The 69,977-nt window shown below is 37.9% G+C and overlaps 3 protein-coding genes across 5 annotated transcripts; all 3 read left to right on the top strand.

Moving 5' to 3' along the window:
* Positions 1–18,142: 18,142 nt before the first annotated feature.
* Positions 18,143–40,117, top strand: kif11 (kinesin family member 11). 2 transcript variants are annotated; one of them, XM_041788686.1, is made up of 27 exons: positions 18,143–18,316; positions 18,527–18,638; positions 22,054–22,183; positions 22,360–22,457; positions 22,595–22,673; positions 22,777–22,962; positions 24,100–24,224; positions 24,337–24,427; positions 24,580–24,725; positions 25,060–25,156; positions 25,322–25,417; positions 25,592–25,680; positions 26,200–26,287; positions 27,212–27,285; positions 27,685–27,799; positions 28,916–28,987; positions 32,567–32,702; positions 34,075–34,247; positions 34,540–34,665; positions 34,766–34,921; positions 37,661–37,800; positions 37,954–38,114; positions 38,196–38,314; positions 38,451–38,673; positions 38,832–39,004; positions 39,251–39,361; positions 39,799–40,117. In XM_041788686.1, exons 2-27 carry the CDS (start codon positions 18,565–18,567, stop codon positions 39,907–39,909), a joined length of 3,189 nt encoding a protein of 1,062 aa, XP_041644620.1. In that variant the 5' UTR covers positions 18,143–18,316; positions 18,527–18,564; the 3' UTR covers positions 39,910–40,117. The 2 variants fall into 2 exon arrangements, with proteins under 2 accessions (XP_041644620.1, XP_041644619.1); XM_041788685.1 differs by having other exon boundaries at positions 39,796–40,117.
* Positions 40,118–41,620: 1,503 nt separating this feature from the next.
* On the top strand, positions 41,621–43,356 carry LOC121511374 (SLAM family member 5-like). The gene has a single exon (XM_041790024.1). The coding sequence runs from the start codon at positions 41,730–41,732 to the stop codon at positions 42,579–42,581; it is 852 nt and encodes a 283-aa protein (XP_041645958.1). The 5' UTR covers positions 41,621–41,729; the 3' UTR covers positions 42,582–43,356.
* A 4,472-nt stretch (positions 43,357–47,828) lies between these two features.
* slc22a15 (solute carrier family 22 member 15) lies at positions 47,829–69,738 on the top strand. 2 transcript variants are annotated; one of them, XM_041789479.1, is made up of 13 exons: positions 47,829–47,960; positions 51,477–51,626; positions 51,729–51,861; positions 53,950–54,114; positions 54,321–54,450; positions 54,674–54,734; positions 56,717–56,883; positions 59,365–59,505; positions 60,273–60,358; positions 62,095–62,203; positions 62,291–62,363; positions 64,563–64,721; positions 65,484–69,738. In XM_041789479.1, exons 1-13 carry the CDS (start codon positions 47,877–47,879, stop codon positions 65,526–65,528), a joined length of 1,503 nt encoding a protein of 500 aa, XP_041645413.1. In that variant the 5' UTR covers positions 47,829–47,876; the 3' UTR covers positions 65,529–69,738. The 2 variants fall into 2 exon arrangements, with proteins under 2 accessions (XP_041645413.1, XP_041645414.1); XM_041789480.1 differs by lacking the exon at positions 59,365–59,505.
* Positions 69,739–69,977: the final 239 nt, after the last annotated feature.

Genomic DNA, 69,977 nt, shown 5'->3' with positions numbered 1-69,977 from the left:
CATTTTCTCTCACATGTTCTGTATGAGAACATGAAAGTGAAAAACACAACCTTAATCACATGTCTGAAAATCAATATGTTGGGTTAAAAATGCTTTATTTAAGGTAACACTTGCTGGATTTTGTTATCATTATCATAACCCAAAAACTGAGATCATTATTGAAGTAATGTTTTAATATGAAATCTAGCTCTGAGTTTTGGTGAATACTTCGAAATGTGCTTTTGGAAATGGATAAAGAGGCCATCAGACCAAACCACAGTTCAAACAAAGATGTCAGTGTTGGATCCTGATGAATTTTATCCAAAAATGATGAAGAAATTTAGACCAGTTTCCATGTATGACTTTCCTACAGCCACATTACAAACCATCAGAAATTAGCATGGCAATGCATAATCAAGCCTTCATTTTTGGCTAGCACGTTGAAGCATATGCTCTTTGCAGACAGTAAAAAAAAAAGTAAGTTTCCTCTGGCGAATGGACAAAATAAAAGGAACTGCTATACTCTAAAGAGAAAGTGAATGTGAACTCTATTAATACTACTATCAGAGGGAATGTTAAGGCATAAAAATAACTACATGTCAAATAAAAATGAAAATGTTTGGATAGCTCAAAGCAATCAATCACAAATTAAGATGCAGCATACTTTAAACTAACTCCAAAGTAAACATTTCGCTCGCTGCTCCGGCTGTGAAACACGTGTGGAGTCAGGTGACAGTGAACGAGACAGAAAGGTAGCGTAGGACGGTGGTGGGAGTTGATGGATGGGTCAAACAACATAAGACTTTTAACCACACCCTAATCTTTTCCTGAACAAACTCAAGAACTAAATATAACAACACTGTGTCTGTTTCACAACATTCAGCGTGACTTTGAAGGAATTTCTGGCAGAAAGGGGCAGAGAACAGAGGATAAAGAGGACCTTAAAGCAGAAATTAACTCATACTTTGTGTCTTTCTATAAAAGTATGACTTAAAATATCTATTTAAAGACTTTTGAGAACATGTTGAAACTTTGACATTTAAACATAAATAATCAATAAAATGCAACTGAACTTTACATATGGCCTTTTCCACCAAACACCTACATCACCCACAATGCAACATGACCTCTGACTTGTGGTAGAATAGCTGATTTAGCCTCAAACCTGCACGGCACAGAAGGAGGTGTCACGTATTTCAAAATCAACACAACACACACTTCATTATTTTTATCTTAAGGTGGATGGCTCATGTGACATAAAATGTATCAGATTTTACGCTCTAGCCCCCTTTGGAGTTGATTCAAAGTGGATATGGTCGAACTTTGCAGTCATGAGAACATAAACCAACACATTACCTGCAGCAACGCCTTCATACTGATCTTTTTTTTAATCTATGAGAAGATTTAGAAAGATCAGTCATTTTAACAATAACAAATCTTGAGGTTTTATTCAGAACCACCGTCTAACTCCCTCCTCTAACACAAGATGAAATATATCAGGGTAACAGAGGAATTCCAGTCCCATTCTTACAAAGTTTGGAGTCCAAATGGCTACAAGCAGTGATGTAGTGGGTATACTCCCACTTATACCCTGCACTACACTATTGACTATATAACATTTTATTTTTATATTATAACCATGTTGTGCACACAAACTAGATGTGTGCACAATTAAATTATAACATGTACAAGGAAAAACTTTCCCATCTTTTTGGATTTAAGGGACTTTAAGGGACATAACTTGGTTAAAAATCCAAATAATCCATCAGGATAACTGTGTCCAATAAAAGTACTATAAATTATGTGACCTTGTCCATTACACAGGGTTCTGTCTGTTTTTGGGGTCTCAGGTCAGGTAAGGTATGGAGGCATATGCCGGTTTGGCACTTCACCGGGTCACCTTGTCCAGGCCTGTGCCAGGACCATGCCCAATCTCTCCAGGTATTGTCCTACCTGACCCCTCCGAGATAAACATGGCTACCAGGCGTCTGAAACAGCCCGTGGTGTCCTGGGCACCCATTATGTTATGAGCACAAGAAAGCGTGCCAGGTGCGGTAAAAGCGCAGCTGCCATTCCTGTTGCAAGCAGCTGACCCTTCCCGTACCCGCTCCCCTGGGCACATCAGTATTAGACACTATTAGTGTCTTAGTCTTGCTGACAATACCCAAAAAAGCGCTGAAGAGAAGTTATGACTTTGGCCACCAGTCAATGTCCAGGACCCACAAGAGTATAGTAAGACTGGGAGGACCAAGGACTGAAAGACTCTGACATTTGTCCACATGCTCAGATACCAGGACAGTCACACTGTCTTGCTCAGCGAAACCATCGCCCCAAGCGTGAGTCCAAGTTTGCAGTTGATCTCAGCCTCAGTCAGCAGATCGATGGATTAAGCTGCTAAGTTAGGTAACCTGTTCTACAACTTCCACGCTCTCACCATTCACTGATAAAGATTGCATGTTACCTGCTCCATTATCCAGTCCACAGGTACTGAAGAGCGTAAGGGCAAGGACTCAGAATACAGAATCAATGGGGAAGAAAACAGAGGTGGAGCCAACACACTTCACAGCACTCTCTGTACCAGAATACGGCTTTCACATGGAGTATTGTGCAAACTCTGAGCAGGCTTTCATGTGTTTTGCACTGAGGAGAGGCTTCCGTCTAGCCACTCTGCCATAAGCCCAGATCAGTGGCAGGTTGCAGTGGGGGTTGTCCTTCTAGATCATTGTCCCATCTCCACACAGGATCTTTTGAGATGCTTCAGAGTGACCATTGGGTTCCTGGTCACCTCTCTTACTAAGGCCCTTTTCCCCTGGTTTGGCCAAATGAACAACTCTTGTAAGAGTCCTGGTTGTACCAAACTTCTTCCATTTGAGAATTATGGAGGCCACTGTGTTCTGAATGCACTGTATCTTTTGTTCGGTCTCAAGTCCATACTGTCTCATTTTTGCTTAAAAACATTTGGTTATGATTGCTTCGATGGACTGGCGACTAGTTCATGGATGGATCAGTGGAGGGTTATGATTGAAAAAAGAAAGAAATTTGGGCTGCACTTTGTTGTTAAAGAGGCAATGGTTGGTTTCGACATTAGACAGGTTGAGAAGCACTGGTTCAGTGTGTTGCAAGCTTCAAGTTAAAGAAATATCCTACTTCAACAAAAGATCTACCTCTGTAGAGATGATGTCTTCAATTTTGTTGGACAATTTGAAAAACAAAGTTCAGTTTATCAGGATCCCCATTAGATGCAGCTACGCTTGCTGAGGTCAAGAGTGACCCTGCTTTGGAAAGAACAACCACCTTTATAAGATTTATTCGAGTCTATGAAAATTCAACCCAAAATGTATAATTTTGCCACACCTCTTTGTTTGCTCATCAGCTGAAGAAATGTTGGACTTAAAATATCATAGAGCAAAATGTCTGTGAACACAAGAAGGCAAAGGCTATAATAAATCCCCTTTGACTGAGCTTGTTCATGCTCTCCCATAGACAACTTATTTTGTTTCATGACATGAAAGACAATCAAGAAGGTAGCATCCTGTTAGATAATTGGACGTAAAGAGAATATTTGTTCATTGCTACTTCATCAGTTTGATTTGTTGATTATAAAGTTGATCAAGCTGAAGCGTCTGCTGGATCACTGAACTGCAGAGAGGAACAGAGCGAGCGGCAGGACCGCAGCTCTCTGAGTCTTTTGAACGCCCACAGTTACAAAAATGTTGGTGTGTATTGTCGTTGTGTGGCGAGCCGCCCACCCTGTGGCAGATGGGGGGTTTGCTCGAGGAGACACACACACACACAGACACATGCACGCACACACTTTGCAATGAAGATTCAGAAATCAAATGTACACACTCTGCAAACACAAAACACTCCCACACTTACATGCATGCATACACACAAAAATGCACACTTTCACTCGGGTTTTCTCCGTAACAAACACTTTCTCTGTCAGAATCTGTCGAACAAACATGCACAGATCCGCCCACATCCACACCATCTTTCTTTCTCCTCCACGCTCACACTGCTCCGTGGGGACGGTGCCCTGCTTCCACCCTTCGCCCACGCTCCTCCGGGCTGCTGTGGCTCTGGGGGGTTTCTGGTTTTGTGTTTGGTGGCTCAGGGTGTCAGCCAGGGGTCCGGCAGCTCGGCAGACCCCACCACGCCGATTAATCATCTGTCATCTCGTTTTTTTGTTAATATGGATCTTTGTCTTCATCCTTAAACGAAGCTCAGGTCGGGCTGCTTACCGCCTGCCACCCTCTTTTCCATTTTTGAAATCAAACGACACCGAAAAACAACAAAAACAAGCGAAACCCTCCTTCGTGGGCTCTCAACATGTCCTGAGTTCCATGTGGTCATCTGCTGGCCGAGTGAAATTTGTGACCTTCAAGACCTTATGCAGACATCTGAATGCTGACCATTCAAAAATCATGAACAGTAACACAACAATGGATCTTTTTATCCCCTTTTTTATTCAATTTGGAGAGTTATTTACACAGAACAGCTCATTTTTCATGTTTTGGCTAATGCTAGCATCTTATGGCTGGCTTGCAATGTGAGCAAGTCCCTTCTTCTTGTCTTTAAAGACTTGACAAAAGCAGATTTAAAATCAAATTTGACTCGCCTGAGAAGTTAATACTTGTTTTTGAGTCCACAAGTATATTTCAGGGAATTTTAGTCACTTTAACTGCCATTTTTTAAACTTTCAGTGTGCATATTTTAAATAAAAAAAAAATGCCTTTCAGATTATTCAAACCTGATTTATCTATGTGAAACACTGAACTTATCCCCATGTAGACATGAGAATCAGTACAGGTTCATTTTTAAATGCCTTTTAGAGGATTTTCTTGTTTAACGAAAGCAAAGATGAGATGATTTATGCATTTGGATGTCCTCAGAAAACGCAGCAAATCCACTCCTGTCCTTTCAAAGATTTGTCCCTGTCGGAATCAAAAGAAGCTCAGACTTCAAATAAACAACATAAATCATCTGAATTTTCTGCCAACACTTGTACCAGAACACTTTAAGGCATTTTTTAAATGGTGGATGAGTCATTTGGGAAGCAAAAGAATATCCTTGTTTGACAAAATGTTAGATAAATCAAGGCCCAAAACTGAATCCTCTTTTTAAAAAGTGTGATTAGACTTTACTTGGGCAGAACGCGTAGGTGTTGTTAAATCTGGCGCAGGGAAACGGTCGCCCGGCTAAAGCCAATCAGACGTCAGGCTGAATAAAACACCATAAATCATCCTGATATGTTCATCTGCTTCGTAATAAATTGGTTGATGTCCCTCACATTTCTCATTTTGGGATGAAATTCTCCGTCAACCTGCAGATGAGTCAGGGTTTGGGAGGTTCAGGCGATGAACCCTCAAACCGAAGCCGTCAATAGAAACGATTGCATATTCATGGGAAATGTATTGACTGCTGAGTGTCAGATAATAGACAGGGCCGTCAATGACCGTGGAGCTGCAGTGAAAGGCTTGAACACAATCTGTGGGAGCACAAAGTGTCTCTGAGATTGTCATCTGATATCAAATGAGGATAATTAGCTTCAAAAGCATTCAGGGTTTGAATCTTATGAAGCTAAGGATGGGACGAGTAGTCTAGTGATCAGCTGAAACACTTGAACACTGTGAAAATCCAAGGCCCTGTTGGAGAGGCATGAATGAAACCAAAACAGAAAATAATCCATTGAGTTGAACTGCTGCAGTGGTTTTTCATTTTTAATCTGCTGGATGACAGAAAATCCACACCCTTCAGTTTTTGGATTATGTCATTATAAAAAGCCTCAAAGATTAAAGAAATGCTGGGAAAATATAGGGTACATGAAAGCAGCTAAAATGGTTATTTCTGCAGTTTGGTTCAATTTTTTTTTTTTACCCTTATTTGAACTCTTTCATTTAAAAAAATAAAAAAAAACATTTACAAATTAAGTTCTGCTTCCCATTCAAAATGTAGAAACCTTGCTGCTTTTGAAGAGTCACAGCTGTGAGCTTAAACCAAATATTTCCAGAAAACAGCAGTATATTTACTCTTTATTCTGATTAATCATATGAAACTGACAAAAAATGTGAATTCCTCACATTTAAGAGTCTGAAAATAATAAATGGCAGTTTATCATAGAGAGTGGAAACTGATAAAACCATAAAATCTGAAATATAGGTAGGACTTGGTCAGGACATGTTGGCTTTTAAAATGATTTGACCCTTATATTAAAGGCTTTTTTTTCCCACTTTTTCCCACTTAACTTATGATAAGCAGTCATCCCTCATTGTTCTCTAAACTTTAGTTTAAGTTGTGCTTAAATGCAACACTTAAATTACATTTTTGACTAAAAAATATTTTAAATTACTGTCGAATTTTCTATAAACTGTTAAAATGTGGGAATGCACAATATAATCAATATTATATTGGTATCGGCAGATATTCACTTAAAAAGAGAAATATGGTTATGGGCAGATAAGAAAATTTCTGCCAAAAATTAAAACTAATATTTCTGCTATAATAATCTGCCTTTATCAGCTGAGAATAATGGTCATAAGAACTAATAAGTCGTGAAATAATAGGCTGGACCAACAGACCTACATCAGCTGAAGTCTTTTTCTTTATCCATCATCATTCCTTGCACTTGAAAGTGTGTTCAAAGGACTGAAATTTGGTCTGAAATACATTTAAATAATGGTATCGATATCAGTATTGGCTAAATTAATTTATAAATATTAGCATATCGGATATAGGAAAAACTCCAATATCATGCATCCCTATTAAAATGACATCAAGCTTCAACCATCTAAAATACATCTTTTGGACTGGTCAGATAACCAGAATTTTGTAGTTATCAATATTTAGATCTACTGTTAGATATTTATGTCTTTCACTGTAGACAAACTATGATAGCTGTTTCTGTTTTGGACCAGCCACCTTATATAACATAGAACATTTTCAATGTACATTTATTTACTCTGCAAAACTTTAAATTCAATTTTTTTTTTTTTTTTTTGATCTTGATGTACACAGCGTTGTTAAGAAAGAACCCCATGTAATTTGCAAACCAAAAGGAACAACACTACATCACAGATGGGCTTTGTTTGAGCAAAATAATAATATATAAATAGTCTTTAATTTACTTTATCTGTGATTTATTCCACCTACATATAACAAAACAAAAATATATGTGTAAACAAATTCATTCTAGTTTTGGATTTTTCATTAGTTTTTATGTTTATTTCATTGTACCTTTTTGTTTTAAACTTAAGCCTCACTTTCATTAGACACTTGTCTGAGGAGCGACCCAACAAGGCCAGAAATAATAAACATAAATTGTTTAAAAATATGAAAGTATAAAACATTTTTGATGGGGCTTCTCTTTCATTTATTCAAATCTGATGTTTGACTGCAACTCAAGATGCTCAGTGACTGTTGTATGAGGTCATCTTCGATCAAATCAGACCATTTTACACACTCCAGGCTTGGCTGCACATTTCAGAAAGTTAATTATATCAAAGACTAAACCTAAAGAGATTTTATCTTTAATTTCATTTTAATTTAGTTAGTTTTATAAGAATAGTTTTTTTGTTTGCAAAATTCTATTTTTATCGTCAGTAAACTCAAGTGCTATGTACATTTAAATTTTATTTTCTGTTAGGTATAATGAAGTACAATAACCTTGGTATAAACAATACACACTTGTACTCCAACCAAAAAAGACATTCCAGCTCCATAACATTATGCATTAACAAAAAAAAAAATGGTTTGAATTTCAAACCCACAAACTAATAATAATTTCCCTTTTGATAACTCTGAGTAGTTTGCTTTTTGGTAGAATTAAGTGACACTACAGGCCTGAAATCTGCAATATTGATCCAATTCATTGGTATTTATGCTCTTATTGCACATATTTGAACCTACTCTATCCATTTTTTCTTCATACACTATCAAACAGAAACCCTTATACACTAAGTTGGTGGATCTTAACTGGTGGGTCAGGACCCAAAAGGGGTCTAGAAGCTGCTTTCATTGGGTCACAAATGTATGCCTGGAAAAACAATGTGGCAAAAAGTGATGCATGGAAGCCCTGAGTGGACAGAGATAGATATGTTTAATTCTGATTGATTTTGATATGAGGAGGAGTAAATTTTGGTTGTTTTCTTAGGAACTTGACTTAATCATTCATTACCTTGGGATAACATTGAGTTTTTATCCATGAGAAACGTGCTAATTTCCCAACATCTCTAGAAAACAACCAAAGTTGATCATGGGGAAAAGTAAACTAAAAACATACGAATGTCCTTAAGACTTTACAAGGATGTGCTTTCAAACTTTTTTTGTCCTGTCTCTTTGTTGAATCACATTTTGTTTCATCTAAGGGTCAAAATGCAACAATTTTCATTAAATAAATTTGAGTGGTTGAGAATTAGCAAAATTTCTCATAATTGAGGTGATGTCAGGTCCCAAGTCTAGACCAGTTGGGAAAAACTGCAGAGTAATAAAAAAATAACTCAAAACTGAGACAGAAAACTACCAAGTAAAACAAAGTAAAGCTCCAAAAATAAACCCTATCTTTTGCTTTGTTCCTTAGGTTTTTATTTTGAATGTCTGTCTTAAAGCTATTTATCTAAAAACCTTGTATTACTTGAACCAAACCTACTCTGCACTGTCTTGTGTTTTCTTCACTTGCCTTCTCCATACACAACCGGAGTAAAATTAGACCCTCATGTGAAAAAAGAAAAAGCTGCAAACCTGCAATGAAGAGAAATCCTCCTTTTCCTCCCACCAAGACGTCGACCTCTATCGGGCCTCCTCGTCCTCGCTCCCCTCAGAAAAAGATGAGGAAAGAAAGAAAAAAAGAAAGGAAGAAGGAAAAACAGAAGAGGAACAGAGAAGGATCCGAGATGTTTGTCGGGGTGAATGAAGTCCGAACGTTTGACCACAGAGTTACCCACTCTGGATTTCTGGCTCGCACCCGGAAAAGGGTCATCATCACCCAGGGTTTGAGTGGGCAGTCAATGACAAAAAGAGAGAGAGAGAGGGAGAGGGAGAGAGAGAGAGAGAGTGTAGGGGGGAGAAACAATACGATTGTTCCCACCTCACTTTGCTTCCACCCTCGCAGTTAAAATTGTTATGGTAATGAAGTGGACTTTTAGCTGGACAGCAGATTGTAACAGAGAGATGTTTCTCTGACTGGAAGACGAGACTGGAGATGTTAGAGCCGGACAGCAGCTGCTGCAGTGAAGATGATGATTCGAAAATACTTCAGATTAAATTTGAATGGCTAGATTTTATGCTTCCCCTAAAGATGATTTAAGGGTGTCTATCATGAAATTACTTTCCACATGTCAGGGCCAGGCAAACACCATTTCTACTTTTAGAAGCTAGAGCTTATAGTCAGGACTGGCTCAGGCATGGACCAGTTATGCCTCTGTAGGGTTAGCCTGTGGGATGACAGACCTGTTTCTCTCTCTTTCTGTCCGTTGTCCCCACACTAGTTATACAAAATGTGATGTCACATTCAGTATTTATTATGCTTTGATGTAATGCTTTTCAGTTTTGCGTACATGAGAAATCCCTGGATGATTACTAGGTTGGTGAGAATCTTTAAGACTGAAACTGGACTTAAAATTTTGAGGGTGGGAGCCTCCTAAACAGCCACAAAATGTGATGTTGCTCTCAAAGTATTTGCACTGTAATGCATTTCAAATATTTAACGAATAATACTCAAATGCCCATACAACTGACTTAATGGTGAATGCATTGTTGAATTCTGGACTGACTGTCTCACTGGTTAGTTGCTAGTTTAGCCTATAAAAAGTGTTCAATCCTGATGTTTTACCCTTTTATTGATTTTATAAGTCAATCATGGCTAGTACAATTTGGCTTTTTTGTCAAAATACATGACAAAAACCTCTTTAATGTCAATGTCAAAACACATTTGTACAAATGTCAATTAAATAAAAATATGTAATGTAAAAAAAGTCATTGCATAAATATTCACCCCCTTTAAAGTGACTGACCTAATTCAGCAGAGGTAATTGTTACTAGTAGTCTCAGAATTAATAAAATGGGGATCACCTGAGTGCAGTGAATATGTCTCAAGCGATTGTAGTATAAAGACAACTAGAGGGATGCTTCTCGACCACCTGAACCTCACAGGCTTGTAAAGGCACAGGGTCAAGAGAATGTGGCAAAATAGAAAAATCCTAGAGGACAATCTTATTCAATCTGAGAGAGAACTATGCCTTGGGGAGGACTTATTTTCCAGCAAGATTGACCTGAAGCATACAGAAAACCTTTGAAATGCACAAAATCTAAATTGTGCAATAGAAAACTGGAAATGGAAACACCTGAATTTTGAAAAACCTCTCAAATATCACTAAAAGTTTTTACCTCTCATGAGGTAGTTTCTTAGACGTTTCAATATAGAAATATATCACAAAGTGCAATGGAAACACTCTTTCTGCCAGGGACTGCTGCGCAGGGACTGGGCTGCCTGTGAGTGGTTTTGGGATGGGGCATGGCCCACAGCAGTGGCAGTAACACCAGAAAAAGAAGCTAGATTTGTCACTAGGCCCTTTTTTTGAAAAATAGTGACTGGGGGGGCCTGAAAACTCGCTAAATAATGGCGACAAAGTCACTAATTTGGCAACATTGCTAGATTGGCTGAGTCAAAGCCCGGTCCTCAATCCAATAGAGAATTTGTGGCAAGACCTGAAAAGGGCTGTTCACACTTGATCCCCATGCAGAGCTGACAGAGCTTGAGCAGTTTTGCATAGAACAATGGAGTGAAATTGCAGTGTCCAGATGTGCAAGCCTGCTTGAGAGCTATCCACACAGACTCAGTGCTGTAATCAGCTGAGGGAGATTTCAGATGCAGGCTGCACAAAACACTTCCAATTCTTCCAGGAGTGCATGTGTGAAAAAAAAGCTATATCCTTGTTTTCAGGGATAAATGCAACCTGCTCAGCTGCAAACATCAGAAAAAGTTAGAAACTAAAGTGAATGCTGCATTTAGCAGCTCAAAGGGGAGACATCCCCTTCACAGGAGGTGGAGACCAAAGATGGAGAAAAAGACCAAAACATTCATAAGGTGAATTCATACATCATCTAAGATGATTGATAATGTTGCTCTCTACTGCTGGACGTTTCACTAAACAGCTGTTTGCCATCAAATTGAACATACCACACTTAAAAAAAAACACTCATTTGTATTTACTACTTATTTTTTAATGAAGACTGTCCAATATGAAGCTCAAGAGTTTAATGACTGCATTTGATTTTTGTTGTACTTGATTTGTAGCTGAAAATTGTAATGTTGGGATCTGTTTCAAAAGTTCCAACCAGATTTCCAATCTCATGTTAGCGTTAGTAAACCTAATGATCCTAAGATTTTCCAAGGGATGCAGCTGGTTTAGCATATTATTACAGTTTAAAAGACACAAGGAGCAGGGAAGAGCCACATGTTTGCAAACACTCTTATCAGACCAAAATATGAAATGAAATGGCTCAAGTTGCAACACATTTTAAGACATAAACACTGCAGAAAGTAAACATGCTGAAAATGTAGTTCTTCTATGCTGTGTGGGCTGTCTTGGCATTCCCTAAAATGTGGCATTTTGACTAGTTGGGGGCGGTTTTGAAGGATGTAGCAGTACATGCTTCAGCAGGCAGCTCTGAATGGTAAACCAGAACCCTTCATAAACCAAAATAAAGTTACAGTTTGGTCAGAAATGTCTCATGGTTTTGGCTACAGTTAGATTGTTTAGGCCTAATTTATTGATAATAATGCAAAACCCACCTTTAACCATCTGAGCACGGTCTTGTTGTTGAACATTTTCCAGTATATCTTCATTCCACATACAGCGAAGTCCTAGCCCTTCTGAAAGTCACATGTCTTCATATCAAGCAAATTATTGGCAGATGTCTATTGACAGCCAAAAAAGATCTTAAGACTGGCAAAGAGGTATTATATGCCATCTTCTGCATTTTGAAACATATGTAATCAAGGGCATGCAATGGTTTAAAAGTTCAAGACAACCTGAGTCAAATAATGCCAGAGTAGGTTCTCATTCATCCAGGTCATGGTTATCCAAATCTTTCTCAAGGGGGGCAGCTGGACTTGATTGAGGTGCTTCAGAACTGAAGAAGCCCTCTGGAGGAGAAGTGAAATGTCTTCAAGAACCGCAATCAAGCCCAGTTGCCCCTTGACGAAGAGTTAGATGAGTTAATAATGTAAAATCCCCACTGCAAAAATGCAATGTTTTGCTGCTTTGACGTTCCAGATAAAATCCACTTTGTCATTTACCAAAGGCAAACACATCTGACACTGAGCTATTGCCAAAACAATAGCAGTTATCTGTTAAAATCATTATGTTATTGCCATTATGATGCCACCCTGTTTACCTCAAAGCTTCCCTCAGATCAGCACCTTTACCTCCCTGATGACATCACCATCACATCCTCCTCTGATTGGTCTGAAATGGCTGAATAACAAAAGGAACAAAGATGTATAAAAGATCCCTGCAAATACAAAATGCATTTAAATAGTGATCAAGAACAGCTGAGAGTTAGTGACTTAGATGCAGGGGGACTGATTTCTCAGATTCACGCTAATCATATTAAATATAATGACAGACAATATGTGATAAAAAGATCTTTCTGGTATGAAAAATTCTGTACAATGAGAAATTCTCTGCTCAGCATATTACACTGGTTATACCATGAACCAGGCCTGCCCAAAGAATTGGCTATGGCTCCTGAAACCCCCAGTGCATGGGCCCTCCCCAGTTGTGATTTATTGATGATATAAATGCATGTGTGTTGGATCAGTTGCATTGGTGCTGTCACATCCTGGTTGACAGTTACTTCTTTTTGGAGCTAAAAAGTGTGTCAAGCTATTTTTGGGTTCCAATGTCCAAATTACTTGTGCCAATTTCTAACCCTTTCTGTCACAGTTTCTGTCCACTTTCTCCACTATTGACCCATTTTTGCTTTTTTAAACCCCTTTATGCCACTTTATAAACAACTTCCACCATTTTCACCACCCACCTTTGCCCCTTTTGACCTTCATAACCAATTTCTGCAGCTTTTATGCCATTTTTACTTATTCTTACCTTTTTTCTGCCACTTTGAACCCTTGCCTCTCTGTAACCACTTTTTGTAATACAGATTTTGCCACTTTTAAGCCATGTTTGCCACTTTTTAATCACTTTCACCATTTTACCCACCCATTTTTGCCCCTCTTAACTCATTCATAGTGCTTTTTTTCCAAATTTTGCTCAGTTTACCCTACTAATTTGCCACTCTGAACCCATATTTGCTTCGCATTCACTTTTTGTCATCCAGTTTTTGCCATTTTCACTCTTTTTTTTTTTTTTGCTTATTTTCCCTTCTTGTTCTTTTTGCAATTATTATATTATTTTTTCAGTATTTATTTGAGTTCTTTCTTCTTTATTCTGACACCCTGATGTTTGTGTAGATCATAGCTTAGCTATAAAGTCTGACATTACTTTCCAATGTTTTGGTAAGAAAAAAAGTTATTCTGTTTTCAGAAAAGGGGTTTACATTTTCAGAAATACAATCTTGAACTGCAGCATAATTAAACACATTTAATTTTTTGTTTCTTTACCAGGAGTGGCTATTATTCAGGCTAAATATGAAATATTGTTATCACTTCAATGGACCGTGCTTTGCTGACCTCCATAGGCCATCCATTTGGCTTTGCCCCAGAAAACTCTCCCCTTAGTCCCCCTGATAGTTCATGGCCTTGCCATAAAGTATTATATCAATACAATTTTGATAGCAGGGCTTTTACCTGAAGTAAATGATCTGGGTCCTTTTCCACCATATTGGACGTTTAATAAAAGTAAGACAGTCTGGGATATTATTTATCTCACAGACAATAATTCACCTCCTTTTCATACTTTACTCCTGGTGCTTTTTGGCATGTTTTCAGATAAATATATTTCCCTGATCCTGACCAGAAACTTATACAACCTTTTCCCTCTGATTTAGAGTTAATTATAAATAACATGACAAGCTCGTCTTTAGTATTCACTCAGCCCTGAACTCGCTTTATCAAATCTTTAAAGGATGCTACGTTAAGTTAGAACCAATTTAAGCTAGCGGGGCAGAGCTAAACCAACCGAATGAAGAATAACATTGTATTTAGCAGGTCCACATTGATGTTTAACTCTTTGTTATTCATATTTAAACGTTTCAAAGAAGAGCGTGACGCTCTCTTGTCTCCTCTGCTACACACCTTTACCTGACATTAGCGTGTCTACATCCATGGTTACCGCAGCTGTGAGCTTACCTGTGCTCCTGAAGCAACTTTTGGAATAAACCAACAACCAAGAGGGGGGAATCAGAAGGTATGAAATATGTTTTTGGGGGGCATACGTCCAAAATAAAATATTGTTTTTTAGATAATTATTACATATTACTTATGTTGTCATACTATTAGATAATTAATCCATATAACACAAAATAAAAGATTTGAAAAAAATATCGTAACATTTTTTGAAAATGGCGGGGCTGGAGGTTTGAATGGGCATGACGCCTCTGGGTAAAATGAAAAGCATTTAATTGAACTCCATGATTTAGGGTATTATATCTGATATTGGTCCAAAAATGAGCCTATATTTTATTTTCTAGACGTTTTATCTGTCCTAGAGATGTGTTAAAATATTTAGAAGTCGTCAGTTTGAGTTGTGATGCTCTTAAGAAGTCATCAACCACTGCTTGGTATCTGGGTATATATGTTTCAAATGTGAGTACCCTGCAGTTCCCTGGCTTTGTTGATACTAAAGAAATACATTAATTGACTGCTTTTAGCAGTCAAAATGGGGAAGGGGCCTCGAATTGGTCTTTGCCTGGGGCCTCAAATCACTTGGGCTTGTATGGTTTTGTTGTTGTTATTGAGGCTGCTGTCATTCAGATCTTGTCAACCACAGAGACTTCTCTAGGTGTTATATAATAAGGAAATGATTAAGAATGATGGAAAACATAACAGCTTTACGTTTTGAGTTGGCCTACTGCCCCAACCAAGACATGAAGGCTGTAAAGAAGAGACAAGGACAGTAGATTTTCAAAGATTTACACTATTAAAATATCTAAGTTTAATGTAAGTTGCTCAGAGGTCCACACGTTTTTCACACGTATTTTCTAAGGAATCTGAATCCTCTGTTTTGCAACAGTATTTGTTGCATCATGTGTTTTGTAGCCAAAAGATTCACCTCATTAGACTTTCATGACAGCCTGCACGGGCTTTTCAGCCAGGCAGCCCAACATTTGAGCAGAGATTTATTTCCTGCCTCCTATAAAAGAGTAGGCTGGATGCTGGGAGTAGGGAGAGTTACAAAAGCTCAGACCAGGACATACTTGCACTTTTACTATAAATTTGCCCTCATTCATGATTTGCAAGGTCCTACTAAGTAAACGTTTATTATGATAATAATCATTAAAGCCTCTGTGAGGGGTTTTTGCCTTGTTATGAAACTGACTGAAATTACTGATGCCTCCATCCAAACACCATCAGTGGCAATACTGATAACTTCTATTTATAATTTGAGAGACAAAGTGAGTTACAGAGCTTTTCCAGGAGGTTTAAACTGCATAACTGCATACCTGTATGGTACCCAGATGTACTAAGATGAATTACATGTGTAAACAGGAAACGACTGATTAACTGAATGAATATTGCAAGTTTGGCAGTCAATTATACATTGATTACATTCTGTTTAAAAACACTTTATTGAGGCAGACAGTTGGAAATCTGTTTTTCATTGCTTGTGTGGTCGATAAACAGTGATGTCAAACATGGCTGCCAAGTCATGGGCATTATAACATCAGACGTTAGATTAAAACAGAAAGAGCTGACTCTTTTTTGGTTTTATGTCTTGTAATCTCTACATGCAGTAGTAGGTGTGAGTGTGTTTGCGTGTGCTTTGAAAGAGGTTGCTGGAGCAATAAGGGCAACCCCCCGGGCCTCCTCAGGGGGCTGTGTGGGCGGAGGATGCACAGCAGATGGATTGCTGCTCGCCACTGGTCACTTCATAAATCTGAGCAGACCGAGTGCATAAACCTATGAAGGTGTACAACAAAATTTTCTGTTTTTAATATTAAGATTATATTGGAGTAAAACTTTGTTTCAATCAGTATAAAGACAGTTGGTTTCGAAATGAATTTTATTATACCGGTCATCTGTGGGCATTTTTGCATCTCTTTGTTGACATATTTACAGATAAAAAATGGTACAAGTTCTAATTAAAAAGAAAGGTTGGTTTGTTTGTTTTTACAAATAAAGCAAAATGTAGGAGTGCTAAGAATTTCTTAATTTTCTTTTGCCTTTTCCATTGAGAATTTCCCATGATATTAGCATTACATAGGCATTTTAATTTACCAATGTTACATTTTATTTTACCTTTGGCTTGTGTGCATCTAAAACTTGGCTGTAATACATAAACATGAATCATGGTGTGGCTTTATTGGCCTGATTTTCATTTACAGTGCATTCAGAAACTATTCAGACCTTGTATCAATTTCTTACATTGCATGCCCGATTTTACAATTGTTTAAACTAATTGTTTTTCTTATTTATCTTCACTCAGTACCCATCATGACATTTGCAGCCCCACACACACACACAAAAAGTACATATCACATTGATATTAGTATTCAGACCCTTTGCAAAAATTCTTGAAATTTAGCTCAAGTGTCATTCTCTTGTTCAATGCTGAGATGTTCCTATTGTTTCTACACCTTGATTGGAGTTCACAGAGCTGGGGATTTGAAAGCCAAGCCGGCATTCATGTGTTTTGCACTGAGGAGAGGCTTCCAGCAAGCCACTCTGCCATGAAGCCCAGATCAGCTGAGGGCTGCAGTGATGGCTGTCCTTCTGGAAATTTGTCCCATCTCCACACAGGATCTCCGGACCTCAGTCAGAGTGACCATCGGGTTCTTGGTCACTCCCCTTACTTGGTCCCTTCTCTCCTGATCACTCAATTTGGGCAGATGACCAGCTCTCAGAAGAGTTCTGGTTGTGCCAAACTCCGTTTGACAATTATGGAGGCCACTGTGCGCTTGGGAACCTTCAGTGAAACAGATTTTTTTGGTAGCCTTCCCAAGATCTGTGCCTTGCAACAGTCCTGTCTCTGAGCACTGCAGGAAGTTCTTTTGACCTTATGGTTGGTTTTTGCTCTGATACATTGTCAGCTGTGAGGCTTTCTATAGAGAGGTGTGTGCCTTTCCAAATCACATCCAATCAATTTAATTTACCACAGATGAACTCCAATAAAGGTACAGAAACATCTCTGCAAAGTTTGAGATAAATGGAAGGAGTGAGCTAAATTTCAAGGGTTTTTGCAAAGGGACTGAATACTTATATCAATGTCGTATTTTGATATTTTTTTTCTTTTTAAAAAATTACTTGAAAAATATGTTTTCCCCTCGTCACTATGGGGTATACTAAGTGAAGATTATTTAGAAAAAAACGTATTTTGTTTCTGTACCACAGGCAGCAACATGACAACACTGAAAAAGATGAAGGGGGTCTAAATACTTTCTGAATGCACTGTATAGACCTCGCTGCTCCTGATTGCACTTTCACTAATAATAGCTGTTTGCAAAGCTCAGAAGTATCAAACAAATGCATGTCTTTAGCAGTTAAACATACCATAAGAAGTCTGCTCTGGTTACATTTCCGGTTATAGTGAACACTGGCACTTAGTAATAAAATTGACTAAAAGGAAAGACGTTTGATCAAAAATAAGGAATTCACTATGTCATAGACTTTTCATAGTACAATGTCCTCTGATCAAATTAAAATAGACAGCAGGGATTCTTAACAGTTTCAGAGAACTCTTTTAGATTTGAGAGGCAAATTAAAATACACAATCTGCCATGTTTTTGTACCGCTATATAAAAAACCCTAACGCTTGCGCGAAGATAACGTTTCCTCTGAAGACGGATTGTTTCTTAAATTTAATATTCCAAAACAATGTCGCCCCCTTGTGGCAAAATTGCGGCATATTTACTATTATCTCTTCCCGTGATGCACCGCTTCCGTGGCGTCACGCCTCCATCCGACCAATGGCGTTGTTTGTTTGGCCGTTACTCCCTTTCTATTGGTTTAGCGAAATTTAAAAGTACCGTTTGAAATGTGTGTAGTTTGTGGTTTGAGTGCGCCAGAGAAGTCGTCTGCGGAGAGAGACAGTGTCATTTGACGGGTCAGAAAACGTTGAATTTTATATTTATAACTCTTAATTTGTTTTTTTTTAATTTGGTGGAAGTAAAGTCGGATAAATCCTACAAGAAGAGAAGGACAAGCGTAAACCGTTATTAGGTAAGTCTGCCAAGTTTAATTCTACATTTTGGCTAGCGCTGCTAACATCCTTATACTGTTTTCTTTTTAAGCTCTTTTAAAATGTTTACACGCTGCTGTTGCTGTTTCTGAACTAATGAACCTGCCAATATCTCATCTCCCTGGATGTAGTTTTCACCTCAGCATTTGTGTTTTCTGCGTGCTAATGTACATTGTGTCATGGTGTTGCAGACAACCACAGCAGCAGAGGAGCTCATCTTTCTGCAGCCATGGCTTCACACAACCTGAGCGGAATCAAACGAGAAGAAAAGGGCAGAAATATCCAGGTCGTTGTCAGATGCAGGTATGAAACATCGATCTTATATGTTACATATCATATGTAATCCTCTTGTCTTTGGTCAGTGCCTCTCCTTTGCGTTAAGACCTGACAGGGTTTAAATTTAGCTAAAACGTGGGAGGCAATCGGTCTTTCTACTGTAAAAGACATTGATATGAGTGCTTGTCAGATAACAGCCTTTCCTCTGAAGCAGCATGGCAGGGTGGTTGTTTAAAACGTCTCAAATTTAAAAAACATAGCATGGCTAATAGTTCCTATTTCTGGGTTGAGTAATGAAAATGATGGCGCATCTTTAGTAAAAGGTGTAGAGACACAGTTCTCTTCCTGGTTTTATGTCAGGCATGTGATGTTAATTTCACTCTAAGATAAACATCTTGTTTACAAAAACACTGAGGGGATGTAAATAGAACTAGTGCTCTTAGAATGATTACAAATCGATGTAACTACATAGAAAGATTATATCCTTAACCTTGTTTAACTAAAAAAAAAACAATAAAATTGAATAGGGACATTTTCTGGTTTAATAAAACCTACTTGGTGTAAAAAAATTAAGAGTCATGTGAACTGTTTTTCATCATTGATTAAAAAAAATAATAAAAAAAGATACTGTTTTAACTATTCTGTTTGCATTTATGTTTGTCCATGTTATCAGTTCTTTCAAGTTGACCACTAAAAATATGCGTCTGTCACTATTATTTTGTCAGGTATGCCTTTTTAATATTAAAACTATTTAGTACCAAGTTGAAAAAAGTTGCCAAAATAGAGGCATTAAAAGTAAAATGTAAATTTGGTCATTTATGACCCAAAAAATTCTTTGCCCCATACCACTGCACATTTCATGAACAGTACATTAAATCCAAAAATTCAGCCCTGCTCTGGTGTACTGAGAAATTGCACATTGCTTTCATTTTTGATCATTTTCTGCATAAAAAGTAATGTTAATTTTTCTTAGCTTAGGTCTTCACTTGTCTTGAATTTGATTTTTAAAGTTGATAGGAACCCTGTACTCAGTGCAGTGACGTGTTTCTAAACAATCTTTTCAAGAGTTTTGTAATGAAACATGAGATATAAACTATAGCTCACTTATTTTCATCTTTCAAGGAAGTTTATTTCGTCACTGGATCCTTGTTGGTTGTTAACACAATAATAACTATTCTTCCTGGGATCCATACAAAGAAACATATGCAAATTAAACAGTAAAGTACAATAAGAGAAAGAAAAAATCAAAAGCTGAAATATTTGATATTGTCTGGAACACATTGTTTGAACATTTGTTTAAAGTATCATAACTAGAGTTTCTACAATAGTCTATTGTTATTTAAAATCCTGAATAGATAGCACGTGGCACAACAAGACATTTCTCTTTTAATAATTTCTTTTTGAAAGCAATCTTTTTAATAATCTTGACCAAATACAGATACAGTTTATTCCAGACAGATATTGCCCTATACATGACAGTCCTCTTTGAAGCATTGGGTTAAGGCATTTGTTTGTGAAATGCTCTGAGAAGGCTTGTCCCGTGTCTTCTTTTTGGTGGGTTTAACGTGTCTAAAAAACTGGACCAGGCCACATTGTAGATTTATCTCATCTACACTGTGGCTCACTGAGCAGTGCAGTACCAAACGGGCTGCTCTGTTTTGGGCTTGCTGGATCTTTATATAGGTGTTGTTTTGTGGCATAAGACCAGACAGTTTGGCAGTGATCAAAGTACAAGAGTAGAGTTTGACTCACTTTCTGTTTTGTATTTTCTGTTAGGTATTCCTTCTAATAGTGGGAATGCCTCTGCTCATTTTTGCAACTATATTATTAATGCAACTTGTCCATGAAAGTTTGTCAGTTGGTACACCCAGCAGTTAAGCCTCTTCAACCTGCTCAGTGAGTTCACCTTGTAAAGAGATGCACAGCTGTTGATCTGTTCTCAGTTTTTCCAATTCTGGAGCCAAAAATCATGGACTCTGTTTTTAAGATGTTTAGTTTAAGTTCTTTTTTTTCCCAAAACCCATTCTGAGACCAGCATCAATTCTCTCTGGAGCATTTTGTTTAGACCCTTGCTATTTCCTGTGAATACATGTATAGTACAGTGTCTGCGTCCATCACGATGCCTGCTTTAATGATTACATGTGGAAGATAAGGAAGTTAATGCCTTTAGGATTAAAGATATAATCCCAAACTGTTAGTCTGGTGGTGGGATTAAGTCAAAGGTTGAGATGTCCAAGAGCAGTTGACCTGTGCGTCGAGTAGTGCTAATGACTTTGTCTCTGTTTGGCATTATTTGGTTGCCTTTTTCATAATACTTAGCAAGTAATGCAGTTGTTTTTCTCTGTAGCTCACTGCTTCAGTCCTGTAGATGACTACATATTGTTGAAGGTGTATTGCTTGGAATGCAAAAGAAATCCATCAGTCAGCTTCCTGACAGTGTTTGTACATAACTTATTTTTGGCCTTATTTATTTATGGGTCATAAAAAGTCAAAATAGATTATTTAACACACAATCACAAACATGAAAAGCTGCAGTGATTTAATGGGATAAAATGTGAAAAAGTGCAAAACTAAATAGAACCAGTCGCCATAATTTGTTTTCAAAGGGTGCACGATTTAATCAATATAATTTCAATATCAGCAGATAATATCTCAAAAAAGGTGAAGTCAAGATTTGATCATTTCGGCCGACATTTATCAACCACACATATAAGCCATACATATTTGCAGTGTTTAAGTTTAATAATGCTTCATCTTTTTAAGGTGCCGTTATATTGCTGAGTTTTTAGTGAAATCAGTATACCTTCCTAAGTTGAGGGTTTTTTCCCCTGAAGTTTTCACTACATTTCAGAATGTTTTTGTGTGATTTCTAGGGTTGTCTCTGAATTACACTGCACACCTGTTGTTTTATTAGGAGAATGAATTTAACTTGAAAAGCATACGCTTCGTAATAAGGGGGCAGGGGCTATGTGATGTTCTTTTGAAACTTCACCATATTATCTTAATTTACATAACTCAATTTTAATGAGCTATAGTTTATCACTTGCAACAGTAAAGTGATTATGGACACATTAATGCATCAACATTCAAATTAAAGACTGTTTCAAGTATCCTGACCTGAAATAGGCGACAATACTGTTATACTTTTAGTTTCAACTTTAGTGGGTTGTTTATCCTACAGTCAGCACAAAAAATATACAAAATGTCTCACTCATGTAATGGGTTAGAAGTTGTCGATGCGATAGTCTTAAATGTATAAAAAGGGTCTGTTAAAGCTCTTGAAAGTATTAGATTTAATGTCAGAATTTCTGAATCTAGCAAAATCCATACACATTTTCCCATATCATGTCTTTATACTGTGTTGGTATAATTACATTTAGGCTTTCTTAGTTCACATATGATGTTATGACTAAGAGCTTAAACCTGTCTCTGTGGTTTTCAGACCGTTCAACACAGTAGAGCGCAAGTCGTCGTATGGGGTGATCGACTGCGACTCGAGCAGAAAGGAGGTGCTTGTAAGGACCGGAGGGCTTAACGACAAAGCATCACGAAAGACCTACACGTTTGACATGGTAAGTGGTCAGAAATGGGATATAGTTGATCAAAATCTGTTCTTTTCTGAGGTAAACACAGCTGTCTCTGAAGTGCAGCTTCTTATTTTACATGCCAGTGAAAAATTGTCTTTCCTGCCTGTCTATTATTTTCATATTTCACATTTTTGTTTCATGATTTTATTTTTTTCTCACAGGTATTTGGTCCGGCAGCTAAGCAGATTGAAGTTTACAGAAGTGTTGTTTGCCCTATTCTGGATGAAGTTATCATGGGATACAACTGCACTGTGTTTGCGTAAGTACTCTATTGCTGAACAACCATAGATGCTTAAAAGATGAGCTGTCATCAACTCAAGACTCTTCTTGTCTGGTTTGCACTGCTCTGTAAAAATCTGTTTTGGTAACTTGTCCACTCCATGCTGTCATGCTCAGCTATGGTCAGACTGGAACAGGAAAGACATTCACTATGGAGGGCGAGAGGAGTCCAAATGAGCAGTTCACCTGGGAAGAGGTCAGTTCATGTCTGTTAAAAGAAAATATATATATATATATATATATATTTTTTTTTTTTTTAATGCTTCATAAGTTTATTTATGTATTTATTCATTTTAAAGGACCCTTTGGCTGGCATCATCCCCAGAACGCTGCACCAGATCTTTGAGAAGCTTTCTGAGAACGGCACAGAGTTTTCAGTCAAAGTGTCCCTGCTAGAGATTTACAACGAGGAGCTGTTCGACTTGCTAAGCCCCACTGAGGACGTCAGTGAGCGGCTACAGCTCTTTGATGACCCACGCAACAAGGTTACCCTCAAACTGGGTTGTCCTTTCTTTATAAATTGGAATCGCAACATGCTATGAATCCAGGATTTTCTTTTGAATGCATTCTGTTGTACTGGCTGCTTTTGCGTGGTTTGACATATTTGTTTAGTGAAAACACTTTTTTCTTTACATAGACATGCCTTCACAATTTTCTTTTATGTGCAGACTACCTTTCAAGCTGCTGAATATTATGGTGGTTGTTTATGTCTGTAATGGAGAAAATTATTTTAACCAGGATTAATTCAGCTGAATATAATACAGTCCTTACATTGCCCTTTAAAACCCTACAAGACAATGGGCATCAGAAGTGATAGTGAGAGCATTTGGCCTTGTTCAGACATTCAACCCAATACTGTTCTTAGGCAAATAAGATCATCAAATGCTTTAAAAAAAATAAACAGCCAAGAAAAGGGGGGAAAATCACTAAGTATAGTTTTTGAAAATTAGAGCCGGTTTAAAGCCCAGTTCAGACCAAAGACTCGTGACGTGACGAGACAGTTTTAGAACATCGCTTTTGTATCAAGCCGTCTGCAGTCACCTGCAGTTCAGCTTGTAAAGTTGCAGACTGTCTGTTTTAGAATGTTGCAAGCAGATATTGTGAAAAGGGGAAATATAAATATCGTTTTGGGGGGCTGTAAATGCCTATTTCTTTAGATAAAGTCATACCATTAATTTTGTAAATAATTCTATCTTTATTTTGTTTCAGTCTTATCTGGTAAGCTAATAAATCTCACATACTTTACGTTTTTTTTTTTTTTTTTTTTTTTTTTTTTACTTTTGCAGCGCAAGAAGTGGTGTTATTTTTCTCAACTCGGGTCTTAAAAATATCTTGAAATATTTTCTTTTAAGTGTAGGAACCCTGAGCAAGGTGATTGTTTCTGGTATTTCACACTCACATTGGATAGTTGCTTACACCCATTTCCTCGACACAGAAATCTTTGATAATAGAATGGTAATGTTGGGATATACAAATTTGATAAGATCTTTACATATTCAAGTTTGGACAAACTATCTTGAAGTATAATTTTCTCTCATGTCATATCCTTCTGAGTCCAATCAAAACCTTTTCATATTTCTTGATTTTGTGTGACGTGTATTGACTGGTGTCATGTGTTACAGCGAGGTGTGGTGGTCAAGGGTCTGGAGGAGGTGACAGTGCACAACAAAGATGAAGTTTATCAGATCCTAGAGAGAGGAGCAGCAAAGAGGAAGACTGCCTCTACCCTCATGAACGCTTACTCCAGGTACTTAAAAACAGCAGAGTGGAGTCTCTAGAACACAGAAAACAGCAGTAACTTTGCTGATTTTTTTTTAAAAAAGCCACATTTGTTGACCTTTTCCTGTTTCTCTGTGTAGTCGCTCCCACTCGGTCTTCTCGGTCACCATCCACATGAAGGAGATCACTCTGGATGGAGAAGAGCTTGTGAAGATTGGCAAACTGAATCTGGTAATCATCCTGTAATACGTTCACGGAGGTCAATATATCTTTGATACTCCAATAGCAGTTACTAGAAGCTATTAAATCAGGATTTATTTTTTTCTAGTAGCTTATTATTTGAACATCAGCTGATCACGTAAACTTTCTACGCTCTCTTCTAGGTGGATCTGGCTGGCAGCGAAAACATCGGGCGTTCAGGTGCGGTGGATAAACGTGCTCGTGAGGCAGGTAACATAAACCAGTCTCTGCTGACACTGGGAAGAGTCATCACAGCGCTGGTGGAGAAGAGGCCTCATGTCCCGTACAGGTAGATTCAACTGTGAAATCTAATGACCTATTAGGCTATTAATTAGGGTATTAATGACTGTAATTCCTTGTTTCTCCATCCTGACTTTTCTGTTTTTTCCCCCCTAAATTCAAACCGTTATGAATTGCATTATGTTGTAAATACAGGATAGTCCCTGTCTTCCTGTTGGCACTTTGTATAAGTTGTCATTGTAGTTTTGTGATGACAGCACTTTCTTATCAGCTGCCATATGCAGAGCATTAATAAAACTGTAAGGTCTAGAAAAACCTGAAGTATAAAAATGAATGACTTTTGGGCTGTGATTCCTGGTTAAATACAATTTCTCTTCCTGCAGAGAGTCGAAGCTGACCAGAATCCTGCAAGACTCACTGGGAGGACGAACAAAAACCTCAATCATCGCCACCGTGTCACCTTCCTCCAGCAATCTAGAGGTGTGTTCTGATGTCTCTGGGAAAACACGCTCATGGTTTCCTGAAAAGAACTTCATTTTTTTTTTTGCAGTTTCTCCTGTCAATTTAAGGGCTTTTACAGCCACTGTGGATTTTGCATCTGCTTCAGGTCACACTCATGTTTGGATGTTTATTGTTTGTTTGCAGGAGACTCTGAGCACGCTGGAGTATGCCAGCAGAGCTAAGAACATCATGAACAAGCCGGAGGTCAACCAAAAACTCACCAAGAGGACACTCATCAAGGTAGAGTTCAAGTTAACACAAGTTTTATTTTTAATCTTGAGGAGTCAATACAGTAATCACTTATGGAATAAAACTTAAAAAGATCTGATTATTTTTCTGTGTGTCAGGAGAAATCTTGGATTCAAACTGTGAAGCAATAAAAGACATTTTTAAATGATGTCTTTGTCCATGTAGGAATACACAGAGGAAATTGAGCGTCTGAAGCGTGACTTGGCTGCCACACGAGACAAGAATGGAGTTTATCTTTCTGCAGAGAACTATGAGTGAGTCATTTGTGTGGATGCATTCACAGAGTGCCATTTTTCCTAAATAGAACTTTTTACTATTAATCAGGCCTTGTCAGGACTAATAGTAACAGATGTTGAAGAGGCAAAAAATAGCCAGTGGGGGAGCACAACTACTCTGCGTGCATGACCAACTTCCATGCTCTCTTCTACTAAAGCAAGGCTGGAACCCAATGTGGATTAACAGACCTAAACACCAAATATCATACTGATATAGAGCCAATATACACATCTTAAGGTGTAATGATGGTAAAGCGATATTGTTGAGCCTTTGTGATGGTGTGTGTCTATGTAGGCCTGATAATTTTCATTCTAAAAGAAAATTTGTTTTGTTTTCTTGATTACACTTCTCTAGTAGGTGTGCTTTTGAAAGAATTTTCATTTTTTTCTTTATTTTTGCCAGTTTCATTATTTAATGTGTACAGTCACTTTTCTTTACAAAACACAGTCTGTTGTGTGTTACATATATAAACTGAATAGTCTTTATTTGTGTTTCAGGAGTATGTTGAGTCAGATCACGGCACATGAGGAACATGCAGGAGAGTACACCGACAGAATCGCTGCCATGGAGGAGGAGCTCAAGAAGGTATGTGAGCAACACTATTACCCTCAGGGCGCTTCAACTTTCAGTGAAAATACCCAGGAAATGCTGTACAGATTCATTTAGAGGGAGCGTGACTTCTACGTCAGACCTGTTGGCTGTTGCTGAGACTCTGAGTGGCACAACTTAGCTCAGTCTCAGTATGACTCACAGGGTTTTTACAAAGTCTTGTAATTTGGGAGGAAAGAATCTTTGGAAAGTTCCATTTTCTTTTTACTGAATTTTTGTATCAAAACATAAAAATTTTCTCCTACGAAGATGCTAGGTTTGATACCACAGAAATCAAAGTAGAACTCCAAGGCGTCCAATATTGGAATATTTCTCATTTTGCCCCGTGGGACTAATTTGCCTTTGGAGACCCTCCCAGTGAATGCCCCTGACAACGTATCCTGGGTTCACTGGGAAACACAAACCCCTCCACCAGGATAAGTTGCTGATTCTCAGAGGGGTGTCTGAAACAATCTAATCCATTGTCTAGTTAGTATTATACTAATTTTGTATAATCTTTTTTTGTTGCTTGTTTATGTGACAATTCATGGCACCTTATGTATTGTATTATGCACATACTGCACTCAAAAAAACATAAAAAGAAGAGTACAGAAATGTGAGTTAAGGGAATATGACTTCAAGATAAAAAATGACTGGTAATGGTAATCAAAAATCAAGTCAGAAAATCATCAACCCTCTCCATGGTGCAAAAATGTAACCAATCTTCTTTGGTTGGGTTCTAAAAATGCTTTTAAAAGTTTAAAATTTGATTTTTAAAGCTGTAGAGCAACCCTGGGATGGAGCTAATTTTCAAAGCTTTTTAAAGTAAGACTACTGTAGTAGAAAAAGAGGACTCATACAGATAAAATAATAAAATCTCTGTCACTATTGTTTCTACTTTTTTCCTCTCTCTATCTGCAGGTGACTGAGTTGTTTGTGGACAATAAAACCAGACTGGAGCAGTGCACTATAGAGCTGGACGAGAAGCAGCAGAGGTCAGGGATTGTTATCACACTTAATAGTCGCTAATGAATGGTACTTGTTTGTACGTTGCTGTTATACTTGGTCTTAAGGTTTAGATTACTTCTACTGCTCTGTGCATGTGACATATTACCACTGCAGATGCTTTTGGTTGAAGGATATTCAACTTTTTTCTGTTTGCTAGTTTGATCTGCACTCTGATCTGTGTCATTCTATGAGATCATCATATTACTGTCGTGTGAGAGCAAAAAAACACCCTGTATAGAGTGGTGTATGACTCCTATTACAGCCAGGATAAAGTGGACTAGTGGCTGGTTTAAGCAAATTGCCTTATCATCTCAACAATTAATCCTATACTTCATTTAAAACTATCAAAATCAAAACCTCTGGAGTTTCATCGCTTTTTATTTCAGGCTGGAGGAGACGAGCCAGAACCTGCAGGAGACCAAAGAGAAGCTGAGTGAGGAGGAGTTTATCTGCTCTGAGCTCACCTCTGTCCAGGAGACTCTCTACAACACAGCTGGGCAGGTAAGGTCAGGCTTTACTGAAGCTGAAACATGACACTCTACTGTTAGATTTTAACAGTCAATATCATTTGTTCAGTCAGTACAAATACTGATGAACTGTAAGTACAAAAACCCCAACATCTGTCTGTTTTTGACCATAATGTGAATATAATTAATGCTGTTTTTTATTGTGCTCTAAAGATAATTTTCACGTCATTGTGAAGTGTAGGAGATAAAAGCCTGTTTTCTAAAACCCTGCATACGGTGTGAAGCATTAAATTCATGCAACACCAGCAGAGAGCAACACTGCAACAGCTGATAACCATTCAAAACCAAACCACTGAGTTTATTTTCAAAAATTTGAAACCCAGTGCCTTGCTAGAAGGGTTTTTCCCATTGTCACTTTTGCAATTTTGCTGCAGCAATTGTGTTGTTTTCTCTATTGTTTCTTCTTTTTTTGCTTTTTGATGGTATCTAAACAAAATAGCACAAATACAGCTCTCAACAAAGCTGAGTGGTTGACAGTAAAACAACACTGATAAGAAAACAATGTCTTTCACATTATCTGTTGTTTGCAGATAAAACTGATAGGTGAAAAGCTTTGTAGTGCCACAAACTGCTTTATTTACCATGATGAACTGTTGCTTCTCTTAAAGCACATGCACATAGTTTAAAGTAAAGTTGACTAATGATGAAATGATTGATGAAATAATGAGCAAAACATTTTTCTTGGCATGTAATGTGGGTGCTAAACCTAATCTAAAGTAACGCTTTAAAATATTTAGGTACTTAACTTAGAGGATGGTCTGGTTTTTGGGGTCTTTTTTTAAAAAGGAAAATCAACCCTCTTCCTTCTCTTTTCTTGTGGTTAGTTCCTCTTTTGTTAGCTGTACTTTCCGCGCTATTTGTTTGCCTCTCAGCGTACTGTGCAGTAGAAGAAGTTTGTTACTTCTGTCTTCTGTTTTTTTTTTTCCTAATCTTGGTCTGAAGTTTATTTCTGAGACTGGGGGCACTGAGCTGTTTCAAAGAAGACTATCAGATGTAATGTTCTTGTGTGAACTATAAAAGTGAATAAAGTGTGTCGTTTATTGCTGAGATTTAACATTTCTGCCTTGTGTTTTTGTTTCTCTTCCTTCAGTTGCTGAGCACAGTAGATGCAAGTACCAGTGACGTGTCGGGCCTTCATGACAAGTTGGAGAGGAAGAGAAAGGTCACTAGCACTATTCATACACTCCTCACATGGAAATCATGTTTCAGCATTTTTTTTAATCAGCAGATGGATGTGTCAATGAGCCTGAAATCTATTTCCTCCTTAACTTAAAAAAAAAAAAGCTGTGCTTCAGTCAACTAGGATTTTAGTAGTTGTATGGAAAACACCACAAAACTAAATCTAACTAGGTCAGTGCGGCCCATTCCTTTATTTTTGCTGTAGACTGGAAACATTTGGGTTTAGCATCAAAAGATGAACAAGAGATCAACATTTCAGCCTTTATATCCAGGTATTTACATCTGGATCTGATACACATCTTAGAAGATGGCACCTTTTGTTTGAACCCACCAATTTTTCATGTGCACAGAAGTTTTAGAACATGTGACTAACAGGTGTTTTTTTGCCCAGGTGTGTCCTATTGCTTTATTCAAACAATAAATAGCGCCAAATGTCTAAACTCAGTTTCAGATTTGGGTTTTGCCTGAGTGGGCATTTATATTTGGAGGTGTAATCAACATGAAAACCAGAGAGCTGTCTATGAGGGAAAAACAAGTGATGGTGAAGCTGAGAGAAGATGGAAAATCAATCAGAGCCATTGCACAAACATTGGCCATAGCCAGTACAACCATCTGCACCGCCACAAAGAAGAAAGAAACCACTGATGTACTAAGTAATACCGCTTTCCCACTAAAATTAGCGTGTAAAAGCTGTTTTTTTTTAAACACGGGTAAACCTGCTAACAATTAGCAAGTGACTCCTTTCCCATTGCCAGCAGACCCAGGTCTGATCGCCAGCAGACGAGCTGCGTGGCTTTTTTTTTTCCTCTGGTGGATCAAGCTGATGTCATCAAGTTGCTTTTCTAGCTCAGTCCTTCTATAATAAAGATATCCTCTGAGAATGATTAATGTTCTACTGACATATTCAGCTCCTACAGCCCATTTCTCATGGATTGTTCTGTAAAGCGCAGCCAAATAAAGCTAAGGAGAACCTTTTCTAAACAATGTTTCTATTTCAAATTTTCACATCTATCTGTTGCTTGGAAATATTAGGCAAACATTGATCTTTTTAATGATTTCAAACAGAAACTTCAGCCTGCCAAACGCCTGTCTCCTCCATCAGCTGTCATCTGACTTAACAGCTGATGGAGGAGACGGCACTTTTCAGACTGAGATTTAAGGGTGAAACTAAAAACAAAGAATATATAGTCCTTTCCAAGGAGCAGACATATGATAAAGAGAAATAGCAACAACCTTTTAGAAAAGTCTCCCATTCTCCAGATGCATTTTTACGCAGGAAGCGCTGCACTTCATGTGATAATCCATGAAAAATCCAAGGCTGTAGAAGCCTGACTTGTTCATGAAAAAATAATAGCTTTCAGCAGATATCTTTATTATGACAAGAGTGAGCTAGACAAGCATTTTTGTGTTTATATGTGCCGTTAAACTGCGCTGCCATGTTGGGGACCTCTGCCTTTACTCCCGTCTCCTTCAGCAGCAGCGCATCAGGCTTTAGTGCACAGCTGATGGGCTGAAGTTTCTGTGTAATAACAAACAAAAAAAGAGGATTGATGTGATCATTTACAAGAGCCAAAAATACAATAAATAAATAAATGAAAGGTTAATAGATTATATCATTTGAAAAGGATCTCTCTTTCCAGCTGCGCATGGACAGGACACACAGCGCTTTATGAGATAATCCATGAGATTTTAACAGGCTGAATGAGCAGAATCTGTCCTTGGAAAACAAAATATTCTCAGCGGATATGTTCATTATGACATGAGCATTTTTGTGTTTATGTGCACCGTTAAACTGCGCTGCCGTGCTGCTAAACTTCTGCCTTTAAACTCCTGCCTTCTCTAGCACATCAGGCTTAAACGCGCAGCTGACAGAATGAAGTTTCTGTGCAACAACAACAAAAAGAATCTATGAGATCACAACAGACAAGTATTATAAACGTATTACTTGTATTAATCTAAACGTAGGCATGCTACGCCAAAGTCATCCCGTGTTCACCTGGGTGTGACGTTCCAACTGGAGCCAATCTGAGGCGAGCCAATAAAAACCCGTGTTTATTGCAGGGTCAGTCGACCCGGGTCTGAATGCCGATTAAAGCCTTTCCCACTGCCGACAGGAGACAATTGTTAGCGTGTTTAAATGGGTTTTTCGGCCAGTGGGAAAGGGGTATAATAACAGACGTCAGATGAGTAGACCAAGGAAAACAGCAGCAGTTGATGAGAGAGCTGTAAAGAAAGACCATAAAACAACTGTTAGTGACATCAGCAACAACCTCCAGAGGGCTGGAGTGAAGGTATCTTCATCTACTGTTCACAGAAGACTTCTTGAACAAAGTACAGAGGCTACACCAGAAGATGCAAACCACTCATTAGCAAGAGGAACAGGAAAGCCAGGCTGGATTTAATGTCCTGGCTTGGGCTTTCATGGCTTCTTCTGGGACAGGCTCATTAATCGTCATTGATGATGATCTAGTCCACAGAAACATTTTATCTGCCACTTTAAAGAAAGATGCAACCAAACTGATCAGGAGATCCTTCATCATGCAGCAAGATAGTAACCCATAAAACACACTGCCAAAACAACAAGAGTTCATCAGGGGCAATAAGTTGAAGGTTTTAGACTGGCCAAGTTGATCTCCAGACTTAACCCTATAGAGCATGCATTTGACCTGCTAAAGAGGAAACTGAATGGAGTAACCCCCCAAAACAAACAACAACTGAAAGAGGCTGCAGTGAAAGCCTGGAAACGCATCAGAAAAGAAGCATGTAAATGTTTGGTGATGTCAGTGGGTCACAGGCTTGATGCAGTTATTATAAGAAAAGGAACTGAAACTAAATATTAAGTCTTATTCACTTTAATCTATCCTAAGTCATACTTTTGCTCACATGAAAAATGGGTGGGTTCAAACAAAAGGTGTTATCTTCTAAGTTTTGTTTCAGATCCAGATGTAAACACCTGGAAATAAAAGCTGAAATGTTGATCTCTTGTCTCATATTTATCTTTTGATGCTAAACCCAAATGATATCAGTCTACAGCAAAAATAAAGGAAGGGGCCTCACAGTTCAGATGCTTTTGGAGGGAAGTGTAGATGTGATTAACCCTAAAAGATTAATTACAAAGCTTTTTGTTTACTTTATTACTTTTCATAATCATTTGACAGCCATAGTTTTTATACCTCAATTACATTCTCACACTAGTTTTACTTTTTAACATGGCAAGTGTTGTGCCTCTTTAGCATTTTTGTTTCTTAAATGTTTTTTTAAATGATTTGTTATTTGAGCATTCATTTGATCATCCTCTCTTAGCTCAGTGGTCCTGAGTAACAAAATTCTGTCGACTGCATTTTGCAGTTGGATGCTAGGGACAGAATGTCAGTCAAATAAACTTGAAAAGACTAAGATTGTTTTAATAGCTCAACTAACTGACTATCAAAATTCAACTTGTGTCATTCAAAGTTTCACTATAAATCAAGAGTAATACCACTACTTCACTGAGCAGCTTAATGAATCTCCAAGCCTGTGGCAGTTAAATCAGGACTAACAAACACTCTTTGTTGGCATGCAGGTGGAACAGCACAACAATGACATCCAGCTGAGTTTTGCCCAGCGGATGGATGGAGCATTCAGCAACATGCAATGCTGCATTCAGAAGCAGGGAGCCAAACACCATGACATGCTGAGCAGCTACTCCCAGGCCATCGGTGAGAGCAAAGAGCTGTGGGGCTACTATTTCAGTAACAGTCTTCTTCTCAAGTAGAGATAAATGTAGATGTCCTGAGGGTTACCTGAAACAGCAGATAGACTGTTTCATATATCTATTGCATGGGATATATTTCACATCCATAAGAGCAAGAGTCCATAGACGGTGTTTGAGATGGGCAGCACCTCCTACAAAGAAAACTCAGAGGGTGAAATGTTGTCCAACTGATAAAATCACTGCTATAGCTGCATCTATCTTAATCTCATCACCAGCCACCATTGTTTACAGGCATGCAGTCAATTCAACTGAACTTTGCTCTTAGCTATCCCCCCTTTATCACCAAATGGCTCTGATTCCTTGGCAGGGCACAGCATTTCTGCTTTAACGCTGCAAGATTGATTCACCCGGAGACAAACATGAAATCTGGTCTATTTATAGGCTTTGCAAAATAACCTGAAGGCAACAAGAAAACTATTAAAACATGAAAGGTTCAGAGGAAATTCAAGATATTTCACATCTATCTGAAGTGTAGTCTTTATTTCAAAGTCTACACAGAACGCCTGTGTTCACAGCATCACTGTTTAACTCTTGGATGACATACCTGTATAGTTCATGTCATCACAGCTTGTTTCTTGGCCCTAGCTGTGGGCTTTGAGCAATGCTACCAGACAAGTTTGACATAAAAACCTCCGGCTTAGAAACACAAGAGACAGACTTTCAGCTTGTGTCTACCATTTAAAACTTTTAAAATTCATTGTATTTACCTATTCTCGCAGCCTCAGTGCTTTTTATGAAGGTGTTCAATTTAGTGTAATTTTGCAAACAACAGAAACAAACTGCTGACTGTTTTGTGTTAAATTATATCTGGAGGGGATTTTTAAATGATTTACTACCAGAATGAGGGGCTCATGCATCTTAAACAAACATGCCTCTAAGGACGAACAATCCTTTACCTACAGCATTGGGGCTTTTTCTCCACGATCCAGGTTCTTCCATTTTACCATGATAAAATAAGACTAAGGTTAAATTTTGCAGTTAAAAAAACATTTGACACAACTTATTTGTAATGAAAAGACATAATAAAACCTGACATTTTCTATTTATCCAACTTAGATTCAGTCTGATGTTGAATCTAGGCAAAAAACAATTAATATCCACTAATTCCTTAAAGTCAGTATGCTCCAGAAAGAGGGAGCCATTAATAGCCAAGCTGTTACTATTTTTTTGACCAGAAACATTTTGGTTGACTTGATGTCAATTTTTCCTGACAACTGTTCATGTTTTTCTTATTTCTGTGTTTAAGATTGTCAGGTTAAGCGCCCTACTTCCTGCTTTGTTGATAATCTTTTGTCCCTCTTCTCTCTCCTGTACAGATGGCTTGCTCGTCATGAATGAGGGGGCACTGAAAGGAGCTCTGACCACTGTGGAGTCCTTTGTGGGTGGAGTGGGGCAGCTGGTGACTGAAGGTGTGGCTCGCTGTCAGGATCGAGTGCAGCAACAGGAGGCGATGTGTTTGAAGGATAAGGAGAGCTTACTGCAGCTGCTGGTGAGGAACAATAAGACATTACTGGAGAGGACAGAGGGTTTTAAAAGCTCATTCTTGGTTTGTAGCTGCTCTCTGACGGAGTGTCTTTAGATAGATCTTATATTAGTGGGATATTGTTTTTTATTACAGCTAACAATGTGTTTAGGAATAGGAATTATGGCAATGGGCAAATTTGCCAAAGTGTTAAAGTATCCCTTTAATATTAAAGGTCTTCCAGGTGGATGTGTGAAACAAATCCATCTGGCATGTCAGGTTATTGTTTGACTGTTTTTTCTAAATTTTCTTCATGCAGGAAGAGCATCGGCAGGACATGGAGGAGGTCCTCGTGGTTCGGACTCTGATGGGTCTATCAGCTGTCAAAGAACTCAATGACACACTGAGAGCCACAGTGGAGACACAGCGAGCGCTGGCCAACAAGGCAAGTCCATAAACTGCTCTGTCTTTTAATCCAGTGAAATCAGATATAAGAGTTAATTACCTGAACTGATCCTCCATGATATGCTGATTGTCTCCATTAGGTGGAGGCGATGAAAGAGGTTGGAGTCTTTTTCAGCAGCCTGGTGCAGGAGCTGGCAAGGCTACGGGAAGCATCAGTGCAGGGCTTGAGTGCTCTGCAGACTGAACATGACAAGCTAGAAGATGAAATCAGACAGGCACAAGAAAGACATCAGACGGTAGGAACACTTAATGATGAATTATTCTTCTAAAAGCTTCTCTTCAGCTTGGGTCTAAATTAAACAGATTCTTTGTTCTTCTGTCTAAAGCTTGGTTTATACTTCTGCGTCAGATCCTGCACCGTTGTGAGCACTACATATTGTGTGTTGGTGTATTTGCATCACTCTGCAAGACTTTGCTCACTACTTGGCGGTTTAATAATCTTATTCCACTTTTCCTGCTTGTTTGTGTACAATAAAACATGATAACTGAATCAGAGTTTATTATGTTGGCGCTGGAGATGGTAAATATTTTGCAGCAGTTAGTTATACTGCAGTTACTGCAAAAAAGAAAAGAGGAGACATGGGGGGAAATGGAAAGTACAGCTGCTGAATGAGCAGGGCAGAGGGTAGGGGATTTTTTTTTCTTACACACTAGACATGAATGAGAAAATGCACGTTTGATATTTCAATGTTAGAAAGTAGCTTTGACTAGTTTTATCATTATCTGCAGCAATTCATGTCACTGTAGTACACTCTGTAAGCTGTGAACCAGGGATGGGCAACTTTAGTTACCATGAGGGCTGCATTTATTTTATTGTCAATGTCAAAGATGATTTCTCACACCAACATTTATTTGTTTTAAATCAAGTGAAACTACTTTTAGATAAAAACAGAGTTAAATCAATTTCAAGATGCTTTTTCAATCCGGTGAACCTGATTCTTATTATTCAACTTGTATATTTATTTTTTTTACAAATGCATTTAGTGATGCACTTTAGTGATTGTTTTTTTTTTGTTTGTTTTTTTTTTAACAAACACTTGCAGCCAATTAAATCTACTAAAATGACAGAAGAAGAGAAAACTAACAAAAAAAATGTAAGATTTAACAAGTAAAATTAAATAGATTTTACAAAGATATAAAACAAATTCATGACTAAATCTAATAAATAAAATAAAAGATTTTAAAAAATTATATTAATGCAAATTGAAAATAATTTTATGAATTCTAAAATTAAAAATGAATACAAATTAAACAAAATAAAAACATTAGAATACATTTTTTAAAGTCAAAAGAAATTAAAAACAAGGTTGAAATTGTTTTAATTGAATAAAAAATCCAAATAAATAACTAACCACATACCAGTAGTTAAGGATGGCAGCCTCAAGTCGATTGGTTGATTGATTGGTCGATGACCTCATGTCTGACCAAAATCCAATTGGTCAAACAATCGCACATGCTACTTTAATTGGAATGATCCATTTTTTGCAGGGGTGAGTTGGGAGACATCATGTGTTTTTATTTTTTCAGTCATATAGTGATACAAAATATAATTTACAAAAAATAACTATTAATAGAACTATTCAAATATAATTTACTTGTGCCTTTAAGGGAATTACAAGTTAAATAACCAGAAAGCCGTCCCATGATCAATTGATTAATTGGTGATCTGGTGCGATTTTAGTCGACCAAGTTTTTCTTTGGTTGACTACAGCCCTACCAGTAGTGAAACTTGTTTTCATGCTTTCGTGGCAGATTTTCTTAAGTTTATGATTCATTGGTATTTGAAATTGACTGAGGCTGCTTTCCCTGTACAGAGGTTTTACAGAAAAAATATGAAAACCTGGCAGTTGCTGATCTTGATGAGAATGTAGTGATATACTAAATGTTGCCACCAGCCTAAAAAACTTAAACCTCTACAAACTCAGCTCAAGTTACTGCAGTTCAATTTCTTTAACACCAGATATCTTGGGCAGTAGTTGAGATTGTCAATTTTGATCTGGATTGCTATGAGTTTCTGAGACATTCTTATTTTAAAAGAAAATATCACTGATCAAAAAGAGCGGCTGATGTTACATTTTTTAAACTGGAATAAGGATATACTTTCTCCCAGGCTGATTATATGTTACGGATACAGTTGTGTAGGTCTGAGCATATTTTAATATATGGCATTATAGCATACTGGGTTTGACAGAATGTGATGAAACCATTATAAATCTTCCCTAGCATTTTTCTCTATATGTTCAGTAAAAGAAAGTTTTTACATCAGAATATATGCAAAAAAAACAATTCTCCTATAATTGTCCAAAATTAAAGGATAATACATACATGCTTTAACTCAAATGAAAGCATTTTATTCTGCAAATGTGGAGTTAATTAAAGAAACCCTGATGAGTGCAGACTCATTAGACTTGTCTAATATTTGGATCCATTATTCTGCTCCATCAAACATCTCTCTGTCACACCTAAGGCTGGGGGATTAATTGAAATTTAGATTAAACTGCAGCATGTCTTGCTGCAATTTTCCAATAACAAAAGGTGCAGTATTTATTGAAATGTGTGAAACCACAAGTTCAATCCCACTGTTTTTGCAGCAGAAATGTTATGCACTCCATATTCACATATCCACATTCAAGTGTCCATTTTTTCTATAATAGTTTGCAAAAAAGTCCTACTTTACTTGCTTTGTATGATTTCCTTGTGGGAACTACATGAACTTTATATTAAATACAGCCATTTCATATTGCCTTTTTTTTTTTTTTAATTTTGAATGATTTAATCATATGTGTTTGTTTAAAATGCACAAGGCGAGGAACTTGAATAATTAAAATATCATAAAGTCATAAATTGCAATCTCAGTGTAAGGGTAATTAAATCTCAGTTGGATTAGTTACACCTCTACCTACTGAAAAAATATGTTGTTTTTATTTTGTGAATTCCACTAAAACCAGCATCATTACTTTGCTTGTGTGCACCAGGGTATGAAGCAGACTATCCAGTGCCTGCAGGACCAGCTCAACCTGCTGACCATGGAAGTTCAGAAAGACTACAGTGATCTGCGCTCATCCTCCAAAGCTCTGCAGAAACCTCTGCAGGCTCTCCAGGAGAACATCAGCAGGTGAGTCATGGGAAGAAACAGCTGCACATGAAACTGCTGTGAGCTTTCCCTTTAATTCAACAGAAAAACTTCAATCCTACTGAGCCAAATTAAGGGTCAAATTATTTTCCCTGTTGCTATTATAACCTTCGCATTGTCTCTTTCTTTGTATAGTGGTTGCAGTTTGGTGGAGAATCAGGCCTCCAGCCAGGCAGACCTCCTCTCCTCCACCTCCTCCTCTCTGGCCTCCTCTCTGCGTCTCACCACTGACGAGAGCCTGCAGTCGCTCAACGAGATGACGGGCTGCTGCTCCCACCTGCACAGCGCCGTGTCTGGTACCAACCTCATAATTTCTCTAGTTGTGATAACTGCTTAAACCTCTTCAGAACAGTCAGTGAATATTGTTTTTGCTGCAGGTTTGGTTGATCGTAACTTCCAGTGGAGCTCTAAAACCAGGGAGCAGGCAGAGAGTACAGCCCAGCAACAGTTATCCCTGACAGGAATGATTTCCAGTGAAGCTCAGGCACTGCGTCGGGTAAAAACTGACTTTTCAGTTTTATGAAAAATCATGAAAATCTAAAATATAAGTAAAGGTTAAGATTTTATTGTTTTATAATTACTCATGTTTGTCTTACCTTGGTTTGTGTCGTTTATCTTGTTTTCTACCCTAGAGTGTTGAAAAATGCTGCACTGAGCAGCTCCAGACAGCCGAAGAGCAGCTGTCCAGTCAGCAGGAGGAGGTGAAGCAGGCTGTGATAGCCTTGCAGAAGCAGACCTCAATGGACCGGACTGTCCTGGACCAGCAGAAGGCTGAGCTGCAGGATCATGTGGAGACGAGTCAGGAGCTGGTCAGTAGCTTTCTGCAAAAAGAGCTGCAGCAAGACATTCCTACTGGTATGCAATTTAAGTCTTTTTTTCTAATTTGAAAAATTATCTTTTGTGTTAATGTGAAAATCAAAATAACGGTTGCTAATCTGTGAAGAGCTTGTAAAGTCTGTTTTGTGAATTTGTCACCAGTCCAAGTTGTAAACAAACCATTCTTTTTTGTTTAGGTGCAACTCCTCAGCGCCGGGAGTTTGTGTATCCCAGGCAGCTGGTGAAGTCGCGGAGCCGGGGCGAGCTGCTTGAGAGCCTGAGGAGGCAGCAGGAGGAGCTAAGGGCAGCTGTGGAGGAAGAAGAGGAGCATCAAGAGGAAGAAGATGACAAGCACAGCCAGGTTGACCATGTGTGTAATTTTTTTGCTTCTCATCTTTCGATGAAATTTACATCCAAGGCGTTATTGTGATCTGGTTGATTAATTGCTGTTTCCACTCATTTTTATTTATTAACACTTTTGCTTGTGCTAAACTATGAAGTGCTCCCTGCATGAAGATATGCTACAGCCCTCAAAACTACTTTTCTTTTTGATATAAATAATCCTTTGTTAATGTGAGCTCCATCTGCTCTTTATCCCTCTTTATTATAAATGCAGGATTCTCTGGAGGAAGAGTTGAGTACATGTAATGAAAGCTTGGCCACAGAGCCATCCTTCATTGATGAGAACCTCGTCTTCAACGAGAGCAAACGGGTTCCTTTCTTCAAGGTAAAAACAGATCATATATAAGTGGGCCTAAGTTTAAAAATGATGTATTTCTATGGAGACAAAGATAAGACCAGCAAGCGTTTCCACCTTCAGCTGAGAGTTTTGAGAGTTTGCGAACAAGTCAGCCTAGCATAGTGAGCTCTTACATTTTGCTTTCTAAGGACACTTAAGACTAATTCACTTTGACAGGATGCATTTACTGTATTAAAAGAAAAAAAATGGTAGCATTGGTATTGGTATAGCCTTGTGTTTCTTGGTAGAAGGGATTACTGCAATGTTGCTCACTGATGTGAGGTAGTGGTGGGTGTGTGATCCTCTCAGAAGGTCTCTATTTAACATGAATGCCTGACAGCCATTAGAACGCTTACCCAACTTTTAAAACAATCAACGTTGAACTGATGCCAATTGTAAAATTGTTCTTTTGCTTTTTCCAGCAGAAGAAAGGTGGCAAGAAAGAGACAAAGATCCCCAGCAGGCAGAAAGTGTCAGAAAACGAAGCCCCATCAACGCCTCAGAAATCCAGACTGCCTCTTCGCTGTCAAAACTAAAACAGTTTTAATATGTTTTCTCTGTTATTGATAATGTTTTGTCTTATTTTAAATCATTTTGTCTTTTAAATGTTTAGATTCTGTCCAATGAATTGTCACATTTCTTAGTGCCAAGACTGTCTTGACATTTTCAAGTTGCTTGTAAAATTAAAGATAAATGTTTTATACTTCTGTTAAGTCATTGATCCCAGTTGATAAAATGTTATGAAACGGAGTTGCATGCATTCAATTCATTCTCAGAGGTTAAACAGTTCATTTTCATCTAAAATAAGAAAGTCAGATTTCCTGTGGTGTCTTTTTAGAAGCAGTGCCATTCGTGTTGGTATTAGTGTCAGATCACACGCAGGATTTACATGTTGTAAAGTAACAAATATTTAGACCTAAACACCCTGTCAGGAGGTTTTTGGTTTTATATACAGTGCTTAACAAATTTATTAGACTACCCTAACCCTAACCAAAGTAAGGTTTATGCCACAGCTGCCCTAAATTAACAGCATTGGTGATTACCAAAATCATTTTTGATGTTTCTGCAATGGTTAATACACCAATATGTAGAAGCCCTTTAACCCAAATGATATTTTTATGCTAAAACATAATTATTATTGTTATCCATGAATTTTCAAATGTACTGATTTACAAAAAAAACTGAAAAAATAGTAAAGCACATCATTATTTCTTGATTAATATGTCAAATTATAGTTATTTACTTGCATTCCTGAATTGAAAAATGAGTTTTAGTGGTTGAATGTTATGCTTGATTAATTTCTGATTTCTCAGAGAAGCCCAGTGAGCTGGCTCAAATTTGGGTATAAAAAGGTGAATTCAGTTTGAAATTCCTCATTCCTCTTCAAAATAGTAAGACGTGGAGAGTTCACTGAAAATAAAAGAGTCCGCATTAAAGCACTTCATGATGCTGGAAGGTCTTTGAGACAAATATGGCAGGTGGTCTAATAAATTTGTTAAGCACTGTATATAATATGGATGTATACTGGCGAAAACTAGAGACGTTACTTAGACACTTGGGGAAACACTTTTTTTCATGTTTGGGCTTGACCCATGTATTGTTTAATTTTAACTTCCACATCTATCAAAATTTGTTTAATATATTATTACATATGCTTTTAAATGTGCCAACGCGAGTGACTGGGGTGTGAGTGTGTGCGCGACCTCAACTACGCAGGTCAAATAAATGTGAGAGGGAAAGGATTTTACTTTCGGTTTCGGCTGGTGTCATGATCGATAATGTCTCCCTTGTCAAATTGGTCCCCCGGTGATCTAAACAGAAATGCCCGCCCTTAGACACTACCTGCTTAAAAATTTAACAGTCCTGCCGTAAAATCTCATACAGATATTCGGCTTTATATGTTGTGTTTCATTTTTTTTCCACAGTTTGTGTTGAACTAGTTTAAAAAGTTGTCTCACTCAGAGAAATTGTTTCAGCTAGCTACAGCTAACTTGGATCAGACTGGCTGGTTAAGTGCCTGACAGCACGGACCCGAAACCTTTACTCATCTATAATGAGACTCATGGAAAACGTATGGTCTACCAGCAGTGTTTTATGGAGAAAAACTATAGCATCAGGGTAATGCGCTGATAATTGCAGTTATAGGGAGTATTTACTCTAATAAAAATTAGGCACTAAGAGGAACACCTACCATTGTATGGGTCCTCGGCCTTTACTATTTACGGTCGCCATTTCTGTCAGTTGCTTAGAGAAGGAAGGGTGTGGACTCGTGCTCGGCGGCTGACAAGCTAAAAGTCATCGGTTTTTGGTGCTATGAAGTTGGATAGTTTTACAGCCCTTGGTTGATTTTTTTGTCATGGAGAAACTGGCTTCTTTTTGCCTTTTGATAGTGCTGCCGTCGGCGGTGCTGAGCGTTTCTTTGGCTCAAAATGAAACGGTGTACTTCAAGGAAGGCGGTGACTTGACGCTGGAGCCTAGGTTTCCTGACCGCATTGTCAACATTTTGTGGAAACTCAAAGGTGATCTCGTGGCTGAGTGGATTGAGAAAATTGTTCCATTGGAATATTATGGCAGGTTTAAAGGCCGAACAGACCTGGACATAAAAACTGGAAAACTGGTCATGAGAGACTTGACGAAAGAGGATGAGGGCCTGTTTACCCTCGAACTGAACAGCAAAGTCCAGCCTCAGCGCTACATCTCCAAAGCCATCAAGGAGGTGCTCAAGCCTCAAATATGGATGCAGCCTGTGGCTTGTAGCCCTGATAAGCACTCTCAGTGTGCGCTGAGCTGTGAAGGAGACACTGCGGATGCAGGGCCTGTCACTTTCAGCTGGATGGAGGGAGACAAGCAGTCGCAGAATAAGGAGAATATCATTCAGATCACCAAGGCTGATTCAGCTGATGTTGAAACATACACATGTCAGATGAAGAACCCGGTCAGCAAGAAAGAAAGTGACGCCCATAAGAACCCCTTCTTCACGGGGCCACCTCCACCACTTATTCCTAATGCGATGGCTGTTGGTATACCTGTCGCTGTCATCCTTGCGGCTATGGCTGCGGGTTTGGGCTGGAAATTCAAGGACAAGATTGCGAATTTTTTTTGCCCTAATAAACAAGACGGAGTAAGCAATGGCAATGGTGCTAACAACGAGGAAAACAACAGCACTCCACTCACAGATACAAATACTGAGGCTGCTGAAAGACTGTGAACATGTGGAGCTCTTATCTTGCATGAACAGGATCAGATCTGCTCGGTGCAGCCCAGACTGTTATTGCTGCAAACACATGCTGAGAACAACCTGTTTTAGCATTCTGAGGTGTGCGCCTTTGGTTGTTACGTCCATCGAGAGGTCAAGAAAATGATTGTATTTTCTTCTTTGTGCACCTTGTTAAGAGCTGGCTGATTCGGACTTGAACATAAATAGGATTTTTAAATGGAAGGATGCGTGTCTGACATTGACTGAACTCAGAAACCCCCTGGTTCAATCAATTCAGAATTATTTCAGACTTAGTATGCAGTATATCAACAATCCTGATTGATTCCATGAAAATTCTCACAATTATTAATATAAATCTGCAGCCTGGCTCATTCTTAATTATTTAATGCAAGCTTCTATCTCTGCAAACCTTAATGAACTAGTCAGACAAAAAAATATGTTCTTATCAGACATCAAAAGACTTACTGATGATTTTACATGCTTGTGTAAAAATGTTGACATTTTGGACAATTGGAGTATGCAGTGAACAAACACAAGTAACTGTGTATCATCTTGCTTCAGAGTTTCTCACCATGTACATTGGCACTTCTTCTAAACCTCTGTGATGCATTTTAGCTTTTACTGATTTTTATTTTACTTTCACCACATCTGCTCAGTCAACTTGCATCTTTAAAAACATTACACATTTTATAAAATTATTGTATTTTACTGTATGTGACATGTATTTTTATACATTGTGCCTTATGAAATACATTTGTTAAACTACTACTCTGCTTTTGACTTCTCCCCCCAGCACTTTCTTTAACAGTCATGAATTAATGATACCAGATTAAAATCATGGGGAATGAAATACCAAAAACAAGCAAAGGGGGACATGTTTGGATTAAAAATGTTATCACCAGGGATGCATAATGTTGCTGAGATCTGACATACCCATATTTCAAAACTCATTTCACAAAGACTTTTGTTTCATGAGGCACTGAGAGGGGTCCTGAGATGCCTTTAAAAAACCCAAATAATTTTAAATTATTCTAAATTGTATGTTTTACACATTTTTGTAAAGATCTATGCATAAAATATGTTGAATTTAGAAAACATGGTAATTTTGTTAGATTTATGCTAAAATTATGTCTTAAAAAAAAAAAGAATCCTTAAAATTGGGCTGTGTTCAACTATGCCTCAACCACCTTCAGGTACAGCAGGGGTGTCCAAACTTTTTTCCATTGGGGGCCACATACAGAAATATATATGAGCAGGGTGGGGCCACTTACGTATATCTTACTTTGATATTAAAATGAGTAAAACCAATCTAATGTTGGTTAGGATATGCTCAGTGATTGGGTATGCTTAAATGGCTAGTTGATGGCTGACAAGGTAAATGGGCAATCAAATTTCAGGGGACCCTAGTCAGCTCTGGCTACCACTGATCCCGCTCCTGGAACATCATTGGTGTGGCTATTTGCTGCTGTGATCCTCTAGGGTGTTATAAATCAAGATATATTCATTATTTTGGTTGCCAATATTTCTACTATTTATTGTGTCGTCTTATTTTTGTTCTGGGAACCTTTGCCTAAGGCAACCACCCTGTGGTAGAGTAGTACATTTCGCCAATAATTAAGGCCGATATTTCATAAATACTTATGGCCTGATGTATTGGCCAAAAATATAAACAGAAGTTTTCATATCTACTGATACTAATATTTAACTTTCAGAGCTAATGGCTACCCATCAGCTGATATTGTGCATCCCTAGTATTCAAGTTTAAATGTGAATGAATGACCACAGTCCTGAATGTGTATCTAAGCCTGGTTTCATGTTTTTAACAGGGGAATATTGTGTTTCAGACCATCTGCATTTAAAGGTTTAGGATTTGCAATGTAAAAGGCTCATAAAAATACGAGACAGCACCTCTGTCCAGATCATTTATCCACGGCCAAGAATAACATCTCTTTTCTCTAAATGGAGGCTGCTCCACAACAAATCCAATACATGTTTGAAAACTAGAGGAAATTCACGTAAATGTGTGAACAACATGAATAAATAGTTTCTTCTAAACAGATTTTTGAGCCTAGGATTCAGAAAGATGGTTTGAATAAACTCAGGCAATATGATTGGATTGAAAAAAAAATGAAGTGAATTGAGTTATTTCGTAAAAAACAATGTGCAAGGGTAAATTGAGATCAGTCCTCTGCATTGTTTTTTTCACAGCTATTTTAAATTGAGTCTTAGCCTTAAGATTAAGATGCCTTGTAGTTTCGGTCACATCTTAGTTAATTAATGCACTATTAGTACTTTATAAATATACTGAAGAAAATACTGACATACCTTAAATGCTCTCAGCTCATCTCTGTTTTGTGTGATTATATGCACAGTGGAGAAATACCATGGATAATAAATGTCCAACGGTCCACTGCTGATAGTGAAGTCTTATTTTAGTTACCTTGATAAAAATCAAATTTACTTTTCATCAGTTTTTTTATACATATACCGTGCTTAACAAATTTATTAGACCACCTGTCATATTTGTCTCAAAGACCATCCAGCATCATGAAGTGCCTTAATGTGGACTCTTTCATTTTCAGTGAGCTCAGGAAATAATAAAGTGCTTTACTATTTTTTTCAGTTTTTTTGTAAATCAGTAAATTTGAAAATTCATGGATAACAATAATAATAAATATATTTTAGCATTAAAAATATCATTTGGGTTAAAGGACTTCTACATATTGGTGTATTAACCATTGCAGAAACATCAAAAATGATTTTGGTAATTACCAATGCTGTTAATTTAGGGCAGCTGTGGCATAAACCTTAATTTGGTTGGGGTTAGGGCTGTCTAATAAATTTGTTAAGCACTGTATATTTACTTGTCTTAGTCTTGTCTTTCTCATAGATATAAAATTAGTTGACAAACTTTTAGTCATACTTCCAGTCAGTGAAGTTAACACTGGTCCCAATGTTGTCAAACTGATAAATCATATTTGTTCTCTGAAAGGCAGTGTGGCCTGTGTTTGGTCTGTTGTCTTTTATGTTTGAAGCTGTAAGCAAAAATATGCGTCTTTAGTATGGATGTGATGATAACCTTGCAATCAGTGTTTCCCACTTGTTTGGGCCACACAGGTATTCTTTTCCAAGTCTTTTCTTGTTTTATCTTTATGTAGCTCACATCCACAAATATAAATAAACATGAGTTAGGTGCAGCATCTCATGATGAAACTAAAGGCTCTGCTGCTGTTAAGTTTTCTGCAGTCTCTTGCTGCTAATGCTGTCCTGACTGCATGGTTCAGCAGAATCTCTATTATACACTGTATCCTCTACAACCGGCTTAAACAAACCTGGCTCACTCAATGTGACAATTGAATATGAAGTATAATGTTTCGAAACATTATATAACATTATTTGAGCATCTTTATAAAATAATGCTGCTCTTGAATAGTCAGAAGAGCAGAAATACAAAATATATGCATTGAACCGAGGTTGAGAGGATGAAAGGAGAAATGTCCAATTACCATAGACAAAGTTACCAACCACATAATTTCAAATAAATTGAGCTCCCCCACCAGCTCTGGCTCAAGTGTAATTCAGTGGGAACCAGTGCTTGCAACACAATTGAAAGTCCATTTAAAAATGATTGAGTTGAACCACTGAGAACAAGCATAAGTTGCACTGCTGACCCAACTGTTCATAAATAATGAGAACATGTTAGGTTGATTAAAAGTTGAGAAAATCCAGTATCTTATAAAAGGTTCTAGTGCTGAAGTGCCAGAAACCCTCTTTGTTCTGTTAAAGCAATTCCCTATTTAGGCTATACGTGTGAACTTGATGTGGGGATGTGTTTCTTCTCCTTTTAAGAAGAATTTCAAAAAAAAAATTGTACATTTTCATTAACATCCGTGTTGCAATAAAACAGGTATTGATTAATTTGTAAATTATTTGTTACATGTCCAATAATAAAAAATATTTGTAAAACAAAGTGTTTTTGTATTTTTATTACTGTAACCTGAAACAAGCAAATAATACTTGTTCATTGATTAATTCTAATCTACAACCTTAAAACCTTGTTACAAAGATTTGAAAATCATATTCTAATCTAATATCATTAAACATATTGTCATGTGTGTTAAGTAACCTATATTCCTAGACCCACTTAATGACTGTTCACAATGCGGCAGAATCTATGACAAGCTGCTGCATCAGAAATAAAAACTGCATCCACATGCAGTTGTGGAATTTTTGGAATTTCTGTGTTCCATAGCACTTCATTTAATAGCCCAGACCTAAGTCTGTGAAAGAACCATGTCTTTTTTTTAGGAGAAGACTTTAATATAAGACTGTTTAAGCTATTAGTTACTTTCAAACAAAATTTGTGAACAGTAAAGGTTGAAAATGATATGATTTTATATCTAAAATATAAAGAATATTAATCTCTAAACACCCACATTTGTACCTTGAGTCTCAAGTTGACTTTCTAACCTTTGTTCCCACCAAGGTTATTATAGTTAAGACTGGCCAACTAAAGCTAAAATGTAATTCAATTAAGGTAACCCCCCCCCCACAACTAAAACACAATAAAATTGTGGGTAAAACATCCTCAGTTTAAGTCTTTGCCAGCAGCATTCCAACTGATGTCTACACCCAAGCCTGCAAAGAGTAAAATTGCCTGACTTTATTTAAGAAGACTTCAAAGAATGGTAATTTTAGGTCTTCAGTTGTAGTAGCCAACATCAAACGGACATTTATAAAAAAAAAAAAAAAAAAGTGGAGACCCTTTAGGTCTTGCCCCTGATGGGTATCTCATAATCTCATATTGCTGGAAAAAAATTACACTAAAACTAAAAAAAATAATAATAACATGGAGTATTTTTGCAAAAGAAAAACAATAAACTAGATGAACACACACGCAATAGAAACTAAACTGAAAAAAAAACTCGAAAACAATAAATATGAAAACTGATAAAAAAAATCCCAAACGATCATAATCTTGGTTCACAAGATGGTATGAATTATAGGATTCATGTGCTTTATTTGGACAGAAAATTTGTCAAAGTGTGCAGCAACTCTTAAAGGACTTATGGACGGAACGAAGCCTTAAAATGGGAATGGGCTTTTAATCAAAGTTTACTATGTGAAGTGTATGGACCTGTCCTGATTTCATATAAGCAACCCATGACCATAGCCCATGACGCAAGCCCCAATCCGGAAGTGAGCACAGATTACCCTCACACAGTTCCTCTCTTTGGTGGCGATGTTAACCCGTAGAGCAGTCCAACTCCTTCCACCCCACCTGGGATGGATTTAGAAGAAGCGCTTCAAGTAGTCGGCGAGTTTGGACCCTACCAGAAGCGGGCTGTGGCTACTCTTCTTCTGACACAGGTTTAAATGCACAAATATGCGGTTCGTTAATGTGAATAAACTCCAGGAAGCGCCCCTGCTTTACTGTTGCCGTCAGCTAATGAAACAGCCGTTAGCGCGACGTGGCTCGTGGGCTCTGCTAAAGCCCTTTAAGAATCTGACTCTCTGGAGCCACTACACAAAATGCATTTTGATATTTACCACTACTTCAGATTGAAAATATGTGAGAGAAACCAACGCCGAGATTGGTATCTGCAACGTCCGTGCGACACCAGACGGCCAGGAGAAAAAAGAGAATCGTTTTGCTTGTTTATCGGCCAAATTATTAACAAGGCAGCCATAACCTGAACAGTATTTCCAAATTTCAACGATCTGTTTAGTGAAGAGACTACACAAAGCTTGATTGGTATGAATGAATCATATCAACCACCTGCCATTTCTTTCGCTTTGACTTATCACTGTATAATTCCATGTGCAAGATAAACGTTGTATGAACTTTGTCAAGAAACAAGTAGATATTTCTCAAGACTTAGCAATAAAAACTGCATAGACACGTCAGACCTATGCCGAGTTTATGTAAATAGTACACATTTTGAAATTTTATTTCATACAATGTCGTATTAGCTTTGAATTATCCCTTAAAACCAAATAACCTAAAATGTCGTCATATTTAAAGGGAGTTTGTCAACGCGTCATTAAGACTAAACTGCCATCTTCTTACTAGCAGCAAGCAAACCTCACAAAACTGAATGAAATACAATGATTTGATAATATTACCATGGTGTTGTTTTGATATCTTCCAGATTTGTTTGCTCTTTTCATGTTTTTTTTCCATTTTTCTACAGTAAACAGTGAGTACTCTAATAAGCTTTTCTAATGAAAACCCAGTGCAAAACACATAAACTTAGCCCAAAAAGTAAGATTTGTGTTTAGTAGATTATTAGTTTGTTGTAGCAGTGTTTCTTGGAAATAACTCTTCTACATTTGAAAAGCCTGTGTATTTCCATTTTAAATGGTGCCACATTTGTAAGGAGCATGAATTTGTGGGCTGAGCAGCAGAGCTGAGTATGTGGGTTGTGCCCATGAAAAATGTGCCGAATCTTCTCCGCCAATGCCAAACAGCTAATTGTGCGGTTTCGGTTGACCCTTGTTTTGAAACCCCAAGATGACTGTTTCCTCACCCTATCAGCACAGGAGGCTGCCTTCCACAGATTTGCAGTAAAGATTTGCAGGGTGATATGGCAGATGGCTCTCTGCCCAGACAATCCAGAACAAACTGCAAGCAGCCCATTTCTGCTCTCAGGGCTGCCAGGAGGCCTGTTATGACTGCACTTCCCCGCCAGGCCTGTTTGCAATGGTGTTGCTGACACCAGTGCAAACTCACAGACAAAGCTATGCTGGTTGCTGCTCTGATAGAGTGACATCTTTTGGTGGAAGCAGTGTGATGGTGTGGGGCGGCTTCTCCCTCACTGGCAAATGAGGCTTGTCATCATTGGAGGCAATCTCAATGCAGAGAGATATCGAGATAAGATTCCAAGATCAGTGGCAATCACATATCTCCACAGTCTGGGACTGAACTCTATCCTCCAAAATCTCAGTGCTTGCTCCCAAAGAGTGGCATTTATGAGAGACTACCTCCAGAATTTGGGAGTGGAGAGGATGGAATGACCTGCCAGCAGTCCTGACCTCATTGAACACTTGTGGGATCAGCTTGGGTGTGCTGTTCATACCAGAGTGACCAACACAACCACATTGGCTGACTGCGACAAATGCTGGTTGAAGAATGGGATGCCATCCCACAGCAGTGGTACCAGACTGGTGACCAGCATTAGGAGGAGGTGCCAGGCTGTTGTGGCTATGTTCTTCCACACGCTACTGAGGCTCCTGTTTGTTAAATGAATAAATTGTTCAATTGCCAATATGCATTGTTTTTTCAGACTTCAGTCATCCAATCCACCAAACAAGAGTCAGTGGCTGAATAGGCTGTTTGGCATTAGCAGAGAAGGTTTTGCACATTTTTCATGGGTGCAACCCACAAACTCAGCTCTGCTGCTCATCCAACAAATGCATGCTCCTTACAAATGTGGCACAATTTACAAAAGGAAATAAACAGGCTTTCCAACCGTAGACGATTTATTGCCAAAAAGCATTGGTACTACAAAGGAAATATCTACCAAACACAAATTTCCTTACGTTTTTAGCCAAGTTTAGTTTGGTACACATTTTACAATAAATACGAGAAAATATATGAAGTCCTGATATGAAGACGTGCCTTTGGGTCTACGGATACAAGTTTGGCTGTGACAGCTAGTGTAACGAAGATTTCTGTTTCACATTATCACCCAAGTTGATATAATGCAGCTGAATTTTTCAAAAATAGCCATCATTAATTGCACTTTTTTTTTAATGACTAAGGTGGGATTAATGGACTAGTGTAGCCAAATAGGCTGTGGATGAGTGTGGCTCTATAGGAAGAGTCATTTGTCTTGATCGACAGCTCTTACAATCACTTAACCAGACACTTAACTCCAAATGCACTCCCTGCTGTGTCAGTGGCTTGTAAATGTGAATGGATGCTATGAAAGGGATTAGTTCATACTGATGGGCACTCTACATAGTCTTACACCATCAGTGTAAATAATTGAAATAATCTAAGATAAATTGATAAAGTAGTGCCATGTCATTAAAAAGCAAATAAATACATATAGGGACCACAGCACCATTAAACAACCATACTCAACCAGTGACTCGCACATAAGTCAGCTTTGGGCCATAAAAACTCAGATATGATTGTGACATACCACATTAATCTATCCCTCGTCACGCATCAGTCACTTTGCTCAGCTTGCATTTGGTGTGCGGGTACAGCTAGCAACAAAGGATAAATATTTGAGCGTGTCCATTTCATCAGGTGATGCTAGGCCCAAACCAGCTAAGCTGAGGAAACATGATGACAGCTATCTCGAGTTTGGTTTTATTTAGAACAGTCCAAAGTGCGTTGTGTGTCTTCATGTGTTTGCAAATGAAGCCATGAAACCCACCAAGCTAAAGCGTCATCTGCTAACAAAGCATGCAGAGTTTTAGGACAAAACAAAACAAAAATTCCGATCAAAGGGGGAGGAAAACCTCCTTCATAAAACACAAATGGTGAACCTGACCATATCCTCAGAAAAAGCAAAGAGGGCTTCTTATTTGCCTGCTCAAAGGATTGCAAGTAAGAAGCCACACTCAATTGGACAATGGCTTGTATTCAGGTTGAAGAGTTTAAAATACAGCATCTAGGATTACAGCATCTGGGAAGTTAACATATGTTTAATCAGCATGAGGGTTATGTGGGGGTCCTTGGAAAATGTTCTGCCCTGTAAGGGGTCCCTAGTCCCCAAAACTCCTGTTGTAACCTCATGGTCACATCCCTCTATAAATCTTTTTTTTCATGTTTTTAGACCATGCCGATAATTGCAGTAGTGGTGATGGTTATGCCAGTAGCCTTACCTCTCATAGAACTGTCTTTGAGCCGGAGTAATCTGTGTCTTTCAGCTGTATATGGCCTGTCAGGCCATGCTGATTGTCCTGATCGGATCTACACCACAGTACCGTATTGAGCAGCAGAACGAGGCCCCATCCAGCCAGCAGGAGCTAATCCAACACATTACCTTTACGGAAGACATTGACTCCATAGTGACTGAGGTGAGGGAGCCGGGGTTCACATTCCTCTGATTTGACATGTCTTGTTTGTATCGTTCAGTCAACAAAGCATACGTTGTTTTTACTTCTTTGTGTGTCCCACAGTGGTTTCTCATCAAGCAGCAGGCCTACAAGGTCAGCCTTGCAGGATCACTGTTCTTTGCAGGGCTCCTGGTGGGGAACATTGTCTTTGGGCCACTCTCGGACAAGATCGGAAGGAGGCCTGTCTACTTGACAGGTGAGGAAAAACAAAGATAATGAAGTATTTGTGAACCACTTTGATTTGTGACTTAGAAGTTGAGTTTTCCCTCGTTTTACAATACCTCAGATAGTATGCTAAATCTTTTTAGTGATGTTACTGCCCATGATGGGATGGTTCCGTGATTAACCTACTGTGAATATTTAACTGTTTATAAAACAGTAAAAAAAAAAAATTAGATGCTCTCAACCTTATTTATGTCACACAAATTTTCACATTTATTTAATTCTGTCAAAATAAATGTACCAACATGCCAGATCCAGATTCTGTCAATACAAGGCACACTGCTTTTATCTACAAGAACCACTAGAATAGACACTTGAAATAAGTTCCCACACAGTTAATGCTGTCACATTTCTTACATTGCTCTGTATAACAGTCTCACTGGAATAAATGTAATGCTTCAGGAATCCCACAAATCCCACACCCTGAATGAGGTCACTGCAGTGAGGTTAACACGTTCAGCAACAGGATAAAGGGAGCACTGGCTGGGTGTCAGTGCTCCCTTTTATACTTTGACTGTAAAATCCCCCTACAGCTTTAAATAGGTCATCAAACTAAAACTGATGTAAATGTAGGATTCTTTGCAGAAGAGCATAATACAGATCGATGCCACAGAGTTAAACCACCTGTTATATAAACCAGTAATCTTTTGCTTAGCTTGTCAGGGAAATTTCTGTAACCTGATGTTGTTGGTGCATTGTGTTATGGTGTTGAGTTATTTCTGCTGTCGGCTGTTTTTATTTGTTTGTGGTATTGTTTTCTCTCTCTCTCTCTGCAGTCAGTTGTATTTCACATGCTGTTTTTTCTGCTGATATATCTAAAAGCTCTATTAATTTTTCAAGCAGTAGAAAAAAACATCTATTAGAAAATTAAAAAGCATGTATTAGACATTAGCTATTTCATACAAAATTCAGTTTATCAGCCTTTATGCACACCTTAAAATTTACTGAGGGGCAGCTCTTATTCACAATTATATCTAGTTAATCATGAAGCAATAAAAAGTCAGACAGCCAACCATGTAATAGAACAGAAGAGAGATGGTTAAACAGATTTTAAAACACCAAAGAGGAGGATTTTGATGTAGAAGTATTAAAGGTAGAAAAACAGATGTCAAAATAAAGCAAAAACATTTGCTAAAGTCAAAAAGCTCAATAATAAAAAGAAAAGTCAAACCAATAGAATACATTTAAGTAAAACAGTTCAGCATAGAAGTTTGAAGGTTTAATTCAAGAGTCTGAAAATCTCTTACAGGTAAAAGGAGATGTGTTACAGCCTCAGTTCCTATAAAGCTGGTAAATTATGTAAAATGTAAATAAAAACAGAATGTGATGGCTGGCAAACATTTACACACCATATTTATTTAGAAAATAGCACAAAACAACATATCAAATGTTGAAACTTAGAGTTCATTTAATTATTTGTCCTTTTTGATTTTGATGCTGACATGACGTTTAAGAAAATGGAACAATGCAAACAACAGACTGAAAAAGCCCTAAAATGTTTTTAAAAAATACAAGTTTTGGTATTTTGGTATACCAATACCAATAATTAACCAGTTCAGCATTGATATGGGCAATAAGGTGATGCTTAGAGAGTGTTATTAAAAGAAAAATAAATGCAGAAATTCTTGTGGATATGGAGAATATAACCCTTGCCTAGAGTCGCATCCCACTTTTAAGGACCTGGGGTTGTATGTTGTCCCAAAGAGAAGTGAAAAGTTACAAAAAGTAATCGTCCTTAAAACCTTTTTTTAAAAGGCAGCCAGTAGTATTTGAAACAACAGTGGCCTAAGGTGAGTTATGCACTGATGTCTCTTAAAGGCGTTAAAATTCGTTAATTTAGGAGGTCAGTCTCAAACGGTTGACTCTCTCAGTGTTGGACCTACAAGGAATATAGGAATGCTGCAACTTGTCAACCCAAGAATGACTGATTTTTAGAAATTATTCAGTTTTTACTTTTATTTTTCAGCTCAAAACCTGTTAACCAAAACTGAATTTCTTTCCATAGCTTCTTCTCATAATTCTCATTTTTTTGTCCATATCTGTCTCACTCTCTGTGTACCAGGTCTGTTTTTGGAGGTCGTCTTTGGTTATGTGACGGCATTTGCCCCCAGCTATGAGGTCTTTGCCGTGTCCCGTCTCCTTGTGGGGTTGATGAACGGCGGCATTGGCCTGGTGTGTTTCGTTCTCACTCAGGAGTATGTGGGCAAATCCTACTGGGCCATGACTGGTATGAAAACACCAAAACATTTCTTTAACTTATTAATTAAGACGTTTTAACTTCTTCTTTCATATTGTTATAACACTGCAGGGATTGTGTTTTATGACAACTGAAAGATATGATATTACTGTTTGAGGAATTAATTTATTGCAGATTCATTACTCTAACCACGGCTGTTTCTTCACTGTTGGATTAAGTTCTCTGTTTCTATTCAGGAACAATGACCAGCATGTTTTTTGCTATTGGCATTGCCCTGTTTGGAGCTTTAGGCTACTTAATTCAGCCATGGAGGAGTCTGGCCACGGCGGCTAACTCATCTGGTGTCCTTTTCTTCCTGCTGTCTGTGTGAGTCACTACCTGCAGCCAGAATAAGAGAATATAAATACAAAGTGGTGGCTTTTAGTGAAGCCCCCCCTGCTTGATGTGGATAGCAGCTGGGACACAATTTAAAGCAAATAAAGCAGAAGTGCATGTGTAATTGTTTTAATCTGGACTATAATGTTTTCTAAGGCAGTAAAAATCATTTTGGCTCATACTCTTTTCTCTCCTCTGGTCTTGTTTCCTTCAGCACTCTCCCAGAGTCTCCTCGTTGGCTGTACTGTCAGGGTCGGACTCAGCAGGCTGAAGAGGTAAGTAGGACGGAGCTGATTTTCAAGAAATATTCCACCATTTTTCATTTTCACTTTCCTCAAATCAGGTCTTTGAGACTGACTTCTAGAAATGAAATGAAAAAGTTATCAAATCAGATTTGTTTGTGTAAATCTCTATTAACAGTTCCTGCATTAAATTCAGAATCAATGCAGAGGACTGAATTTTCGTTTGGGAAGTGTTCTGTTCATTTTTGTTGTTGTTTGATTGTAGTGCAAGTAACACTAGCATTTTATTCTGATTTGGCTATGTAAATGGATAGAATGTGATGGGCCATAATGCAATCAGCAATCACCAAAAGCAATCACAGGTTAAATGAATGGATTCATACGGATTAGTGCATGCAAGTGCAGGGAGAATCAAGTACAAGATGTTGTTTCTCAATTTTGTGCATCTCCAGCTTTTAGTAAGACAGGACTAGCTGGTGGGACACATGACAAATGCAGATCCATAATCTTTACCTGTATTACACCTAATATATAATGCCACTGTTGATTTAAAACTACAACATGTCATATTTTTGCAGTGTAATGCATTCAAAACAATGACTTCTATATTTTATATACATAAATATGTATTTATTTTTTGTTGAGGCCTTGCCTCAAATATTTCCAACATTTTTCAGAGCTAGAAAAATTCCTGATTTGGACAGTGTCTTATTATGGTGGCTGTCATGATGGAGCCACTGTGACGGACATGATTTTTTGTAGTTGGTAAAAAATGTTGCATAACAGCAAAACTGCTACAAAATGCAATGGGAAATGATACTGGCAGCCTCCCTTCTGTTGTTATTTTTCATCAGAGGTTGAAAAGTAGATGATTGTTGTACTCAAGTAGATGTACAGTTACTCTGGTTAAAATTTACTCAAGTAAAAATAAAAAGTATTCCATTTATACTTAAAGTTCTGAGTAGCTACTGAGGAGCTGCATGGTAAAATATGGTTTGATGAGAAGATCACCATCCTTGTTGTTCTGGTGAAGTCACACCTCCATTAAAAGTAAAATACAAAGCATTAATTTAACTCACCTGGAGTTAAATATAACACTTTAAAATGTCTGTGTTGGTCCACACACATATAGTTGCACTACAGTTGTGAATGTCTTTGATATTTTACAATATGATAGAGCTGCAATAACTCTTGAAAATCTGTGGCAAGGTGGGTCTCTTCCGGCAAGATCACATCTGAGTGTCAACCTCATAGCGGTGCAGTGCATACTGATGAAGAATATGCATGTATGCTCCTAAAAGATATCGATATATCTCTAAATCTTTTGGGAGTACCTCAAGCAGGCAGGGAATCTTACTCAGTGGATAACTTCACTCATGGTGCAAAGTATCTCACAAAAAAACAATGCGATCTGGTGTGGAATCATTCTCTTGCCAATGTCTGTGGCTTGTTTCTTGTTTTGCGTTGAGGACTGTGTTCAACAAAACAGCATGTCATATGGTGTATTAACTACATACTGATGAACTTTTTGGCTTTATGAATAGATGTCTCATAATGATGGTGAAAAGTGGTTAAAAGTGCCTTTCCTGGTTTGTGTTGTAAGCTACCCACAAAGCATTCTGGGACTGCTTTATTTCGTCTTTATTTTAGGGCTGGATGAATTTTGGCAAAGACGTGTCATTTTTCTTGACTTTTTTAAAATTTCAGGTAAAAAATACAAGCTGAGGAAATGCCGGGGTGAAAAAACACAAGAGGTTTGAGAAATACATTTACAGTGTTGACTTTATGTGGCACGATATATAGTCTCTTGCAGTACAGTGCAGTGTTTATCTAAAAAAAGGAATTTTGCAGCTTTTTAATTAGTTTAACATAATGGGAAATTAATAAAACCTCCTTTGATCATGTATCACAGACTAAATCCTAAAGAAATCTCTCCTGACTGTAATTTTTTTTCTCAGTTCAGCCAGCCTGTGACACCAGTGAATCACAGACCTAACATATTCATGTCTTTTTAGGTCCTGCGCTACATGGCACTAAGAAATGGCAATCCTGCCAAAAATCTGATGCTACAGCGTGTCACTGCTGCTAAAGCCGGTGACCAGGACAAAGGGGCCGTGGGCATCCTGCAGCTGGTTATCCATCCAGTGCTGCGCTTGAGGACCATGGTGCTTATGTATATCTGGTGAGTTCACCACCACAGGAAAAGAAATGCCAGTAGCTGTAGCCCCAAAACTGCTGAAAGACCAGTACCCATGGGGTCTTAAAAAATTGATTTAATATTCTCAAATTAAGACCTGAAATCTGATTTTAAAGTCTTAAATTTGTCTGTAAAGATTGTAATTTTTTCTGCTCTTTTGGATTTAATAGCAACCATACAATCATTGGGGACATTAAGTCTTACGCCAGTGTAAGTACATGCGTCATGTAAATGACAGTAGAGTGCATGCGTGCTGGTGTTAATCAGCTGTCGGGAAACTGAACTTAACAACCTTACTGTTTACAAGCTGACACGAGCTCCTCGCCTCACTGTAAGAGCTGATGGACCTGTTTTAACTGCAGTGAGCAGTGCATGTGGGATTTTTTTAAAATCGTGTTTGTCGTGTGTCTGTAATCTTGTTATCTATCCAGAGAAAATGGAATAGCAGCACCAGAAGCCAAAGACATGCTTGCATTTGTTTCAGGTTTGTGAATATGTTAGTAAGATTTTGCTGTAATCATTAATGAAAGCTGCAGATCCCTTGACTTTTACACTTGTTAATAAATTTACTTTAACACTGGTGTAAATACGTGTCAAGCACCCAGTGTCTTTTTCAGAGCACTAAGACAGTAGTTTGGCTTCTCTCCAGGCTAGATGTGGCAGGGCTTGGCTCCAGGGTGATTAGTAACATGGAGGAGACTCTTGCCAGAGCATGAACTGAATACAAAGTCCATTTACAGGAGCAGACACATAATGTTGCACCTAAATGAAATTTTTTAACCATCCTAATTATCTTTGTGTAAACTTTTATTTCAGACAGATCTCCATCATCAGTCAGTCTTGCTAGATATGGTTTTAACAAGAAAAACTCACTTTTAGAAATCATAGATTTTGTTGTTTCCTTGGGTTGTGTGTGATGTCTCAAGAGCTTTATGATAGGTTGGGGGGACACTTTGGTGGTTATAGGTTATGATTTTATATTCCTGTACAGTAGTTTGTATTTGTGCCACTCTCAGAAAAGATAGACAGAGAGAGGACAGAAATATATAGAACATACATGACACAACAGTAGCAAATCTATATGATATTCTGCTGATAAACAGTTTATTCAGATCCCTTCACTTTGTCAATTTTGTTATGTTGCAGCCTGATGCTACGATGGTTTGAATTCATTATTTTCTCTAATTAATCTACACTCCGTACCCCACAATGACAAAGTGACAACATATTTTTATTTATTTATTTATTTTTGCAAATTTATTAAAAGACAAAAACAAAGTCAACCAAAGAAAATCTTGGTTGACTGAAATTACACCCACACACAGACCAATCGATTGGTTGTGCAGGTAAAAAAAAATTAGCTTAATCCATAACAGGCTTTTCATTGCACCCCTTAGTAGTCTGGATGACCTTAAAAATCAACATAACAAGCTTTATGAGGCACTACTGATTGTTTTTATCCTCATTTTGTTGTACTAACAACTGACTCAGAGACCATTAGCCTGCACCTATCTTTAATCCGTGATCACAGGATGATGACTTTTTGGCATCATAGCCTACAAAATATCCTCAGAAAATTTTTGTATTAACTTAAAACAATAGCTATTAACAGGATCACTTGTTCCAGCTGGCGCTGTGTCATTTATGAGCATATATCAGACCACATGCAGCGTTTATTTAATGAGGTGAAGGGGGAAAAGTCCGCTGGTTGTGGCTTAATGACAAAGAGACATCGTCTTTTCTCTCTTCGCTCTCTGTCTGCCCGTAACAAACGCTGACGTGAACATTTTAATCTGATGATAAACAGGCAATAATATACCCCATATTTACCGACTGGTGAACAGGTCAACAGGAGTTGGGGCTCTGATGGAGGACAGAGGAGACACTCAGCAGTGTCACTTCAGTAGCCTACAAAAAGCCTGCATCTTGGTGTTGAGTTTTTACACCCTATTTTCACTAAAACTTATATTTTATGAGTTTTTTTTACCCACTTTGAAGATCTTTATTAAGCTTTAATCTTTAGGATATTTATTTGATGAGCATTTCAGCCTCAGTTAGCCCCTATTGCACTTGCAGGGAAATAGCCTTGATCAGAAATGAAACATTTCTCTTTCCTCTTAATGGAGAAGTAGCTTAGTTTAATCTGTTTATGCTCAAATAGTCCCGCAGTTGAAATAGCTGTTGTGCTTCCTGTTGAAGAAAGAGTTTACAGTGAACAAATTTTTCTGCCAGTAAAACAGAGCATGTGTACAGAAAATAAAAAGAAATGTGAGTGAAGTATCAAAGATAAGCTCAGTGAGCGACAGATGAATGATTTACCAAAACAAAGAAATGCCACAAACAAAAATCCTGTGGATGGAAGTATTCTTTTTAAATTGTAGTTTCAAACTCAGCTGTAGATTTTCTCATGTTTTTGAACATTGTCACACCTGCTTTTAAATGTGTGTATTTGCATGTGTGTGGCAGGTATGCGTGTAGTCTGGTGTATTATGGTCTGACTTTGGGAGCCAGTGAGACGTCTGGTAGCCGGTACATGAACGTAGCCATGTACGGCCTGGTGGAGCTACCTGCCTACCCCCTCTGCATATACTTCATAAACAAACACTGGTGAGACACACACATCAACACACAAAACCAGTCATGCCCAGAAGCAACAAAGCTCTTCTCTGCCAATTGTGGAAGTAAAGAGAACAGTACTTTTAAAAAAAAATGTGCTGAGAACATGAAATGCAGAAGCTTTAAGCTGTGTTGCTACTGGGGATTTCTAATCGTGCACTTTTACAGAGCTTTTTTCCCCCCTGAATGTGGGCTTGGGATTGTTCTGTCAGCAGGGAAGTGGCATTTGGCTGCTTTGATCTGTCCTGTGTTGTAGAGTAGAGTGTCACAGGCTGGGTGTTGGCTTCACATTTGACTAAATTATTTGTAGAAGTGGTTGCTGAGTGAATGATTCATGACTAGGGATAGCCCAACCAGGTTTCTGGCAGCTGATCACCAGCCACCCAGGAGTTAGATCAGCCAGTCACTGATATGGTACCAATCAAATCTTGTGTTTGATATATCAGCTGATTCAGTCAGTCTGTTTAGCTTTGTATTGTACTGAGACTTCCCACAAGTGGAAGAGTAATCTGATTAAAGGAGCAAAAAAAGTTATCCTTATTTAGTCAACAACATGATTTTATTTTGTTCATCATAGCGGTACAGTAACCTCCTGAGGAGCAATGAAACAAGTATCCTGCATTAAGGTAGCTTAATTATTTATTCATATATTACACGTGTTAAATTCACGTACACGGTATATGACTAAGCTTAGTTTTACTTTTTTAGTTTTAGCCAACTTCTTTGTTTAAGTGCTTGTTTTGTGTGTTCTTTCACAGGGCTGGAAGGAGGAAAAGCATGGCCAGTTTCTTGTGTCTGGCTGGCTCTGCCTGCCTCTGCACCATGCTGATCCCTGAAAATGCAGGTGAGACACTAGTCATCTTTAGACTGCAGTTCTGCAACAGTGCTCAGGAAGCCATGCCATCATTACAACTTTGCACCTGTATATTGTGTCTGCAGTGATGTAGTATTGGTATCATGGTTAGTGATTTCACAATGCATTACTGTGCTGTGGAAGGACAAGGGGCCCAGTGTGTGAACACACACTTGAAGCTCCATAGCCATGCACACAGGGCTGTTATGCCCTGTTGTCTCTGGTGTTATACTGTACAATGACACTGTATTCCCCTGCATCTTTTTGGCTGTCTACACACTAAGAAATTTAAGACCCATTTTGACCCGGCTGATTACATGTCCATATAATCTTCAAGAGTGTGGCTACAAATACAATTATTTAAGTTAAGCCTCTTTGATCTCAAATCATAAATATCAAGATTCCAGATATGGCAACCTCAGTGAAATGTCCACAATAGCCAACAGCCAATAGAGAGTGAGCAGAGCGGCAATAACCTTTACAGCTCACAAAAATTTCAGCAAACATTAACACAACTGTGCCCCAGGCTAAGTGGCATATTGAAAACAAAGACCAGCTTGTAGAATTAGGGCAACGACACGTGGGCCTTTATTATGTGTTATGCATAAGACATACCACAGTATGTTGGTTGTCTCACAGATTTTTTTCTCTTTTCTCACGAATAAGGTTTAACCAACTCGGTTTCTATGAGATTTTGTATCTTTTAAATCACCTCTGTGAAATCAGTATTACAGTAGCAGCTGTGTGGCCTTGTGGTCATGCTGAATCATCCAGTAAATGCATTCAAAGGATTGTAGCGTGAAAAAATGGCGAAAACTGCCCTTATATCTGAGGTCTTCCACACTTAAAATTGGCTACAATTTGTAAACCATCTAGTGTGTAGCCTCACCATGTCCCTTGATAGATCACAGGCAGAACAAATTTGTCCCACCAGTCTGCCTCCATGCATTACATCTACATATAATAGGAGCATATATATGCTGTTTAGAAACTGACAGTGAACAGTCAATATGCTTTGGGGCACCACTTGAGGGCTTCACTGTGGAGAAAATGATGCAAGTTATATTTCCTTACTGGCTTTTTTTTTCACCACAGAGCAAAACCACAGTATAAGCTGGTTGCTTTCATGCTGTTGTTTTATCATGCGACTGTGGGAACATGTGGGTTTCTATTCACTTTATAAATTCGCAGAGGCAATATTTTAAAGCAGTAAGGCTTGTTTTACTTTTAGATTTTTTACATTCTTTCCTGGTAAAGCAATGTGGTCACTCACTTAGATTTTACATGGAGTTTGGACTGAGTAAAACTTCGGCTTATCGCTGTTGTGTTTGGGGAATCTAGAACTTAATGTGTATTTAAAGATAATGCTGCAGTCCTGAGGAATGGTGTTTGGGCTTTCACCAACTTCTGCAGACATATTTGATGTATGACTGGGAGGGAATTTCCACAGTGGACACAAATGAAAATTCCTGCTCCACTTGAATAGGTAAAAACTTACTATTATTTTTTTGTTTTAAATATCAGCTGCTCTGAGGGCTTTCAGAAGGACATGTTTTTTTTCCTGTAAACTCCAACTAACCCTTCTAAAACCCAACACTCCTCAAGTGTTTGTTAACCCACCCAACATTCTCTTCATGATGTGTGCCAGATGATAGTGAAACGGTGTTTATTTCTGGGTGTGACCGTTGACAAAATAAAAAATGAGTCAGTTTCATTTTTATTTCCAGGGATGTTACTGAGCGTGACGTCTTTAGCACTGCTGGGGAAACTGATGGTCAGCGCAGCTTTCAACATCGCTTATGTCTACACATCTGAACTTTACCCGACTGTGATAAGGTGAAAATGAAAATCTAGACTGATTTTTCATGTTCATGTTAAGTCTTGAGTGTGTCTCATAAATGTTTTTGTGTTTGTGTGTTTCAGGAACGCAGGTTTGGGTGTATGCTCCATGTCATGCAGAGTTGGAGGAATCCTTGCACCTTTTGTTCCCTCACTGGTAAGAGTATTTAAATGTATATTCATACAGTTTACATCATCTTTCACTTTCTCCCTGTTCATTCTACATGAAGTTAAAGGATCATTTCAGTAGCATAACTTTTACTGGCTGACAGTTGGATCTAGGACAAATGCAATGTGATTAATTTTGTTTTCTCAAATAGAGACGAAAAGGTTAACCTGACATGCCAAATAGGCTGTTTGAAATAAATATCTGCTGCATGGATAGATTTCCCATTCTTCTAGGACAGCTCCCATGGAAAGCGTTTTGAAGGGCAGGACTTTTCATGAAATTCTTGGAAGGTGATTGGAGGAATCTTCTGTCCGTCCCATTCACGACTGACCAATCAGAACGACAAGACAAAATTAGGTTGTATGCGTGCGCTTCTCCTGAACTGACAGGTTACCGCTGCTGTAGTTGTGAATGGCGAAGTTCCTTGAGATGGAGTCTCTGTCATAATTTCTTAAACAGTTTCATGTTTTTGGTGTTTCTGCAGCTTATAGCCACATCTTAAGGCACATCATAGAGCAGATCTTGCTTTTTAAAAACAATTATTTAAGCTGGGTTGTAAAGATCATATATGTAATCTGAAAGTATGAAAATGATCAAAGAGAGCTTTGAATTTGTAATCGGAAAGTAAAGTAACAAAGAGCGTGCAGTGAACCAAGGCTGTTTATCTCTGCAGAGCTTCTTAAGAGCTGTTTCTACAGTGTAGGAGTGTAGGATCAAGTTTAGGCAGAGGAGGTGTCTTTTCTTATTTAAAAGCATTTACAGCCTTTTCTTGTCTTCTCTTTTTGATCACTGGTAAATTGAGAGGAGCATAACTGAAGGGATTAAAAATGAACACTTAAAGAGGTGTAGGGGGAAAAAAGATTTTTGTTCTTCAGTCAGTACTTTCTCCCTCAGAAGCTGCTAGTGATTGTTTTCTTTCACTTAAGAAAGACTTAAAAAACAGAAAGAATCCACCAGGATAAAAATGAGTCAAGTTTAAACTTTCAAATAAAAAAAAAAACGTCAGAATTTTTGTTCATCTTACCATGTATACATAAAATATACTCTCACCAATCACTTTATTAGGTACACCTGTTCAGCTGGTTAACTCAGATGTCTATTTACCCAATCACATGGCAGAAACTAGTGCACTCAGGAATTAAGACATGGCCAAGATGATCTGCTTTCAATGAAGCGTCATAATGTAGAAGAGAGGTGATTAAAGTGATTTTGAACGTGCCATAGTTATTGGTGGTCTGGCAGGCTTTTTGTTGTTTATGCCAAAATCAAACTGAAAAATCTGAATGTTACAGCAGAATTCAAGACATATCACGAGACCAGACAATTTTTCTCAGTCTTTTACAGTCTAATTTTTGTGAGCCCATGCAAATTTTAGCCTCAGTTTCCTGTTCGTAGCTGACAGAAGTGGCCCCCGCTATGGGGGGTCATTGTGACTTGCATAGATTGCCAGCAGAAATATTCAGATTAAACCGCTAAATTAAACTAATAGTTGTTACCTTTCACATCTCTGAGATGTAAAACACTTACATACAGTGACACCCGGTGGGAGATTGTTTGACTCACACAACACTTTGCTAAATCACAAAGTTTACCCATCTTTGAGACTCACCTTCAGGACAGATTTCTTAAGAGAAGTAGAGAAACTTTTCATTTTTTTTTTTTTTTTTGCAGTGTCTTATTAGCATTTCCTGTGTGTGCTCACTGCTAAGAGTCTGTCATTTGCATTCGTACCAGGTCTTTCAAAAGACTGACACTTTTAATCACATCCTTGTTATCATTTTTGAATCTTTTATGCCATTCTGGACTTTTCTACCATCTTAAACTAAGGGTTATTGACTTCTTGTTTGGATACAGACCTGCCTTTGTTGGTAGATCCAAGATTTTAAGATTTACATAGATTTAACCACAGAAAAAGGAACTTGTTGTGGATCTTAAAGGAAATAAAGGAACAGTAAAACGGTAAATGTCTGATAACACAAGGTACCGGTGAGCTGTGCTTATCTCACATCACCATGGCTGCAGGAAAATACTGCAGTGGCTGAAAAAAGTTTGTTGAAAGGGACAATATATCATGTTTTAAGAAATAACATTCATTTGGAATAAATGTTTGAAATAGGGCAACATTTCTGTTGACAGCACTGCAGATAAATGTTGTTTTTCTGATGTTATTGTTTATATGTGTTGCAGCGAGCTCTTCATACCTCCATGCCCTTCACAGTGTTCTGTCTGAGTGGTCTGTCTGCAGGCTGCCTGGGCCTCCTGCTGCCTGAAACACTTGACAAACCTGCAGCAGAGACACTGGAGGAGCTCAGCAGCCCGACGAGCACTAGAGTGCTGGAGAGCAAGGTGACAGGAAACCGAGCTGATGCAGACAATCCTAAGTATTCACCCCCTTGTATGTTTAGCCCTTGCATTGACTTTATAAATCATTCATGGTCATTATAATTTGGATTCCTTTTTTTACTCACTAGTCTACTTCTTGCATGGTCACTCAGTTTGTGAGGATGGCCTGATCTAGGCAGATTTACACGTCATATTTCTTGATGATGGATTTACCTGAACTCTCAGGGGTGTTCAGTGCCTTCCAGTTTTTTTGTATTCATCCCTTGACTTGTAGTTTCAAATAACCTTTTCTCTAAATTGGTTGGAGTTTTCTTTTGTCCTCATGGTGTAACGGTAGTCAGGAATACTGATTAACAAGTGAGTGGACCTTCAAGACACAGGTGTCTTTATACTACAATCACTTGAGACACATTCACTGCACTCAGGTGATCACCATTTCTTTGTCTGTGAGACCTCTACTAACAATTGGCTGGAGCTCTTTTTAATTAGGTAAGTCACTTTAAAAGTGGTGAATATTTATGCAGTCACTTCACATCATATATTTTTGTTCAGTTGACATTACTTTGTAGGATTTTGTTATGACTTTAACATTAAAAGTTTACAAAAACATCCAAATTAAATTGTCCATGATTGATTTCTAAAATCAACAGAAGGGAAAAGAGGATGAATACTTTTTATAGGCAGTATATAGCATGGTTTTCCTGCTCGCATCTTTTGCTGTTCTTTGTAATGATCACATTCTTTGTTCCTTTTTTTCATTCCCAGGCTCTTTTGTATGAAGATGACAAGTGGCAATCCAACTACAAATGATGCCAGCTCAAACACACCTCATTCCTACTACAAGTGCTGCCTCTAAATGGTGAACTGTCCCTTTAATTAAGCAGAGGGTCTCATCACCATGTTCATTTTTATGTCTGTAACTCTGACATTTCCAATGAAGTGAGGGCTTCAACAGGAACCAGCATCTTCTCCGTGAACTCAGAGCAGAGCGTCTGACCTGACTGTTCCGCTTGAATCTGATTTACAGACAGAAGCCAAACAGTCGAACCACTGCCTTTATTTAATTTCCTCAATATGGTGCTTGTGCCTTACTTGGAGGAAGGGAGAGCACAGATACAACAGGACAGATTTATGACTCACATTCCTGAGAAGAGGGAGTGTCAGAATATTGAACTTGCTGTTTGAAAAATGTGATTTAACAGTATTTGTTGGTGTTTTACGACTTTAAAGCACATTCGTATCACAAGTGCTTTGGTTTTACATGTCAATATTCCTCATACAGATAAGTTACATCTGATAAAGGCCAACATTTCTGCCCTGTACAAAGGATTAAGTGTTCTAACACTGTGCTATAAGTGCTCAAAGGATAAACATACATATTAATATTAATAATATTTAATAAATGTTTACAGTAAATGTAATTAACTGGGTGAAGGGCTGTCTCAAAGAATAGACAATTGAAAACATCAGTGAAGAACAAATAAAGCCATGCAGGAGCAGCAGCAGTCTCTAAATTTAAACAAGCAGATCACCAAATTACCCTTCAGTGTTCAGTGTTTGCATCATTTTTGACAGGAATGGCCCAAAGAGGTCTCCTCTTCTCCAAAACAAACCAAGGCCTGGTTGTTCAAAAGTAATCTAAAGGATTAATGCTTTCAGATACAAATCAATCTTAAACCAAAAATGGGATGCTCATGTAATCGATAAAGCCAGTTCAATCCTGGTTTTTGTTCAGATAGCCCTGTGGCTCCTTTGCCACATGCCATTCCCCTCTTTCATCCCTCTTTCTGATGCTATCTGTTGTCTTGTCTTTAACTATAATTGCAAAAAAACAAAAACATGATATATCTTTAAAAAAAATGCTTGAACAATATGTTTTTACAGAAAGTTGTCATGTTAGATAATTTTTTAAATGTGTTTTGCACTAAAATTCGGTTTATTTTCAGTGTCAAAGTAGTTTATTTACACATTAGGGTTGGTAAAGATATTGGAGGATTTGGTCCTCCTAGTAGGGTTGTCCCGCTACTAGACTTGTGAATTTGGATACTGTAACTTGCTAAAATTAAATGATATGCATTCCTATTTCGGTACCACAGCAACAAATGATTTATCTCCTAAACACCCAGAAGTAACTCAATTTAGTCTAGGATTTTGTTATTTCCAACCTGCACATAAAAAAAAAAAAAAAAATTCTCCAGCAGCACTTGTATTTTTGAGAACAACTCAGTTGGACTGATGCAAAACGCTGGATTAAAATTGTTCTCTAAACTACAGATGCTGCTGGAGATTTCTGTTTGCTTCAAGACTTTCTTCATCGTCAATTCACCTTGGTAGCTGGAAAGGTTGTGCCAGAATTACCTGCTTCAACCTACACATAAGAAAGATTCACTAAATAAGTAACATTTAAAAAAAATAGATGGGGCCTACCTCAAAATCAAACATTTCTTCTGTATTATCAGTAATAAACCAGAGGAAGTGTAAGCAGTGGTTCTGCTCTCTGTATTTTTTTTCTTAAACCATGGTTATCGGTTTTTATGCAGGACTGTGGGGCTGTCATCGGTGCCAAAGTATAATGAAGCTTAGATGGACCAGGCAACATCTCTCTCTCTCTTTATCCACTTACAGCATCGTTAGGATAAAATACAAAGGTATATACTGTATGTTATTTCTTCAAAACTTCGGTTCTTTCACCGTTATTGAACATACAAATAATGGATCACTTGTGTGGTATTGACTAAGTATGAAAGTATAAGAAATTTTGATAACCTACCTCATGGAATATTGCATAAAATAGCATCAATATCAAACATCAGATAAATTGTTTTAAAAAGCAGCTTTGAGGATCTTTCATTTTATGTGGATTTGGCGCCCCCTGTGGACAAATTATATAGTAGGAAATCCCCTTTTAAGCAACAATCCAGATTTGTTAAGCCTTCACTAGCCTCATTCATAAATGTGCAAACACATCAACATTTTCAGAATTTGTCTGGGTAATGTGCATTTGTGACAGCAGCAGCAGTCCAATTTTTCACCCTGACTTTACCTGGAAATTTTCTTTCCATTGTGAAGTAAGGGTGAACAGCCTTGTAGAGAGCAGGAAATGTTAATTAAAATTCAGTGGTTGAGCTGGAAGGTGGGATGGTGTTTATATCCTGCTTGCAGCTCAACACAATAGAGTATACAGGGCCAAATCAGAACGATCTCTGTGTGTGTAAGACACTGCTTCATCGCGTTTTCTGATAGCAGTATCTTTTTCTCATTGTCATAAAGTGTTTAGCTACATGTGAAATTGATATAAAAAATATTATTATGGCACTGTACAATAGAATTCTGCGTCATTCTTCTTATATGTCATGCACTGCCTTCTGAGACTGCCTGGCCCCCTCCAGTCCAGCAGGGATTGAGTCTTCCTGAACTTTTAAAGAAATTTGCAGGAGTGCACATTTGAACAAAGCTTCATATCTACAGCTGTAATAGGTTGATTCAGATCGTTATGTCCTTGAACAAAGGGGGGAAAAAGGTACTGGATTACACAATCCTTGTTTGAAAAAACGTAGATCACCAATTCTGGATCATTTAATTAAATCTTTTGAACAACCAGGCCCTGTTCACTTAAACCAGAAAACAGCAGTGTCAGTGCAAAAATCAGAGTCTCTGGTACTCTTCTGCAAAGCTTTGAGAGCTGCCATCACCAAAGCTCACTTGCCAACTCCAGTCCTTTACTTCATTGAATGAGTGACTTAAAAATGATTGTGTCAAAACTTAAAACACTAAAAAAAAAAGCAGGATGAGCTTGTGTGAATGTTAGGTTGTTAGAGTTTGTATCACAGATGAAACACAACACTCATAAAGTCTGACACTGGTGGACAACTCCGTACTTTGACTGTGTTATCCGGTAAAAATCCTAACATATGCTCAAAGTGTGACATTAAAACTATATGCACCTTTATATATTCGGAGTAGGAATTCTTCTATTGGTTTAAAGAGTTATTCTGTATATTTGGACCTTTTCACACATTTTGGCTTTTCATTTTCAACATGGCTTGTATGACAGACCAATCCAAGCATGCAGAGCAGAGTTCACTTTTACTTTACAGTTAACGAACAGCAAATACAAACTCCTAATGAAAACAAAGTAGCACTTTTCTTGTAATAAGCTCAAAGGTGGAGACAAATGTCGCAGGAAAAATCAAACAGGTATACTGGTTTGACAAGTCCTGAATGAAAGATTTGAAACAGAACTGTCAACACAGCCACTTCAGGTTAATTTAGTGAATTGCAAGAGTTTCTGAAACATGAGTCACATTGCACATATGTCCTGTCAGATATGAATTTCTGAAAACCCTTTACACTTCCAGAATCTGAAGAGAGGGTGAATCAATTCTCACAATTGCTTCTATTAGGAAAGGAAACACTAGCAGCAGAGCTGAATAAAAAATACTTTCCAGTAACTAAAACAAACATAGATTTAAAAACAAGCAAGTGAAATAGAAGACCAAACATCTTATATTTCTATAATTATAGAAAGTATAGTCTTTTTATATTTAAGCCTGGACTCAGTCAGGAGTTATAATTTACCTTCTGTGAAGCAAAGTTGGACATATTTGTAATTTGTGGTTGACGGCCATTAAAACAAAGTTGATTCCAAGCTGAGGGATTTGTGCTTATTTATTAATTATAAAAACATTTTGAAACAACAAATCTGTGGTTTCAAAATATGTGAAATGAAATGGCCTATGAAAAGTGAACATTCATTCATTTGCATTCTTTCAGACAATACATGGAAACACTCTACCTCCTGTGCCTTCAATGGTCAATATAATATTTTCATATTTATCATGCATTTGAAACAAAAATGCTGCCTGACATATTTGAACTGCCTTCATTTTGTACTCTGTATACAATCATACTTGTACAATGTGAATCATGTTAGATACACTGTATGTACTTTGATATGGGTCTATGAAATGTCAAATGGTCTGTTTGCCCAAAGAGCAGTAAATAATTCAAAACATCCCAAGTCCTGGTTTCAGTGTCCCAGTTTGTTCCCTATGATCACCAAAGTTCAACATCAGAAGAGGTAAAGCACCATTCTGTGAGTCATGTGAAAACATTCACCTAAGACAGGGGTGTCCAAACCCTTTCCACTGAGGGCCACATACAGAAATATATTAGGATGGTGGGGCCACTTTCATATTCCCCACCATGAGGATTTTAAAGTTAGTAAGACCAATCCCATGTAAGTTAATACATGTTTAG

Source organism: Cheilinus undulatus, linkage group 6 (genome assembly GCF_018320785.1).
Source record: "Cheilinus undulatus linkage group 6, ASM1832078v1, whole genome shotgun sequence".
NCBI lineage: Eukaryota > Metazoa > Chordata > Actinopteri > Labriformes > Labridae > Cheilinus > Cheilinus undulatus.
Note: the sequence above shows the minus strand (reverse complement) of the source record. Positions and strands in the feature narration are given on the sequence as shown.

What these genes read in the sequence shown, in the direction of transcription:
- kif11 (XM_041788685.1), top strand. Translation starts at nt 18,565, where the DNA reads ATGGCTTCACACAACCTGAGCGGAATCAAACGAGAAGAAAAGGGCAGA. An exon ending in CTGGACGAGAAGCAGCAGAG is followed by an intron (nt 27,286 to 27,684) that starts GTCAGGGATTGT and finishes TTTTTATTTCAG; the next exon opens with GCTGGAGGAGACGAGCCAGA. An exon ending in CCTGCACAGCGCCGTGTCTG is followed by an intron (nt 38,115 to 38,195) that starts GTACCAACCTCA and finishes TTTTTGCTGCAG; the next exon opens with GTTTGGTTGATCGTAACTTC.
- slc22a15 (XM_041789479.1), top strand. Translation starts at nt 47,877, where the DNA reads ATGGATTTAGAAGAAGCGCTTCAAGTAGTCGGCGAGTTTGGACCCTAC. An exon ending in GAGGCCTGTCTACTTGACAG is followed by an intron (nt 51,862 to 53,949) that starts GTGAGGAAAAAC and finishes TCTGTGTACCAG; the next exon opens with GTCTGTTTTTGGAGGTCGTC. An exon ending in ATCCTACTGGGCCATGACTG is followed by an intron (nt 54,115 to 54,320) that starts GTATGAAAACAC and finishes GTTTCTATTCAG; the next exon opens with GAACAATGACCAGCATGTTT.
- LOC121511374 (XM_041790024.1), top strand. Translation starts at nt 41,730, where the DNA reads ATGGAGAAACTGGCTTCTTTTTGCCTTTTGATAGTGCTGCCGTCGGCG.